At 46.8% G+C, this 71916-nt stretch overlaps 1 protein-coding gene across 1 annotated transcript; it reads right to left on the bottom strand.

Annotated features, from left to right (window-relative positions):
- Positions 1 to 5255: 5255 nt before the first annotated feature.
- PNPLA1 (patatin like phospholipase domain containing 1) lies at positions 5256 to 56339 on the bottom strand. The gene is made up of 10 exons (XM_052647530.1): positions 56135 to 56339; positions 30874 to 31106; positions 28900 to 28965; positions 27622 to 27831; positions 26642 to 26702; positions 14601 to 15170; positions 11653 to 11731; positions 10418 to 10543; positions 5998 to 6103; positions 5256 to 5306 (listed from the first exon to the last, which is right to left on the bottom strand). Exons 1-10 carry the CDS (start codon positions 56337 to 56339, stop codon positions 5256 to 5258), a joined length of 1707 nt encoding a protein of 568 aa, XP_052503490.1.
- Positions 56340 to 71916: the final 15577 nt, after the last annotated feature.

The following is a 71916-nucleotide window of genomic DNA, read 5'->3' on the forward strand; positions in this document are numbered from 1 at the left end:
CCAGACCTTGGATTCTGGGCTGGATTAGTGACCCATCAGACCCCTTCTGGTTGTATTATGCTAAAATATCTCTAAAGAGAGATAGCAAGTGCTTTCACTCTGTGGCTAAATATACCCACCCCACATAGCTGGAGGCAATCTTTAAGTACTGACCAAATGAATGAATGAATGGAAAGCCTGAGATTCAGGCAATTCTGCCAGACATTCTCTGGGAGGCCTTGGTCCTCAACTGGAATTGTGAGACCAACGGTTCTCCTCTGAATTGGTAGGTAGAGAGGAAATAGGGGAGTTACCTCAGTAGGCGTTGGTCTAGAGCCTTGGACCAGGAATCAAGGCCTCTGCATTCTGGGGCCAACCTTAGGGCCTAGTGCTGACTCATGTGCCCTTGTTTGCTTGTTTATCGTGCATTTTCTTGGTTCACCAGGGCTAAAAATATGCCCACGCCATGTAGAAGAGCTGCTGATACTTTTTTTCAGATGTTAGTTTTTTTAAATAAGTCTCTTGCTTCCCTGATAGCTCAGTTGGTAAAGAATCCGCCTGCAATGTGGGAGACCCCAGTTCAATTTCTGGGTTAGGAAGATCCCCTGGAGTAGGAATAGGCTATCCACTCCAGTATTCACGGGCTTTCCTTGTGACTCAGTTGGTAAAGAACCTGCCGGCAATGTGGAAGACCTGGGTTCAGTCCCTGGGTTGGGAAGATCCCCTGGAGAAGGGAAAGGCTCTCCAGGCCAGAACACTGGAGTTCCAGGGACTGGATAGTCCATGTGGTCGCAAAGAGTCAGGCATGGCTGAACGACTTTGACCGACTTTAGTTTTAAAAATACATCTATGCTTAATCTCTCACCTGAACATCCACATGCACGTAACAGATGTGCAGCTACAGGTCTCACACAATCTATTCAGCTTGCCGACAGTACTTAGTGCCCACATGGATTTGTAGAACCTCCCGGGAACCCTGCAACCTCTAGATGGGGACGCAGCAGGGTGAGGACAGCTGGTCTCTCTTAGAATCCTCTCAGCCCTCTGTCCTGTAATTCTACAGGCGAGAAATGAAGCTGATGCCTTTCAGCTCTGCCATCTCATGTTTTGCTCATTTAGTCGCTAAGTCATGTCTGACTCTTTGCAACCCCGTGGACTGTAGCCTGCCAGGCTCCTCTGTCCATGGGTTTCTCCAGGCAAGAACACTGGAGTGGGTTACCATTTCCTCCTCCAGGGGATCTTCCTGACCCAGAGATCAAACTTGCGTCTCCTCCCTTGGCAGGCAAATTCTTTACCACTGAGCCACTTGGGAAGTCCAAATAATCCATGCAATGATATCTAAAAGTAAATTTGGAAATTGAATGGGGTTCAGTCGTGGGGATTTGCCAAAAGTCACTAAGAAAACCAACACAAAGAGTTCTGAAATTACATAGTGCTGTGTCTATATAAGTTGCTATTCTTATGATAGCTACAGTCTGGTAGTTTTCAGGAAATGGGGGAGGGCTCCAAGCTAGATTGCCAGGGACGGTTGAATGAGTGTGTGCTGCTCAAGAGCACCAAACTGCAGGAGACATTGACTTCTGAGACACTGGATTTATAGCCTTATGACGATGGTTTTCCAGCCGATGGCAGAAAAGTATCTTGAGCAATGGGCTTTTTGTTTTTGCACCAAGGCAAAGGTTTGTCTTCTACACAGCACAGCAGTTCCAACACATGTGTCTATTATCTGCATGAATGCCTGACAGGGCCATGAACGCAGCCCTCTAACACTGCCTAGAGCACGTGGCCATCAGGGAGAGGGTGTTAAAACCTGGATGGCCAACCCATCCTTGTTATCCTTGGTGGACACTGTCTTGCTGTTGTGACGAGCCCCATAGGGTAGAGCTGAGGAGGGGGAGAAGCCGAGAGACTTGGGCACTTAGCAGGGACTGGCCTCAAACTTGAGGCAAAGTTTTAGATTCTGAAAGTCATTTAGTGTTATTGCTGCTCCCAAGAAGTGGAGGAGGTTTATTTATTTTATGGATTCATTTTAGGCAGTGTTCAGGAACACAGCACTAAAATGTGAAAGATCAGAATCAGTTTTGAGAAGAGGGTCAGGCACCTTCTGTACAGAGTTTCTTATTTGGAATGATGTTCTTTAAGTTATGTAAGTATTTGGTATGAGTTTTTGATGCTGGCATCTGAGTCTCATTTTTGTACTGTGTTATTTGAGCAAATAAAGAAACTGATTTGCACAGAAGTCTGACTTGCATTGGATTATTCACCACGGAGGCAAGATGGAGCCACCTGCCACATCTAGGCCAGTCCAGAGCTTGCAAGGTTGTGGGGGTCTGCCTCCTTTTTCCTGCCTGGAGGCCCTGTCCAGATGCTATTCAGGTGTCTCATCCTTGTGGTACCAACTTGCTGAGGCAGTGGGAAAAAAAAAAGTGCCCTGTCTTGAGCATCGGGTGACCTGGATTTTAATCCAGCTGCCTTCAGGCCGATGACCTTAGAGACAAGATACTTGCCTTCCAGACCTGCCATTCTACAACTGCGATTCTTCAGGTGACAGTGAATTGTATGTCCAGGGAAGTCTGGGCCAGTCCTAACGCTGCTTCATCTGCCCTGTTGATTCCTAAACTCTGGTACCCAAACTCGGTCACTCAAACCAGGAAAAAAATGGACAGAATACAGCGCCTGGTTTTTGCTCCAGAAAATGTGGTCTCCATTGAAAGTCATCTAAAGCCTCCTTTCCCGTCTCAGATAACACGTGAGTTCTTCCAGCAGCAACCTGAGGAAAGGGAACGTGTATGCATAGCTGGTCTTCTTTCAAAAGTTAAGCCTCCTTTCCCCAGCTCTTGAAGGTGGGCCTTAATGCTCTGCGAAGGGCAGGAGGGAGCAGCACTATCGTTGTCTCATGGACGAGGACGCTGGGGCTGGGAGCGCTCCAGGCCACACAGCCAGCTGCTCACAGAGCCGCCAAGGACACTGCTCTGAGAGCCGCTGCAGCGCCCGCCCTCCCGCAGCCAACATTTATCTTTGTGTCCGGTCTAGTGCCAGCTCTGCGGAATCCACAGAGGCAAGACACGACCCCTGCCCTCGGGACACTCACAGCCCTCACTGGCTGTGGTGCCAGTCTTGTGCCAAGAGGAATACAGGACTGTGGGACGTGGTGTGAGAGTGGGGTTCCCTCCACTCACCTTGGAGGCCTCAAGAGCACTGAGGCGCTCGGGAGACCCTGCTGCTTTGAAAGGCTTTTGAAAGGTGGGCAAGTGACAACAGGACGTGATGAACTAATCTCTTAGTGTCCTGACAAGTCAGGAGGCTAACTGTGTGGGTCAGAGATACAGGTGGGAATTCTCTGGTCGTGCAGTGGTTAGGACTCCAACTTCACTGCCAAGGGCACAGGTTCAATCTCTGGTCAGGGAACTAAGATCTTGTGCAATCTGGGTGGCAAGAAAAAAACAAAAACCAACTCCACAAAAAAACAAACCCAGAGATAATGGGGTAAGGGGGTCAGCAGAGAACTGGCTGAGTTTGGGTGTTAGCTGGGCTGCAGGAGGTGCTGCGCTGTGGGCGTCACTAAGATACGCTTGTTTGGAAAACTAGTAAGTGTTCTGGCCTTGGCACCAGTGACACCTCCTGATTTCAAAACACAACCCATTCCTGTGGCTGTTTTTTCTTTTTCCAAGGCATAAAAAGGAGAGAGGAACTATTAAGGCTGCCAAAATTAGCAAAGAAAAATATGGGTGGCCCAGTTAAATCTGAACCTCAGATAGACAACAAATAATTGCAATGCTGGGGGTACCCTTACACGAGGTAATTATTCATTGTTTATCTGAAATTAAAATTTAACAAGGAGTCCTGTATCTTTTTTTTTTCTTTTCTCTAGCCACCCTGGAATTCAGGCAAGAACAATTCTCTAACTACCTTAGAGCATCTGGGCTCAAATACAGGCTTTGAGTTAGAGCAATAGTTAATATTATATTCAGTTCTCCTTTTCACACCAGGGAATAAGCATTCCTGAGTTGTGCAAGATTGAAACCCTCCCTCCCTGGCTCACATGTCCCAGGGCCTCTGGGCACACAGTTACTTGCAAACAGCAAGACCTTCTTAGGGAAAGGCCTGAAGGCAGCAGGGCCACTCCACCTGACTCCTGGGGCTCTTCTCCTGACTGGCGGAGCCACAGAACTGAGCAAGGCAGCGGATGCTAGAACACCTGAGGTTTGGTTCTTCTCAGGCCTCTCAAAGGTACTTAGATTCCTCCAGGTAGATCCGTCTGAAGAGGATGGATGTAGACTCTTGTTCCCTCACATGGTCCTGTTCAGTGTAGGGTCCACCTGCCTGCATGCCATAGCCTCCCACCCACCTGGGCTTAAATTTGCATGCGTCCTTCTCAGGGGCCACAGTGCAGGGCTTTCTTCCACCTAGTCTTCTAGGATTTGCATTCTAGGATTTGTTGAGCAAATGCATCTGAGGCCTGTGGACAGCCTATTTTTCCTTACTGGGTCTGGCTGGAGCCAGAGGTTATCCACACGCAGTGAGTTTATTTTATTTTATTTTATTTTTCTGGACAGGCTGCAAAAATTGAAGTTAAAGACCTCTTTCTTGTGGATCTTTTTCACTGAGGTGTGAACAGCAGACAGAGTCTGCCCTCTGGGCTGGGAAAGGGGAGGGGAGGGCACACACGGCCTCCCATCCCCTCTGTCAGCACTGCAGGACTGGGGGAAGGCCGGGGCCGCCCGCTCCCCCAGCTGCACCAGTAATCCCTGGGGTAGAAGCTGGTTAGCGCCTCCAGGGGATTCCCGTGAGTGGCCGAGATGGAGTCCGCTGGTTCCAGGTCAAGCCTTTTGTGTATTGTGTGAACAAAAAACAAACAGCAGAAGAAGATGTGGTCTCTTGACACTGCAGGAAACAGGAAAGGGTATCCATGGCTCAGCTCTGCCTGACCCCCGACAGTTTTGCCCCGTGGATGACCTCCTGGGAGAGGAGGAGGGTCTCCAAGAAGCAAACTCAGGCTGGCTTGAGAGGAGGACTCAGAGCCCAGCTGCCTGGGAGGAGGCTGTGCTGCCCACTCTTACTGTCTGTTCTGACGTCCATCTGTCTGTCCAGAGCAGAGTAGCAGAAGGACCAGAGGGAAGCTGGGAGGATGTTTAGACCAGAAGGCTCTTGCCTGGGGGAAGCAGGATCCTTTACCCCAACAGGCTTGGTAGTGGGTGGGACCCCAGTCCCTGCAAGGCCTGGGGTGAAAGGAGGGCATCTGAGAACAGTGAGGAGAAGGTTCAGCCTCGCGAGCGTCAGGTTCTCTCCCGTTTCAGCTCAAGTTTCCTCTCTCGGCTCACAGTTTCCTAGAAAAAGGACACAAATTCATCATCGCCAAGTCCCAAATCTAGTACTTCCCTCCCCTTATATCCACCGAGACCGCTGCTCACACCTTCATATGCTTTGGGCATCCTGAGCAAATAGCCACACTGATATGTGGAAATAGGAAATCTCAATTTGTATCAAAAGCCAGTTCAAGGGTTTACTTTGTTATACAAGTGGTCTTCTGCAAAAGCAGAGTTCCATTTGCAAAGCAGGAGTTGGTGAAAGCACGTTTGCCATATTTTTTGACTTACAAAGTCTGGTTGATATTTGGTTTTTCAGGAAGAGGTGGAGTGGTCTCCAGTATGCTGAGTACAGTTGTGTGGACTGCGTACTGCACAAGCATACGCTGCCAGTACAAAAGGGCAGGCGCTTCACAGACATATTTATGCGGCCATTCATGCAGTTTTCAAGCAGTCGGTAATCAATTGTTCAAAAAAAATCAGCACATTACAACAACTTTCCAGCAGGTGGCAGTCACGTTCTCAAGGAAAGGGTGCACTTTTCTTGGTGCACAAGGCATTCTACAGGCTAGTGTTGGCCTTGACCCTGACCAGGAAGAGGCAGGTGGAGGCAGAAAGAAAGATGGGCTGACGGGGCTCAGAGGTCACCACAGCGTCCTGGCACAGGACCGGCAGTGTCTGGCCCCCAGGGACACCCTGGGGCGTTCCACACCTCAGGGCAGCTGTATTCTTGGATGCGGCTGGGATGAGGCTTGTAGGCGACCCAGACTGTCTCGGAGGTGGAGATCAGAGAGAAGTCAAGTGGGCAGGGGGCAGACCTGGATGTGAGAAGCCGAGGAAGCACGTGTGAGAGGAAATGAGACCAGAAGGGGGAACTGGGAATCCTGATTTCCAAGCCCTCTTCCGCTTGCTGTGTGACCCTGAGCCAGTCATTTGCCCTCTCTGGGAAACGGCAGGGAGACACCTGCAGAACTCACCTTGGAGAAATGCTGGGATGTGGGTTTGGGGTACCCGTGGATAATTTTCAAATCTGACTGTGTCATTCTGTTGTTTAAATCCTCTCATGACTCCCCAGCAACACAGACGAAGTTCAGCCTCTTTAGCATGGCACCCAAGCCAGACTGACCTTCCCCTTGCCATGTGTCCGAGTGCCTCTCCAGGCCTCTCCCTGCCCAAATGGAGGAGCTACACTAGACCCTGTGACTTCTGACTCTCACTCCAGCGCTCCTTCTACCCTGGAGGCTGGGTCCTGGCAACAGATGCTCTGGATTCAGATCTTGGCTCTGCCATCTACCAACTGTGTAACTTTGGGCTTGTCACTTAACCTGTCTGTGCCACAGTGCTTGGAATATAATAACCACTATGTAAGTTTTAGCTATTATTAAATTCACCTATTAAAAATTTTTCATTGGATTATCATTGATTTCCAAGGTTGTATAAATTTACCTTTGAATAGGGGGAGGTTCCATAGTAACTCAAAGGAAAGGTTCTCTAATAGCGGAAATTTGGGGAGTCTGACAGACTTGGTCCGTGGGTAAGAACCTGCTTGCTTGTGTACGGGACACAGGTTTGATCCCTGGCCTGGGAAGATCCCACATCCTGCACAGCAGCGAAGTCGGTGCACTGCAAGAACCAAGCCCAAGCTCTAGAGCTCGTGAGCCGCAACAACTGAAGTCTGAGTGCCTTGAGCCCATGCTCCACACGAGAAGCCACCACAGTGAGAAGCCCGGGCATTGCAACTAGAGAGTTCCCCCGCTTGCTGCAAGTAGAGAAAGCCCACACACAGCAACAAAGACCCATTACAGTCAAAAATAAATAAACATTAAAAAAAAAAGAAGGATGTGAGTAACAATCAGCAAGCCGGATCTCCTCCGTTTCCATCTGCAGCCTGTAGGCAGTATTTCAGTTTCTCAATCTGTCTTTCTACTTTGAGGCCAGTCATACACCCTGAGTCAGATGACCACTGAACTTTTACTAGAGGAGAGATAAGGCCAGAAGAGGAAAGCCAGGCTGATACATCTATCTAGCCATGCTCCAGGAGAAGAGCAGATCTGGCATTACTGCTGGTCCTGAATAAAAGGGACAGGGACAGACTTGACCCCAAGCTGTAAGCCTACGCATAGCTATCATAGCCAATTCACAGACCTATGAAAGAGAAAAGTAAAATGTTTGTTCTGTATTCCACTGAGATCTTGGCTGGGGTGGTGCAGGAGAGAGTGCTGTTTGTTATACAGCATTATCAAAGCAGCAATAACTGACTAATACAACCCATGCCAGAGTATAGATCAAACATTTGATTTAAAACATACACAGACACAGACACACCCAGAGTAATACATAGAACATCTATCCTGAGCTTTTATTCTAGACTCTTTCCTCTGCCAGGAGACCAGGAGTTTCCCCAGGACTAGCCAGTGGATGTGGCAGTGTCTCCTGTGACTGTAGTTTCGGAACAGGTCTTTTCTCTTGTTGGATCACTTCTATTTTTCTATGCCTTATATATATATATTTTTCCCCCCTCCCCCTGTCTCCTAACCTTGTCTTTGCAACTCAAAGTAATAAATCTGCAAGGAATTGCTTAAGATCAATTGGTATATTGCCTCCCAGTAGTTTCATTAACTTGTTCTATAAAGGAACACTGCACACAGGATGTGTGACTCACTGACAACAAGGTTTCCCACAGCTTATGAAAATCGTTTTGTTTGTTTTTATCACATCCTGCTTCTTTGTACAACACCTTGATTCCTAGAAGTTTATCAACCAAGGTAGCTCTGGTTGAAGTGCATGGTTCCCACTCTTCTGAGCACGGCAAGAGGTGTGGCTCTGGAGTCAAAGAGCCAAGTCTGGACCTGGCTTCCAGAGAGCACCCCAGCTGCAGGGAAGCTCCCCACACCCAAGGCAGACCTTCTTACATCCTCATGACCACACCTGACCCTGAGCTCCTAGAGATAGACTGAAAGGTCAGGGAAGTGTTTCGGCTGGAGACCAAGGAACAGAGTGACTAATTCCAGGCTGCACTGAGCCCACCCATAAGTTCCAGAAACCAGCAACTTCCCTATGAGTCCTACACCCTCGCTGTGCACTCAGTTGCTCAGCCACGTCCAGCTCTTTTGCAGTCTCATGGACTGTAATCCACCAGGCTCGTCTGTCCATGGAATTTTCCAGGCAAGAATACTGGAGTGGGTTGCCATTTCCTTCTCCAGGGGATCTTTCCAACCCAAGGATTAAACCCACGTAAATCAAACTTTAGGGTAAATCTTCAAAGTTGGGGATCAAGTTGAATTTATTGTGCTTTTTTTCAGCCACACCATGAGGCATGCAGGAGCTTAGTTCCCTGACTAGGGATTGAACCTGTGCCCCCTGCATTGAGAGCACAGAGTTAGGGACCACCAGAGAAGTCCCTTATACTGCCATGGCAAACATTTTTGGCCGTATCAGCCAATATCTTTTTTTTTTTTGCAGAGCTTCCCTGACAAGGGATTGAACCCACGGCCCCTGCTTTGGGACTGAGGAGTCGTAAAGGCTGGACTACCAAGGAAGTCCCTGAGCTCATCTTTGATCTTCCCAGAACCTTGGCATTTGTGCTGTGCTTAGTTGCTCAGTTGTGTCTGGCTCTTTGTGACCCCATGGCATTTAGCAGATGCTCAGTAAAGTTTGACTAATTAAGCCAAAACAACCTAATAGAGTCAAAAGCAATCAGAAGCAGGCCTACACTGGTCAGGACTTTTAGCTGTAGGTTGGCAAGAGTTAGGAATGCTACATGGTGAGTCACATGAGCAGCCACTGGTTGGGTTTTTAAGAACAGTTCTTTTTTACCCCCCTCTGGGATGAGGAATGGGCTTTCTAGGTGGTGCTAGCGGTAAAGAACCTGTCTGCAAAAGTAAGAGATAGAAGAGACATGGGTTTGATTCTTGGCTTGGGAACATCCCCTGGAGAAGGGCATGGCAACCCACTCTGGTATTCTTGCCTAGAGAACTCCATGGACAGAGGAGTCTGGGCAGGCTAGAGTCCATAGGATCACAAAGAGTCAGACATGACTGAAGTGACTTTAGCACGGGACAAGGAATAGCAACTTTATTCCAGAAGATAGCAGATGGACTCGTGGACTAGTGGACAACTTTATTCCGGAAGATAGCAGATGGACTAGCGTCCCAAAGAACCATCTTCTTTAAGCAGAGTTCTATTCAGAAGCTAAGAAGTAGCTAGTTAACTTCTAGGAGTTATAACCATAATATCTATTAATTATTGACTGCTATTACACATCTTGCACTCTGCGAAGCAAGTTACACAGTTGACCTAATTAAACCCTCACAACAGCCTTACAAGTTGGTATTAGCCCTATTTTACAGATCAGGAGATAGAGGCTCCGAAAGACCAAGAGTCCTAGGCAGGCTCCCTGGGTAAGACTGTGGCTGAGCCAGGGATTTTATGTTGGGTGCATCCAACTCCGAAGCCCAGCTCCTCATCCTGATCCTTACTGACCTCCCTTGTGCTAAGTCGCTTCAGTCGTGTCCGACTCTTTGTGACCTCATGGACTGTAGCCTGCCAGGCTGCTCTGTCCATGGGGATTCTCCAGGCAAGAATACTGGAGTGGGTTGCCGCGCCCTCCTCCAGAGGATCCTCCCGACCCGGGGATCCAATCTAAGTCTCTTCTGTCTCCTGCACTGGCAGGCAGGGTTGTTACCACTAGCACCACCTGTCAGACCCTAAGGATCCATAAGTTAGGGGATAAACTCAAGAATATCTGCCTGTTTTCCCCTGCCCTCCCTACCCTACTCTCATCTTCAGAGCTACATCCCTTATTAAAAAACTCAAGAAGAGTCGATTTCAGAATGTCTTCTTGACTCTGTTCCTCGTAAGTGTCCCCAGTAATCTTAGACCCTTTATAAACTTTATGAACTTATAAATAAGCCACTGTGCTTTAAAAATTATATTGCAAATAATTTAGTTCATTTACTCTAGTTCCTCTTTCAGAACATGAACTTCACGACATCTAGCCTCTTCCTGTTTTTCTCACTACACCCCCATGTTCAAGTTCCAGCAATGATTCAAAGTGACCCCCCTCACTACCCCTATAATCTTCCTGAAGACCGTTCCCTTCCTGCGGAATTAGAAACTTTAACCACGCTCACTGCACTTTGCTGCCTGTTTTCTTGGCTCGTGGATGTCTGAAGTAGCCTTTTCTGGTGCCACTTGTCTTTTGCTTGTTCTTCTTGAATACCTTGCTCACCCAGTTGGATTCTTCAGCAGGGCTCTCCCTGGACAAAGAGATGACGTGATAGTTGGTTAATGACAGGGCTCCACTCCAGCTCAGAAGGGAGACAGACACACCAATATTATGATTCTCAACCCTGGCTGAACTTTTGCTTTGTAATCAATGAATGTTTATCTAAGGAACATTATACCCACTAGTCAAATGAAACTCAAACTTTTATACAGTTACACATCAATGCAATAAAGTAAGCTATCATGTGAATAAAATGCATACTTTACGTCCAAGCACAAAATTATGTATGTAAACTTTTTCCAAAAATTTTATAATTAAAACTAGGCTTAATGTGAGAAGCAGGTATGTTTTAATATCCTGGGTATGATATTGAGTGAGAATATAAAAAATAAAAGTGCCTGGGGCCCTTTTCTCTGACTGTGGCCATAGGAAAACTCAGCCACTGCCAGAGCTACCCCAAGGAGGGGAGGGATGAGGTTGGTGAACAGCAACACCCTGATTTACTCGCTGATCTCCTGGTGCCTTCCACCGGCCAACCCCACTGGCATTCGGTCAGCAACGGAGTCTGGGTATTGATTCCCAGAGAGGTAAAGAGAAAGAAAAGCTTCCCCGGCCGTCTCGTAATAGCTGCAAGGGTAACAACAGAGCACACGTTACACAACCCAGACGGTTGATGTGCATCATGAAAGCAGATTTTCTGGAGACAATCTGCAACAGAGCAGTATTAGCCCCTTTCTTATGCTATTAGAAAATAAGTTGGATTGAGGGAGATTTGGGGTAGGGTCCCCTTAGTTATACTGAGCAGGACCCACCCAAGGCTGGGGTGCAGCAGGCCTGCCAGCTCTCTTGACCTGAGACATCCTCGAGAATCAGGTGTGAGGAAGCGTGCACACTCCCCCACCGCACCCAGAGGACATACACCCCCCAGTGAGCACAGCAGGGACTGGGGGTTGATGCTTTTGGCAGGAACAGACTCGTGTCCCCGTGTCCCCCCACTGAAGGAAAGAAAAGGGAGGCAGGGGTCTGTAATCACATCCAGAAGAGGATCCCCAGGCAGCTAAAGTGATGGAAAGTATTATTTAGCTGGGCCCCCTCCCCGACCGAAGGAAAGAAACTGTCCCCAGTCAAGGAGACACTCACACTGCGTGAGGTTTGCTGGCGGTTTCCTTCACATTAGCCAGAGGCACGGTGCTTTTCGAATTTGAAGAGGCAAAGGGAGCTACAGCCAAAAATAAAAATATAGAAGACGTGAGTGAGATGGGGATGGGGAGGAGGAGTACTTAGTCATTTCTGAAATAACAATAAGAAGAAAGAGAATGTTTAGAAACTCTTTTTCTTAAATTCTCATATTTGGGACCAGAATCATATTTGGGGACTTGACTGAGATCCAGGGTGGCAGCGGCATCTGCGGGAAGGCCTGAAGCTAACCCTTGATGTAATATTATCAACAATTCTCTCCTAAAAAGCAGCCAGTTGTGTTAGGGAAAGTTTTCAAGAAAATCCCCCACAGGGGCCTGAAGCTTCCATCATCTGCTTTCTGTGATGCTTTTTTTGTCTCCTTTACCGGAATAGGAAATACAAATCATCTCATGACCAGTATTCTTTTCAAAAATTTTTGGCCATGCTGCGGCCATGTGGGATCTTAGTTCCCTCAATCAGGGATCAAACCCACTCCCCACGCGTCGGAAGCGTGGAGTCAACCACTGGCCCACCAGGGAAATCTCGTTATGGCCACTATTCTTAAGGAAGCTCTTTGCATGTTTCCGACGAGTATGGGGATATAGAATACATGAACATTAAGGTGTAATTATGTGACACGTGTAAATGATAATAATATGGAATAGATTAGCACGTTCGTCTATCTGAGGAACTTGGAGATCTTTCATCTGGAGACCTGCTGGCTGTCCCTCACTTGCCCAGATCTATTTGTGGTTCCTTTGTTTATGGATTTTTCCCAGGACTTTCTGCAACACTCCCACCCCCAACAAGAACATGGCAAAACAACAAATAACATGAACCCCTGGGGGCAGCATTCTGTCCAACTCCCCCTGATGGCCTCAGATGTCACCGCTGAGACCCAGCAGGGCTTCTCGACCGGAGAACTACTGACGCCACCGGCCAGGCTAGTCTTTGGTGTAAGGGTTGAGCACTGTAAGATGTTTAGCAGCATCCCCGGCTTCTCCCGACTACGTTTCCCATTAGGTGGCAACCAAAAATGTCCCCAGGTGATGCCAAATGTCTCCTGGGGTAATATTGCCTCTAGTGGAAAATCACTGGGCTATCTGTATTCCCTGCCTACCCCCGATACAAGTGAGGATTGCCAACTCCAGACCCATGATTGTTCAGGCCCCTGAAGATGGCCGGCTTTAAGCACTGGTGTGATAACATAAAATAAGTGCATTTTTATTTAACTGGGAATAAGAGAGCAAGTGAAACACTTTGCACAACTTTCTGACTCCTAATGTTCTGGTATGTTTGTCTTGTGATTAAAAGAATCAAAGTGAACCTATTCTAAAAAAAAAAAAAAAAAGGAAAGAAAGGAAGACAAGAAAAGAAAAACAAAATAAAAGGCAAAGTGAACCTATTCCCAAAGAGAGAAAGAAAAAAAAGGAAAGAAAAGGAAAACAGAAAAGACAAAGTGAACTTACTCCAGAAAAGGAGGGGGTCACACCTGACCCGGGGCGGAATCACAAAGAAGGAAGCCTTGCCAACCTGTGCTCCTATTTATCATAATAACTATGAAAGCCCAGCCCATGGACCATGAAGACCCTACAGCCTGGCCTCATTCCATCACGTGGACCTCTCTCCCTTGGTCCCCGCCCAGACCACCTACAGTGGCCAAGCAGGTGTCCTCTTCACACCGAAGGTGCCTTGTACCTTCCTTCTCTGCACCCAGACCTCTAGAATGAACAAAATCTGAAATGTTCTTTCTATTTGGTCAGATCCCACAAATCACAGTTGTCAAAATCCTGCCCCTTTCAAATTACCCCTCACCTCTGAGAAGCATTCCTTATTTCCCCCCAGAGAGAGGTGATCTTATTCTAAGTACCCTCAACACTGTTTTTGTTGGTTACACAGTACTTAAGAATTTCTTCTTGTATTTTTGAAGTTAGCATCCATGCCATTCCCTCTGTTGGAAGGGAGATTTCCTGAGAGTGAGGAATTGAGAACAGTTCATCTTTGAAGCCCCCAGAGAGGTGCTTCTCAAACTACTTGTCCTGAAGAACCAATTTCTAAAAATCATCCTTACAATCCATAATGGACTAGTACTTTGGTAAAATGCATTACAAATAAACTAGTAGAAAAATGATGAAACTCTTGGATGTCACGGCTCTATCTTATTGCTATAAACATTTCGAAATGCTTGCTCTCACTTTCTGCACTCATTTCATTGTACACAAGTAACAGATATTCAGAGACTGGCACTGGTCCACAGACTGCTCTGTGAGTACCACTGCCCTGGCACAGTGTCTTTCACAATAAAAATCTACTAGAATTGCAGTTCTCAAATGTGAGAGGGCAAAAGAACTCGGAGGGCTGGTAAAAAATGCAGACAGCTGGATCCCACCCCTAGAACTGTTGATTTAGTAGGTATGTGGCAGGACCTGAGAGGTTTTATTTCTACCAAGTTCTCAGGTGAGGCTATTGCCGCTGGTTGGGGACCACACTTTGAGAATCACTAGACAGGAACTAGGTAAAGAACCTGCTTGCCAGTGCAGGGGATATAAGAGACACAGGTTTGATCCCCAGGGCGGGAAGATCCCCTAGAGGAGGGAGTGGCAACCCATTCCAACATTCTGGCTGGGAGAATGCCATGGACAGAGGATCCTGTCAGGTTATGGTCCACAGGGTCGCAAAGAGTCGGACACGAATGAAGCGATGCGCACACAAACTAAAGGAAAAAACAAAAAGTCAAGTACACTGCCCTCTCGCGGTGGCCTCTCCTCATAGCCAGTAGAGCCACTGACGCTAAGGGCTGACTAACCAGTGCACCCCTCTAAAGCGATGGCTATAGCTACCACATCATTACACACTTGCCAATGGGCTCCGGATGTGAGGCAGCTGAGAGAGGCCAGAAGGGTCCATACCTCGGGGCTGTTCTGGGCCCAGTTCCTCCACAGGTGGCTGTGCAGGTGATGCTGAAGAAGAATGTCGGGGCAACACCGGAGGTGGCCCCGCAGTGGAAAGCCCCAGGGATGGCCTGGGTGACGCAGAGGCCTTGGGGGGCGGGGACTTGGGTGGTGATGCAGTCGGTTGTATCTGCTGTGATGGTGATACAGGGGACAGCCCAGGTGTTGAGCTGGGGAGTAAGGGCACAGCTGGGAGTGACGCAGGTGGCAGGTCAGTTGGAGAACGTGATGGTGATGAGGCTAGTGGTGGTGCAGGTGACGAAACAGGTGCCTCCACCGGCCAGTCACATGTGGATTCGGGCGCCTGCATGGGTGGGGACAGAGGTGCACTGCGGCCACCCCTCCCATCCCCTTTGGGAGCCCACTGTGTGTGAAGTTGTCTGGATTCTTCTGGACTGGCCGGCTCTCTTTGGAGGCTCGGTTGACAGCATTCAGGACACTGGTTGCCAAGGGCGAGTTCTATCTGGCAGTACACTTCTACCCGGGGGAAAATCACTCTCTTGGAAGGAGAATTAAGATAAGCAGCATCTAGGAAAAACAACAGCATGGGGTCACAGGTGGCATTTCTAACCCCTGACATTGGCATGGTGTTTGCAAAAAATGGTTTCCCAAATTATCCTCATAAACAGGATGAGTGCTTGTCACTGTTTTTGTTTTGCTTCTGCCATGTGTCTGGAGGGATCTCAGTTCCCTGACCAAGGACCGAACCCAGCCATGGTGGAGAAAGCCCAGAATTCTAACCCTAGACCACCAGCGAATTCCTGGATTAGTGCTTTTCAATAGCCTTTCTTTACTTACTTGAATTTATATTGAATGATTGGGTATTGATAGAAGGCTGGGGTAGATTTAAACGTTGCTGGTAAGGATCCAGTTGAGAGATGGAGGTTGGAGAGAGAGGGGAATGATGAGAAATTGGAGAATTCTGAGACAGGAATGGGGTCTGAGCCCAGGAGGGTGGGTGAGCTCTAGACATATGCAAAGAAGGGTCAGGGAAAGGTGAGTCTGTATATTTGGTGGCGCAGTCGAGAGAACTCCCCTCTGATGGCTTTGGTTTCCTCTGTGAAGTAGGAAGCCAGGTAGAATAGAAGACTGGAGGTCAGGAGCAGAAGGTTTGAGGTGGTAATTACAGAGGATGAGAGAGTAAGTTGACAAGAAAAATATAATGTGATTGCTTTCAGTGTAGAAATTCACAAGCCATTTTAAAAATTCATATGAAAATGCAAAGGACCTAGAATAACAAACACAACTTTGAAAATGGAACAAAAGCTGGAGAACTAAGGCTACCAGGTTTCAAGATTTATTGTAAAGCTATAGTGATCGAGACAGCATGGTCCTGACATAAAGATGGGTAAATCCATCAGTGGAATCAACAGCAGGTCCAGAAATAGACCCATCACATACACAGACACCTGATTTTAGCCCAAGATGCAAAGTTATTTCAATGGAGAAAGCAAAGTCTTTTCAACAGACAACACTGGAATAACATGATATCCATTCTTTATAAAGAACTTAGATTTATATCTTGTACCTTATAAAAAAATTAACTCAAGATAGATCACAGACGTAGATGAAAACCTAAAAAAATGAAAAGCCTCTGGAAGAATGGTGGGGAGTGAAAGAAATGGGTGAAGGGGTCAAAAGGTACAAACTTCCAGTTATAAAATAAATAAGTCACAGGATGGAATGTACAGCCTGGTGCCTAGAGTTAGTATTAACAATACTCTATCGAATATTTGAAAGTTGCTAAGAGAGTAGATCTTAAAAGTTCCCATCACAAGAAAAAAAAAAGTTTTTTATAACTCTGTGTAGTGACGGAAGTAACTAGACCTTTTGTGAGGGTCGTTTTGCGACATACACAAACTTTTAATCATCATCTGTACACCTTGGTGGCCCAGACAGTAAAGCATCTGCCTGCAATGCGGGGGACCCGGGTTCAGTCCCTGGGCTGGGAAGATCCTTTGGAGAAGGAAATGGCAGCCCACTCCAGTACTCTTGCCTGGAAAATTCCATTGACTGAGGAGCCTGGTAGGCTACAGTCCATGGGGTCGCAAAGAGTCAGACACGACTGAGTGACTTGACTTTCACTTTGAACACCTGACACTAATATAATGCTCTGTGTCAATTATATCTCTAAATATATTTCAATTAAAAAATAAAGAGGAAATATTGCTCTACTAGGAAAAAAAGAACCAAGTCTTTCGGTGCAAGCGGAATGACTCTTTGGAGGACACATATCCTTTCTCACCTAATTATTAAAACACTGAATTTTTAATAAAATTGCAAAAATAGCTCTATTTAATTTGGGGGTCATTTTTTTTGTTTGTTTTGTTTTAAAGATTGAACATTTCCTTTTCCCCAGACTCCTTCCAATCACTAATGTCTCTAAGAAATTAATTGCCTATACCTGTTTTTCTTACTGGTAAATGTTAATCTCCTTGTATACTGTAATTGCCTAAAATAATTGAACTGAGTTCACCATGACTCAGTTATTTAATTTTTAATAATAAAACCTTTGCATTTTAAAACATTAAAAATACTCTAGAAGAAAACAAAGGAGAAAGATTTTTTGTTAATCTTGACTGAAGCAAAGATTTCTTAGATAAAGACAGCAAAAGCGTGATCCACAAAGGATAACAATTAATATGGACCCTACTGAAATAAGAAATTTCTCCTTTTCAGATGACACTCTTAAGTAGTTGGGTAGAGAAATCATGGACTGGGAGAAATTATTTGCAAATAGTATTTCTGAAAAAGGGCGTTTATAGAGAACACATAAAAGCTCTTAATAAGAAAACAACCAATTCCATTTTGTAAATGGGCAAAGAGCCAATTGAAAGAGCTCCCAGTGGTCAAAACTGGAACAATTTGACTAACAAAATAAATAAAGTAGGACTGAATAATAACTCACAGTGAAAAATAAGTACTCGAGAGTCCATAGTGATATGAACAGATGATTGAATAGGTAAGTCAATGGGGAAGAAAGAGACAAATCTCTTATGCAGAATTCCCAATAATTTCAGTGGATACTTCGGCCCTTAAAGAAGTGGAAAACAGTCTGCTCCTTCCATGGGGGCTTTGCATAGTGACTTCCTTCCAAAGAGCACAGTATGGAAAGGAGAAAGAGCAACTTTAGAGTGGAGACGCCAGAAATCCGACCCCAGCCAGGTGACCAGGGGCAATGTCATCAGTGATAGGTCACGTAGGCAGCACGTATCCTCGATACAAGGTCACAGGAATGGCACTTCGCATCAGTTGTCTTCCTCCCTCAAATCCACAACCCCCGTCTAACCATGAGAAAAAACATCAAGCAAACCCCAACTGAGGGACATCCTACAAAACATCTGGCCGGTAGCTCATTAAAAGTGCTTCCCTGGTAGCTCAGCTGGTAAAGGATCTTTGCAATGCAGGAGACCCTGATGCAATTTCTGGGTCAGGAAGATCCGCTGGAGAAGGGATAGGCTACCCACTTCAGTATTCTTGGGCTTCCCTAGTGGCTCAGACAGTAAAGAATCCACCTGCCGTGAGGGAGACCTGGTTTCGAACCCTGGGTTGGGAAGATCCCCTGGAGGAGGGCATGGCAACCCACTCCAGTGTTCTTGGGTGGAGAATCCCCATGGATGGAGGAGCCTGGTGGCCTACAGTCCGTGGGGTTGCAAAGTGTCAGACATGACTGAGCGACTAAGTACAGCACAGTTCAGTCCAGTCGCTCAGTCGAGTCCGACTCTGCGACCCCGTGGACCGCAGCGCGCCAGGCCTCCCTGTCCATCACCAACTCCCCGAGTTCACTCAAACCATGTCCACTGAGTCGGTGATGCCAGCCAACCGTCTCATCTTCTGTCATCCCCTTCTCCTCCTGCCTTCAATTTTTCCCAGCATCAGGGTCTCTTCAAATGAGTCAGTTCTTTGCATCAGGTGGCCAAAATACACTGTCATTAAAATCAACGAGAGTCCGAGCAACTGTGACAGACAAGAGGAGCTTGAGGAGACAGAACTAGGTGAGACATGGGATCCCGGAGGGGATACTGGGTCAGAAAAAGGATGTGAGGTGAAAGCTGAGCAGATCTGAATAAAGAATGGGCTTCAGTCAGTAACAGTTTATCAGCGTTGGCTCATTAATTATAAACAATACACCATCGTATGCACTATGTACTATGCTATAGTATCTAACAAGTGTGAGACATAAAATACTAGGGAAACCTAGATGTGGGGTATATGGAAACTCTCTGTAGTGTTTTCACATTTTTCCTGTAAATCTAAAACAGTTCAAAAAAATAAAGCTTAACAAATAAAGGTCTAGGGGGAAATTGGGCAAAAGAGTTGAACAGACACTTCACCAAAGAATATACTTGAACAACTAATTAGCAAATGAAAAGATGTTCAACATTATTAGTCATTAAGGAAATGCAGATTAAAATCACAATAAGATACCACAACACACCTATTAGAATGGTTAATATTAAAAAGACTGACCAGGGAACTTCCAGTGGCTGGGAATCCAGTGGCTCAGATTCCACACTCCCAATGCCGGGAGGCCCAGGTTCAACCTGTGGTCAGGGAGCTAGAGCCCACATGCCACAGCTGAGTTCAAATGCCACGACTAAGAGATTCCACATGCTGCAACTAAGATCCAGTGCAGCCAAATAAATATTTTTTTCTAAACACAAAAACTAAAAGAGATTGACCATACCAAGTGTTGGTGAGAACGTGGAGAAACTGGAATCCTCATACACCATTGGGAATGTAAAATGATACAATCACTTTGGAAGGTAATTTGGCAACTTCTTAAAAAGTCAAACATACATTCTGGGTATGTGTCTCAGTCTATACATATCTAAAAGAATTGAAAACAGGATCTGGAAGAGATATCTGCACATCCATGTTCCTTGCAGTATTATTCCCAATAGTCAAAAGGTGGAAGCAACCCAAATGTCCATTGATAAATAAATAGATAAAGAAAACTTGGTCTATATTCACGGTCTATATTATCCAGCCTTAAGGAAGGAAATCTTGTCACATGCTACAACATGCCTGAATCTTGAGGACATTATACATGAAATAAACCAGTCACAAAAAGACAAATACTGTTGCAATTCCACTGACATGAGGTATCTAAAGTATTCAAACGCATAGAAATAGAATGGTGGTTGTCAGGGCCTAGGGAAAGGGGGAAATGGGGAAGTGGTTAATCAGGATAGACTATTAGTTTTTCAAGATGCAAAAGTTCAGGAGATTGGTTGCACAACAATGTATGTTTAACACTATTGAATTGTACATTTATACCGGTTAAGATGATAAATTTTATGTGTTTTACTACTATTATATACATTATATTTTATATTAAAATACTATATATTATACATATATTTGCATACATACATTATATATTAAGCATACATCCACCATATGATCTGGTCATTCCACTCCTGTGTATTTACCCAAGAGAAATAAAAGCTTTTGTCCATACAGAAACTCAAGCGTGAAATGTACATGCGTTCATGCTAAGTCGCTTCAGTCATGTCCGACCCTTTGCAACCCTATGGACCATAGCCTGCCAGGCTTCTCTGTCCATGGGATTCTCTAGGCAAGAATACCGGAGTGGGTTGCCATGCCCTCCTCCAGGGGTTCTTCCTGACCCAGGGATCAAACCCATGTCTCTTACATTCTCCCGCATTGGGAGGCAGGTTCTTTACCACTAGTGCTGCCTAGGAAACCCAGGAAATGTGCATAGCAACCTTATTCATAACAGCCCCAATTTGGGTACAACCTCTATGCCCATTAAAGGGTGAATGCATAAATGAACTGTGGTATATTCACACAGTTGATTGGAATGCAAATGGGAATGAACTATTTATACCAAGCAATGACACAGATGAATCTCAGAATAATCATGCTGAGTGAAAAAAAGCAGACAAAAAAGAATTCATACTATAAGACTCTATCTATCAAAAAAAAATCTAAAAATGAAAATTGATGTATAATGACAGAGAGACATCAAGGTTTGCTTGAGGGTGGGGGAATGAAGGAAGGTGGGAGAGAACCCAAAAGGGCATGAGGAAACTGGAGGCTTGATGGATTGTTCCCAATCTTGACTGTGGTGCTGGTTTCACAGGTGTGTGTGTGTGTGTGTGTGTGTCTGTCTGTCTGTCTGTCTGTCTGTGTGAAAACCTATCCAATTGTGAGCAGGAGGAAGGGAGGCAGGAAGATCAGTCTGGCCAGGCATGCTTGGATGTGGGACGGATATTTCAAACGTGGCAACTTCTGAGCTCCAGTCTCACTCAGCACCCATGTCCACGCATCTGTGTAGGGAAGGTGGATTTTCAAGGATGCCAGCAAGCAGTGTCCTTTGTTTTGGCAAAAGGCGACTGGCAGGGGAGACCAAGGGTGGAGAGGGAGGTTCACCTGCTAGCAGAAATAATTAAGTCAATGTGAGCCTTTAGGAGAGGGGACACTGAGGATGCCAGGATGTGAGCTGAGGAGTTGAGGGTGACACCTTGCAGGTGTGGCTTCCTGCCGGAGCTGACCCCCTTTCAGAAAACAGGCAGGAGGCTGGAGCAGACTTCCGATTTCTGCTCCCAGATGGTAGGTGGGGATTAAGAGAGTGTAGCTCTGGGCACCAACCACAGTTTCTCAGGATATGTCAGTATTTCCTGCCTGCATCTGGTGCCAGGAGAAAACTCCAGGCCTATCAAACCCAAGAGGGTTTAGGTGCTGGAGCTGAAGCCTGCACTGAGAAAGCCACGCACACACTGGCAAATTGGAAGAGGAAGCCAAAACAGCTGGCAGCCAGCATGAGACATTTTCTCCCTTATGAGTTGTGTCTGTTCCTACTTGGAGTGATTCCAGCGCCATTGGGGAAAATCTGCCATCCTCCATATACTGTCCCCAATTCAGGAGTGGATGGCTGCAATGCTGCTATTAGAGTTTCATCTTTGGGTTTAAGACTGCCATTCACACCGGTGAGAATGTCCCAACCAGCTAAGGGTGGAAGGGGGAAGGGTGAGAAGTCACTGGGTTCCTCCAGAGGGTGAAATATGGGGTTCCAGTGAAATATGGGGTTCCTGAGGAACAGGGGAGACAGGAGATGCTTAAAACTCCACTTTGTATCTCTCCCTGGGGCTTGCCCCGAGAGGGAGATGAAGGAAAATTCTAAGGGAGAGACAGGTATGGAGGCAGCCTGGTAGCCAGGCTGTAATCTGAGCTGTAGAGGGATTTCCTGCAGCAGGGTGTCTGCTCCAAGATCCCAAGAACCACACAGGGGATCCCCAAACCCCAAGTCCTCAGTATACACCATCACTGAGGAAAGAATGGAGGGACTCCCCAGCTGGTGGTGGGAAGGAGCCCAGGCCCTAGCCAGACCCTCCTGTTCCTGGGGCTCAGGAGCTGAGACCTCATCTCCACCACCACACACCCTTCAGGTGGTCCTCCTTTTGGATACTTGCGGTTCAGCTTCCCAGCTGTCCCCTGTGCAAATGTGGAGGATGGAGGAGTTGTCAGAGGACAGTCAGGATTAGGAGGTGTCTGTCTGCAGAGAGGTGAGAGGAGGGGCCTATCTCTGAGGCCAGAGCAGGCAGTGGACTGGACTGACTGTGGCTAGGAGCAGAGATACGGTCCACCACCAGCCACCTTGTACAGATGAGACACAGGCCCCAGGAGGTGAGTTACTTACTCAAGGTCACACAGTTGGTGTGTCGAGAACCAGGATCTGAAGAAACCCTTCGTACAGATTAGGAACCAAGACTCAGAGAGGTGGAGTGATTTCCTGGAGCTTGCGCAGCCTGGGGGATGGGGGTTCTGGCCCAGGGCCACTCACTTCCAGAGCCCACATTCCCTGCATCCTGCTCCCCATCCTCCTAACTGGGAGAAAGGACCCAGGAGAAAGTAAATTCAGGACAAGGGGAGCTTGGGAAAGCAGGAGGCAATTTTGAAGGAAAAAATTTTTTTAAATGCTTATATCTTAGGGGGAAGAAAAACCACATTCAATCTTTTAATCTCACTCCTAAAACACATATTTTTTTAAACTACATACAGAAAAAGTTCACCATGATTCCACGGGGCCCTAAGAGGTTCCTAGGCACAAAGTCTTGCTGTGTCCCCTATTTCTTTGATTATAGGAAACAGCCTTCATTCAGCCTCCTCAACCTTCCCTGAGTTCAAATGGGCAGGTTCAAGCAGTTGTTAATTAGAGAAGGGAGGGAATGGGAGACCAAGGAGAAACAGCCAAGAGCAGCCTAGGGGCAAGGTCGTGTTTCCCATCAAAGGATACACACAAACATATCTTTGAGATATTCTGCAGATATCTGCAGAACCATGAAACTTCAGCTTCTTTGGCATTAATGGTTGGGGCATAGACTTAAATGGTTTGCCTTGCTGAAGAAGCTGAGGTTCTATGAAGACCTACAAGACCTTCTAGAACTAACACCAAAAAGAGATTTCCTTTTCATCATAGGGGACTGGAATGCAAAGATAGGAAGTCAGGAGATACCTGGAGTAACAGGCAAGTTTGGCCTTGAAGCACAAAATGAAGCAAGGCAAAGGCTAATAGAGTTTTGCTAAGAGAACTCACTGGTCATAGAAACACCCTCTTCCAGCAACACAAGAGAAGACTCTACACATGGACATCACCAGATGGTCAACACTGAAATCAGATGGATTATATTCTTTGCACCCAAAGATGGAGAAGCTCTATACAGTCAGCAAAAACAAGACCAGGAGCTGACTGTGGCTCAGATCATGAACTCCTTACTGCAAAATTCAGACTCAAATTGAAGAAAGTAGGGAAAACCACTCGACCATTCAGGTGTGACCTAAATCAAATCCCTTACAATTATACAGTGGAAGTGAGAAATAGATTAAAGGGATTAGATTGGATAGACAGAGTGCCTGAAGAACAATGGATGGAAGTTCAAAACATTGCCCAGGAGGTGGTGATCAAAACTATCCCTGAGAAAAAGAAATGCAAAAAGGCAAAATGGTTGTCTGAGGAGACCTTACAAATAGCTGAGAAAAGAAGAGAAGTGAAAGGCAAAGGAGAAAAAAAGATATATCCATCTGAATGCAGAGTTCCAGAGAATAGCAAGGAGAAATAAGAAAGCCTTCCTCAGTTATCAGTGCAAAGAAATAGAGGAAAACAATAGAGTGGGAAAGACTAGAGATCTCTTCAAAAAAATTAGAGCTACCAAAGGAAAATTTCACGCAAAGATGGGCACAATAAAGGACAGAAACGGTATGGACCTAACAAAAGCAGAAGATATTAAGAAGAGGTGGCAAAAATACACAGAACTATACAGAAAAGGTCTTAATGACCCAGATAACCACAATGGTGTGATCATTCACCTAGAGCCAGACATTCTGGAGTGCAAAGTCAAGTGGTCTTAGGAAGCATCACTACGAACAAAGTTAGTGGAGGTGATCGAACTCCAACTGAACTATTTCAAATCCGAAAAGATGAGGCTGTGAAAGTGCTGCACTCAATATGCCAGCAAATTTGGAAAATTCAGCAGTGGCCACAAGACTGGAAAAGGTCAGTTTTCGTTCCAATCCCAAAGGCAATGCCAAAGAATGTTCAAACTACCACACAATTACACTCATCTCACACACTAGCAAAGTAACACTCAAAATTCTCCAACCTAGGCTTCAACGGTACATGAATTGAGAAATTCCAGATGTTCAAGCTGGATTTAGAAAAGGCAGAGGAACCAGAGATCAAATTGCCAACATCAGTTGCATCATAGAAAAAGCAAGAGAGTTCCAGAAAAACATCTATTTCTTCTTCATTGACTTACACTAAAGCCTTTGACTGTGTGGATCACACCAAACTGTGGAAAATTCTTAAAAAGATGGGAATACCAGACCTTACCTGCCTCCTGAAAAATCTGTATGCAGGTTAAGAAGCAACAGTTAGAACCAGACATGGAACAACAACTAGTTCCAAATTGGGAAAGGAGTACGTCAAGGCTGTATATTGTCACCCTTCTTATTTAACGTATATGCAGAGTACATCATGTGAATGCTGGGCTGGATGAAGCACAAGCTGGAATCAAGATTTCTGGGGGAAATATCAATAACCTCAGATATACAGATGACACCACACTTATGGCAGAAAGCGAAGGACTAAGGAGCCTCTTGATGAAAGTGAAAGAGGAGAATGAAAAAGTTGGCTTAAAACTCAACATTCAAAAAACTAAAATCATGGCATCCGGTCCCATCACTTCATGGCAAATAGATGGGGAAACAGTGGAAACAGTGACAGACTTTATTTTGGGGGGCTCCAAAATCTCTGCTTCCCTGGTGGCTCAAACGGTAAAGCGTCTGCCTACAATGTGGGAGACCTGGGTTCCATCCCTGGGTCGGGAAGATCTTCTGGAGAAGGAAATGGCAACCCACTCCAGTATTCTTGCCTGGAAAATCCCACGGATGGAGGAGCCTGGTAGGCTACAGTCCATGGGGTCACAAAGAGTCGGACACGACTGAGTGAATTCACTTACTCACTCAAAATCTCTGCAGATGGTGACTGCAGCCATGAAATTAAAAGATACTTGTCCCTTGGAAGAAAAGCGATGACCAACCTAGACAGCATATTAAAAAGCAGAGACATTACTTTGCCAACAAAGGTCCAGCTAGTCAAAGCTGTGGTTTTTCCAGTAATCACATATGGATGTGAGAGTTGGACCATAAAGGAAGTTGAGTCCAAAGAATGGATGCTTTTGAACTGTGGTGTTGGAGAAGACTCTTGAGAGTCCCTTGGACTGCAAGGAGATCCAACCAGTCCATTCTAAAGGAACTCAGTCTTAAATATTCATTGGAAGGACTGATGCTGAAGCTGTAGCTCCTATACTTTGACCACCTGATGCAAAGAACTGACTCCTCGGAAAAGACCCTGATGCTGGGAAAGACTGAAGGCAGGAGAAAGAGATGACAGAGGATGAGATGGTTGGATGGCATCATCGATTCGACGGACATGAGTTTGAGCAAGCTCCGGGACCTGGTGATGGACAAGGAGGCCTGGTGTGCTACAGTCCATGAGGTTGCAAAGAGTCAGACACAGCTGAACAACTGAACTGAAGTGAACATTTGGTAAACATCCTTTGATCCAGGAATCATTTTTTTTTTTCTGGAAATATGCCCCATGGAATTAATTCTAGATATTGAAAAGCATTTTTCTTTCATTTTAACAAAGATGTTTGCATGGAGTTAGTGTGTAATAGATGCCACTGAAATCAGACAATGCACAAAGGATACACAGGGATGGGACCATGCTTTCCAAACCAACATAGGGTGAGGGCTCTCCTCTCTCATTTGTTGATCAATATGTCACACAAAGTCTCACACAAACATAAACTAGTTATATTTAGTTCTATATTAACACTACTGTTTCACTGGAAAGAGAATAAAATACAAGAAGATGTAATGATATGAAAATGGAATTCTCCAAGGAGACACGAGGTATATATTTCCTAGCTTTTACTTTTCTTTACTTCTTTTTTTAATATATTGACTTTTTAAAAGATTTTTTTTTTTTATGTGGACCATTTTTAAAGCCTTTATTGAATCTGTTACAATATCGCTTCTGTTTTTTGTTTATTTTTTGGGTCACGAGGCATGTGGTATCTTAGCTCCCTGACCAGGTATCTAACCCACAACCCCTGCTTTGGAAGGTGAAGTTTTAACAAGTGGACTGCTTGCAAAGTCCCAACCTAAGCATAGTTTTTAAATCCAGAAAATTTATCTGTACAAAAACTGTAGACACAGTCTGATCAGTAAGCCCCCTTTCCACAGAGACCATAATTTCTGGCCACAGCGGCCTGTCCTCGACAGTGAAGACAGCCGGGTTCTTGAACTCATTTCCGGCTCTCCTGCCTGAAGGGCACTTCCAGTTCACAAACTGGGGGAAATGCTCCTTTACTCAGCCCTTCTACTTTCTGTCTTTGCCCCACCTACCGCCCCCCACCTACCGCCCCCCACCCCCGCCCCACTTCCTCCTGACCCCACATGGTACTCACTCAGCCTCCTCAAGTACAAAACAGCATCTTCGTACCCTCGGTAGTAGTAATTGTGGAGGATCTGCAAGGTGGAACACCAGGAAATAAGTAAGGGTGCAGCAACGCAGAGCCTGGTGGCCCCCTGGCCCGAAGCAGTTGCTTCCACTGCTCTTCAGCTTCCCTGGATGGGCTTTTCAAAATGTACTCCTCCCTTGCTATCTGCTGAGAAGTGGGGGGCAGTTCCTGACCATGTGTCCATAGTGATGCTGCATGAAGGTGTTAAACCATTCACAGCTGATCATCAGTGTCCCCTGGGCCGCAGAGCGTGAGAGGTCTCTAGTAGAACCAGAGAAGGTGCATTTGGACAGTAGGAAGAGCAGAACTAGGAGATGGGGCTCAAATCCCAGCACAGCCACTTATCGGCTTGGTGGCTGTCTGAATGTGACCTCTCACAGCCTCAGTTTCTTCACTTGTAAAATGGGAATAGTAACTGTATGCATTACAGAGGATGCTGCCGGATTACCCGAGATATTGCCCATAACACCTTTTCTGTAAAGGGCCAAATAGTAAATATTTGGGGCTTTGCAGGTCACACATAGTTTATGTCATTTCTTTTTTTATTTTTATTTTTAACAATGCCTTAAAAATAGAAAGTCCATTCTTAGCTCACAAGCGATGGGCTGGATTTGGCTCCTGAGCCATAGTTTGCTGACCCCACATTGCATGTCAGAGTGCGAGAGTTCAGCCAACATTCCTATCAGCAGTTCTGACACAGTCAGGGGGAAAGAATCGAGGCTGGGAGCACCTTGGGCACTTGTTCATTCCTGGGTAGCAGCAAGGCCAGGATACAGGTTTACAAGGAAGTTTAAGGGACCAGTGAAGGGGGAAAACACAGATGGACTGAGTGGGGCCCCCCGGCTCCCCCATCCCAGTCCTCCTCCCCACCCGACCACCCTCCCTGGCTCTCCCTGCGCCCACTCGCAGATCCCTGTGTCTCTCACCATCAGGTCTGGGGGGAACAGGGCATGGGTCATCCTGGCAATGTTCTCCAGGGAGAACTGGAAGGAGCAGTTGAACAGGCGGAAATCGTGGAAGATGGCGGGGCAGTCCCGTGGGCAGATGTCCTGCTGCCCGCTGAAGGTGGAGATGGTGATGGAGTCGGTCCAGAAGGAGCAGGGCTGCATGCCGGTGAAGCCCCCGTCGATGTACCGCTGTGGGGCAGGGGGTGCCCGTGAGAAATGCTCATCTGGGGTCAGAAGCCGTCTCCCCTACTCAGGTCATCAAAGAAATGGGTCTTGGGACTTAACTAATGGTCCAGAGGTTAAGACTCAGCCATCCCAAGTGGGAGGGGAGGGGTGTGGGGGCATGGGCATGGGTTTGATCCCTAGTCTGGGAACTAAGATCTCAAAGGCCACATGGTAAGGCCAAAAAACCAAAGGAAATGGGTTCCTCGGGAGAAGCTCTGACACCAAGGCTCGGGGGCATCCATGCTCTGGGTAAAGTTGGCACAGTCACTGTTTGTCAAGTCCCTCAACGGCTGAGGGCAGGGCTGGGGAATGGAACCCATCCCCTGGGCCTTATGAGAAGGTGTACATGAGGTGAGTCTGAGCAGGTTGTGAGATATTCCCCCTCTAGGCTGCTGCAGGGCCCAGTTGTCTTCCTCTGTTGAGGTCAGACCTCCCCCCACAAACCCTTCAGAACCCTCCTCACCACCAAGTGTCCATCCTCAAGTCCCTTCCTCTCTTGGGGCTTCTGTTCCCTCAGCTATGAACAAAGGATCACAGACACAGAGGCTCCAACTCTCTGGGCACCTGAGAATTACATGGATGACATGCAACAAGGGTCCATCTGCTAGCTGACTCTAGTCTCTGGATCTCATTTTCTCTAGATGTAAAATGAGGAGGAGATGCGGGTTAAATCCTCTTGCTCAGAGTGTGGTCTGTGGACCAGCAGCATCTGCATCAGCTGAAGCTGGTTAGAGGTGCAGTCTCACCCTGACTGCATTTTCCTACTGGGAAAATCTGGCAAACTTGTGGAGCCTTGACTTGCCAGGCTTAGTAATGGGTTGGTGGGTGCAGAGAGAAGCCCAACCCAGTGGGGGAAAGGCCATCTTAAAGCCCCAGAAATCCATCTACATTGGGAATTCTGAGGAGGAAAACCCAAGGGCCTTTTCAATTCTTGTGGTCTTCCCACTGAATTCTGAGACCATCCCTCACAGATGTGGGTCACAGGGGCCCCCCTGGATCCCAGCTCGCCCCCTCCCACACTGAAGCACGTACCACACCACGGTAAGTTGGAGGAATAAGGCCGCAGTACACAGGGACAAAGCAGCTGCAGTACAGGGCCTGTGGGGAGAGAACAGGGCTGACACACCCGAGGCCTGGGGGCTGAGTGGGGAGGGCTGACCTGCAGCCTCTGGGCCACCACTAGCCTGGCCCTCCTTACACCAAGGTGGAGGCCTTGCCCAGGGAAGTGGGGCCCCGAGTCAGTTACCCTGACTGGGTCCTTGGTAACCTCCTTGGTTCGTCTGGGCAGGGTGTCCCAGCTTTAAAGGGAGAGAGTGGCCTGAGTGATATCCAGGCTTCCTTCTGGCACCAAATTTCCATGAATCCAATGGGATTCAACAACCATTGTTATGTATCTGGCCTGGGCCTTTGGAATCTGATCCTTTGGAATCAAAGGATATGCCCACCCTTGGGAATGTTCAAAGAGGGTGGTGACAGATGCTGTGATGGAGGTAGGCATGGGCAATGGGGCCGCAAAGAAGCACCCAACCCAGCGGGTGCGAGGCTGGCAGGTAATGAAGGAAAGTTCCCTGTCAGGAGTGACTGGAGTCTGATTGCGCAGGTGAAGTGGGGTGGGCAAGGGCATCCCAGGCAGAAGGAACAGCAGGCGCAAAGGCACAGAAGCCTGCTTTGTGTGACCTGCTCTGGCTGGTATGGGCAGGAGGGGGAAGTGGTGGAAGAGGACTGGGGACACAAAAGTCTTGAAGAACTGGGTGCTAGTAAACCCAAGGGACATGAGGCGGCTGGAGGAAGTGTCCATGCCCACCGTCTATTCCTCCCTCTCACCGGGATCAAAGCCATGCCAGTGTGGGGAAGTGAGGATGGGTGGCAAGGGCCTTGCATTCAGAGGAGGGAAGGGGAGTGGAAATTAGTGTGGAGGGGCATGTGCTCAACCCCTTTGTCCTGAAAGAAAATTGGGGATATCCACAGCACTCTTCAACACTAACAATTCCTAACTAAAGTTTACATTAATGGGGGCTTCCCTGGTGCCTCAGTGGTAAAGAATCCACCTGCCAATATAGGAGAGATGTGTTCGATCCCTGGTTTCCAAAAAGGTCCTACATGCCTCGGAGCAACTAAGCCTGCACGCCACAGCTACTGAGTCTGTGCTTTAGAGCCCAGAAGCAGCAACTACTGAAGCCTGAGCACCCTAGGGCCAGGGCTCAGCAGCAAGAGAAGCCCTCGCACCTCAACTAGAGAGTAGCCCCCACTCTCTGCAACTAGAGGAAAGCCCGCGCAGCAACAAAGACCCGCGCAGCCAATAAGTAAGTAAATAAAATTATTTTTAAAATTATATTAATGAGCTTAGAAAAGTGCACTATCAGAGGCCCCTTTCCATTTCGTGATAATGCAATCCTTTTTATCAAGGACCAAAAGAAGAGAAAGGGCGAAGGGAGGCCGTTCCCACAAACTGGGAGTAATTCAGTGGGGAAACACTGCAGCCCAGGCCGACAGGAGCCACAGGACCTCTGTTGATCACACAGACGGGCCTCTGAGAAGCTGCAGGATCAAATCAGAGGGCAAGGCAGAGGCAAAACGGGCGGGACTCTGAGCGCTAAAACGTGGGATGGTGACCAAGTCTGATTCGTTTTTGGCGTCTCTCTGTGTCCATCTCGTTTAACAGCGTGCCTGACACAGAAAGGCGGTTGGCAGGAGGGCGACGGGAGGGAAAAACTTGGGAAGCAGAAAACAGAAGGAAGTGAGGCAGACAGGTGGACCGGCCCAGAGGCCTGTCAAAAAACCAAGACCAGCCTCTCCTTTTCGGCCCCAGCTCCCCGGCCCGCTCTCATCGCCATCCCCGCCCACCAAGGCCCCGCCCACCAAGGCCCCGCCCACTAGGCCCTGCCCTTATTCCGAGCCCCGCCCTCCCGGCCCCGCCCTCACACCCAGGTCCCGCCCTGGCCCCGCCCCTATCCCCAGCCCCGCCCACCATGCCCCGCCCCTCACGCCCAAATCCCGCCCCCTTGCCTCAATGAGCTCTTCCTTGGACGTATACTCTGAAACCACCACACTCTCTCCATCCGTGAACCTGGTGAGGGCCACGTGGAGCTTCCCGGTGGTGACCTTGTAGGAGTCCTCAGGCAGGACCCGGTATAGAAACTGCCTCATCATCTGCACCATCTTACAGGACGGCGATAAGGGACCCAAGAAGGACTTCTTCACCTCGGCCACACCCACATTGAGGACTCGAAGGTATTCATCTGCGGAGGAAGCAGAGAGGAGCGGGTTCTCAGCAGCCCCTGTGGCATAAAGAGGTCAGGGACAATTATGCCATCTCATCCTGCATCCAATAAATAGAAAAACCTGTAATTCTGACGCAGGATAGGTCTCAGGCATCAACCTGTCATTCTGCACGTGAGGAAAGCGAGGCATAGAGGAATGAAATCACTGGCTCCCGAGAGCCCACCGCTAGTCAGGCGTCCTGACTCCTTCAATTGAGGGCAAAGGACCACGTTTCTACCCCACCACCAGACTGCATTCTTTTGAGTCTTAGAGGCTTTTTGCCCTCTATGTGAGTCCCATTAAGTGATATAGTTGAAAGGCTTCACTCAGTGACACCCTGGACCGCATGCTTAGTGCCTGCTGCATCTGTGGGCAGGAGGGGGTGCTAACCTTGAGGCAGGGGAATCACAGGGAGGGTAAACTTTGTCTTGAAGCCATTGCATCATCTTCCTTTTATGGCCCCTGGCCTAGGCCTGAGAGGGAGAAGGCCCTGAAATGCGCACACAAGGCTGTGTTGCAGGGGTTCCCAGGAGGGCGAGCAAGGTGAACCTTCTGCCTGCTTCTGAGAGGGGCACAGCCTGGGCACATAAGAGCCTACACATGCCAGATTGCGGGGTGGGGGGGCTCAGAGGTCAGATGTGTTGTCCAGGGGGTGGCAGAGGAAGGTGTGCCCTGCCCTGCCCCCTGCCACCCCCAGAATTCCACCAGGGGAATTAGAGTTGTGCACTGAATAAGAAGTGCTGTCACAGCAGTAATACTGTGAGGTAGGTAGTTCTGGCCTCATTTTACCAATCAGGAGACTGAGGCTCAGAGAGCTAACATAAGTTGCCCAAGGGCAACCATCTGGTAAGTGAACAAAGTGGGATTTTAACCTAGAGTGTGTGACCCAGGAACTCATCTCCTTCACTACATTAAGCTAAAAGCTTTCAGAACTGGGCCTGTACCTGCTTCTTGCCAATTGCTGCTAATTTTTATCTTGTGCAAACCTGCTGGGAAAATCAGGAAAGGAAACAGATCTGAAAAGGACTGCTAATTTTTACAGCAAACATTTAATTGTAAAACAACTTATACTGGGACTTCCCTGGTGGCCCAGTAGTTAAGAATCTGCCTGCCAATGTAGGGGACAGGAATTCGCTCCCTGGTCCAGGAACTAAGGTCCCACATACCGCAGGGCAACTAAGTCCATGAGCCACAACTCTGAGTTTGTGTGCAGCACGTGCTGAAGTCTGCCTGCCCCAGAGCGGGCACGCTGCAGCCAGAGAGCAGCCCCACTTGCAGCAACTACAGAAAGCCTGTGAGTAGCAACAAACAGCCCGCACACCACAATGGAGACCCAGCACAGCCAAAAATAAAGAAATTAATTAATTGAGTGTTTCTTTTAAAGCAAAACCCAAAACATCCTATACAAAAGAACTTTCTTACAATTAGCATCATGTATCAATGGCTACTTGGAAAGCTGTGCAGTCGTAAGCTCCTGCCACTTTAGGTCATCAAGCAGAGGTAGGACAAGTACCTCAGCCAAAGAACTCATCAAAGGGATTCCTGCATGGGTGGTAAGGACCAACATTCCTTCCAACTTCTGGGAGTCTCATGGCCGCCTGACAGTAAATCTGAGAAGCTATCACAGGGGACATGACTATCCTATTTACAAACAGAGCATCTGAGGCACAGAAAGGTTAAGTGATTTGTCCAAGGTCATGCACAGCGATTTGGGGACAAACCAAAGCTAGGGGTGCTCTACTCCTCTCACATTTTTACCATTCACAGATTATTCCTCATTAATCCTGGAAGCAGGTAAGATAAGGAGCTTCCGTATCACTTTACAGATGTAGAAACTGAGGCAGAGAGAAGTGAAGAGTACTGCCTGAGGTTAGACAACCAGGCAGTGTTTCTTCTGACTCCAGACCCCACCTCCTTTCTCTGGGTGTTGGACTGATCCCAGAAGCTGAGCCAGCCTGGGTTGCCATGGTGATGGCCTTTTCTCTCCAGCATTCAGAATCACAGCTGCCTGGATATAGTTGGGGCTGACCTGATCAACGCAACATCTTAGCCATCACCCCCTTACAGGGGAGGATCCTTCTGGCGAGTTGGGAAGGCTCTGCAATTTTAGCAAGATTAGCCTTTACCAAGTACCAATTTGTACAGACTGTTTTCCCTTGGGGGCAGGGAGCGGCCACAGCCAACCCACCAGTAGGTTATAAGGCAACCAAGCATTTTGATACCAAGGTGTTATTGGGTCACTTGAGTTCTTGCCCATAAGACCAATCAGGTTGGAGAGTCAAGTTAGGGTGGGGACTCGCTTTTTGGCAATTCTTAAAGAGCAGCTTGAAGTGGCCTCACAGGGTTGGTGGCCTTTCTCACAAGCCTCAGAGTCAGGAGTACCTGGCTCAGCTTGCCACCCCCCCCCCCCCCCCCCAACTCCTGGACGCCTAGCAGGAGGTGCTCACTAGGACTGCTGGAAGGAAATTTGTTTTCACTCCACAGGAAATACATATTCATTGTGGAAAAAAGAAATTTTTTTTAATGCAGATGAGCAAAAAGAAAGTAAAATTAATGTCTTGGAATTCCTCCACCCAGAGGTTAACATTTGGTTTGTGTCTTCCTAGACTATTTTATATACTTATTCTTACTTACAAGAATACTTACATAGAGTCATACTACACACACTATTTTGTAACTTGCTTTTTTTTACCTAATCATGTCTTTCCACATCAGTAAGAACCCATTTATAACCTAATTCATGAGCATCATGGACAGATATTTGTAAAGATATATCATTATTTATTGAGCAGGTCCCCAATACGGGTTGGCTACTTAGTTTCCTTGCTTTTTCTAAACAATTATGCAGTGAATCATCTCTTGTAAATTCTTTGCCATGTCCTTAATTATTGTCGTCAGGATAAATTCCTATACATGGGAATGCTAGGTCAAAGGCATGCATATTAGTCTTGTAATAATTAAATCATTGCTTTGGTATATTATCCATTTACAGTCAACTCTCAGTTGTATATGGATGGTGGTGGTTGACAGGGACAGGGCAGTGGCCAAGATAACATAGATATCTCCTATATACTTACATATGAAAAATGGTGCTATCGGGAAATTAGGAGGGTAGCCAGGTTGAAAGGCGGCAAGAGGTTGTCTGATTGCTCCCACTCAGGTGCCCAGTTTAATATTTTTTCCTACTGCTTACTAGGATGGCATCCCAAAGTGTGCAGAGTTATCTCTGTCTCACCTTGCTTCTCTTCAGGTCTCACTCTCTGCATCTCTTTCTCTCTCTGTCTTCTCAGAGAAAAACACCTAATCTTCTGGTTAAACTAGTCTCTATTGGTAGAAAATCAAGTGTTAAGCATAGCGATTGCTGGGTGCTGCAAGGAGGGATAAATTTAGCTGGCTTCTTTATGCATCTCTGTTCTTTCTAGCACCTTCTCCCATTTAAAGGCCTCCTTCCAAGCTGCAGGCTGCTGGGCTCTGAAACATAGTGTCCCACAAGGACCACAGAAAGATGGATTTAAAAGCAGCTCTGTGGGAAACTCAAGGTGGGCTGCTGCCACCCCCAGCCCACACCCACCACGACCACTTTTGTTCCTTCCCACCTCTTTCCCACCTTTGTCTTTAACTGTGGGTCTGTCTCCGAAATCAAGGAGACTCTCTGAGGGCTGGTCTCTGTGGTCCTTCTCTCTCCATGACCTCTCACTGCACTTTGCCCATGGAAGACCCTTCAGAAACTTTGCTCTACGTTGGGAACTCCTCAAGGAAGGGATGGGCCACACTCACCTACACACACCAAGCCTCCCACAATACTTGGTGGGTGCTCGGTGTTTGTTCAGAACATGAACAAAGGAAAATAAAAAGCGAACAGAGCAAGCAATGGAAATGCTTACAGGGAAGAGTTACTTGACTTAATTACCCAATAAAAATTTGAAGGCAAGATCATCACAGATGGATAACAGAGTCAGTCATATTGATAAGTATGGCCAATTCACCAGGTTTTATGAGTGTATTGTACCAAAATCTTCAGTTGAAAAATAAATAAGATCCTGGGACTGGGAGGTTTTGAAGAGTGTTTGGAAACCACTCCAAGACTTAGCCACTCAGAGACTCTTTTCTGTGACCAGATCCAGTTCTTAAAAAGAGGTTAGGCTTTGGAGCCAGGGAGATTTGGTTCAAATTCCAGCTTTGCCACACACTACCTGGGTCACCTTGGCAAGTCAAATAACTTCTTCCAGCCTCAATTTTTTCACCTATAAAATGGGTATAATAATAATTATATACCTTACTGGGTTGTTATGAGGAAGATCTTTTTTTTTTCATTCTTTTTAGGAAGACAGTTTTTTTTTTTTTTTTTTTTTTTTTTTTTTTTTTTTTAAAGAGCCTGCACATAGTAAGTGCTCAATACTGGTTATGCTGGTAATTCTCCATGTGACCGTGGACAGTGTTTCTTGATGTCTCTGGCTTTCAGCTTTCTCACCTGAACATGGGACAATGATTCCAACCCACATCTTCATCAAGGTGCACTCAGGCTCACTTAGGGGTTCAAGAGAGCAAAGGTACAAGCACTGTGGAGATGAGAGGATGTACCCAGTTTCAGGGCACGGTGAGGGGATGGGTTGGGTGTAATGTAGTTTAGGCACAGTTGGCAGTAGCACTCCTTCCCCTGTCAACTTGGGGGACCCTACAGATTTAGTAGGGGAAAGGGGGTTTTAGTAAAATCACTGAAGAGGAAAGAAAGAATTAGATACATGTTTATCTTATTTATTTGCTTAACTGCCTAATGTTTCTCCCTTCATGTGGGCAATGATGGTCTCCACATCGTTCATCCCTTTGTCCCATAGTGCATGGAACATGGTAGGCACTTAATAAACACAGATGCATCCATGAATAATGAATATATGAGTAAACCCAGAATTCAAGGGAGGAGGCTCAAAGAAACAGCTATTTAAGGTGACCCAGAGTATAAAAACAGAAGGCTTCTCTTCCCCTCCTTCACATAGCCTTCATGCTGAGTGTTAAATCCTAGAAAGATGGGCACTTGGCAGCTGACAATTTTAACTGCTGGGGATCCCATTCACAGGGTGCCCGAATTAACTCGGCTGTGCGGGATGAATTTGCGGTGGAGGATGGGACTAGAGGCCCCAGCCTCCCGCGGACTGGTAGCCTAGCAACAACTTCCAGCTCAGCCAATCACCGTGAGGCTCCCTGCAGCTGCGGGAGCGGTGGGCAAGGGTGTGGGGGTGGGGGGTTGAAGTAGGGGGCGCAGCAGCCCCCCCCACCCCCCCACCCGCCCCCCCACCCCCGCCTCCACCCCGGGAGGCACTGGCGAGCAGGCTCACGTTCCCAGGAAAGCCATGCAATTCCCCGAGTCCCTGAGTGGAGACCCTGGGAGCCTACTGCTTTTACCTGATCCCTAATTGTAGGCTGAATTATAGGCTGTATTTCCCTGTGGGTATATCTTGATTGCCCGACTCCACTGTAATAATTATTATTTGTATTATCTTAGCAACAGTCGTTTACCCAAGCAGGTTTTCACACTGTAATCTTAGTTTATCCTCACAGAGACAGCAAGCCCCCCGGGGCGGGGGGGTTGGGGTGGGGCGGGATGTGGGGGAGACAGGTTTATTCTCCATCTTATTTCTGTATCCTGCACTGCAGGGGCACTGATTGAAAAACAATTGGCCTGAAGCTGCAGAGAGTCACCACTGGAAGGTCCATGGAGACTCTGATTTTTCAGTCAAGAAGTCTTTGTTCAAAACGAATACGGGGAGGAAACCCACAAAAGAGGGGATACATGTATATGTATGGCTGATTCACTTTGCTGTACAGTAGAAATGAACACAACATGGTAAAGCAGCTATACTCCAATTAAAAATAAATAATGAGAAAAAAAGAAAAGAAATCTCAATATGTAAAACAACTAAAAACAGGGCTGTTCTGGGCTGAAGGCAAGTGGGGTCTCAGGCCCTGCCCAATCTCCCTAGCCCATCCTGGGAAGGAAGGTCTTGAAAGCACACCCCTGAAACTCCTAAGGATCTAGGAGCTTAGGTCAAAAATGCTAAACCAGACTCATTCTCTCATTTTCTATAAGAAATCCAGCAGGACAAAGGTTGAGCTCAATACATATGGGTGAATGGCCGCTGGCTGGTGGGCTAAATGGAGAGATGAATAAAGAATGGATATATCCTAGGTCATGCTGTCTATGTTAGCAGAAACTAGAACTAGAATCTATGAAAAAACTCACATTTTCCTTCTCTGTTCTGAATGTATTATTGGCTTTAGGCAAGAGCAAAGCAACTCTGACCTAGTAAGCACTTAAATAAACAACTCCCCCCCACCCCCCAAAAAAACACAATACTTCTTAAGGATAATGACAATTTTCCACACAGACCTTTTTTCTGACCCTAAGGGTTTACCAAAGAATTGGCATTAAGTTCAAATCATCCTATATCAGGTTGCCATGGAAACAGCAGTGCCTGCCACTGGTACATCATGTGGATTCCTACCAAGTTGCCTGTGGTGCTTTTTCCTGGGGCCTGGGGCCTCACACAGCCCCTGTGTGTTTCTTGCCCAGAATGCAGGCATGATCTCCACAAATTTCCACTGAAGGATCTACTGATTACCTCGAGATGGAACAGGCAAAGAGAATGTGTCCCAGCTCTATTCTTTCTGTTTTCTTTGGTGGACCCAGAAGTCTATTTGGAATTCGGCTCCAAGGTAGAAACAAATAATGCCCTCCTTCCAGGCTGTGGCCTGTCCTGCCTTACAGGCTCTCCCTTCACTACTGTGGGGACACTGGGATAATGCAAGAGTTGTGAACTAGTCACCCTCCAGGCTTTGTGTGTGTGGGTATGGTCAAGGGACTTCCAGGCGAACCTCTGCTATAAAGAGAAAAGGGTCATCTCAGAGCATCTTCTCATTTGAGATTTCCCCAAATTAGGCAGCCACTGCAGAGGAATGCCCATGCCTCCCTCTTTCAAAACCGTGATAATTGAAGTTCATTTCTGCTGACTGGCAGTATCCATTGCCCCAGCTGTCTAAGACTTCACTTAGTTGGGTCTGTGACCTACCTACATAGACTACCATTATGTTATGTGAGTTTTGAGTTATGAAACTACAGGGTTCATTCAATCCCACTCTGCTGTTTATGGAGGAACCAGAGATCAAATTGCCAACATTCGTCGGATCATAGAAAAAGCAAGGGGATTCCAGAAAACATCTACTTCTGTTTCATTGAACATACCAAAGCCTTTGACTGTGTGGATCACAAAAAACTGGAAAATTCTTAAAGAGATGGGAATACCAAACCACCTTACCTGCTTTCCTGAGAAACCTGTATGCAGATCAAGAAGCAACAGTTAGAACTGGACATGGGACAATGGACTGGTTCAAAACTGGGGAAGGAGTACGCCAAGGCTGTATATTGTCACCCTGCTTATTTAACTAACATGCAGAGTACATCATACAAAATGCTGGGCTGGAAGAAGCACAAGCTGGAATCAAGATTTCTGGGAGAAATGTCAACAACCTCAGATATTCAGATGATACCACTCTAATAGCAGAAAGCAAAGAGGAACTAAACAGCCTCTTGATGAGAATGAAAGAGGAGAGTGATAAAGCTGACTTAAAACTCAACATTCAAAAAACAAAGATCATGGCAGCCAGTCCCATCACTTCATGGCAAATAGATGGGGAAAAAGTGGAAACAGTGACAGATTTTATTTTCGTGGGCTCCAAATTCACTGCAGACAATGACTGCAGCCACGAAATTAAAAGATGCTTGCTCCTTGGAAGAAAAGCTATGACAAACCTAGACAGTATATTAAAAAGCAGAGACATCTCTTAGCCGACCAACATCTGTATAGTCAAAGCTATGGTTTTTCCAGTAGTCATGTACGGACGTGAGAGTTGAACTGTAAAAAAGGCTGACTGCCAAAGAATTGATGCTTTCAAACTGTGGTGCTGGAGAAGACTCTTGAGAGTTCCTTGGATTGTAAGGAGATCAAACCAGTCAATCCTAAAGGAAATCAACCCTGAATATTCATTGGAAGGACTGAAGCTGAAGCTCCAATACTTTGGCCCCCCCAATGAGAAGAGCTGTCTCATTGGTAAAGACCCTGATACTGGGGAAGATTGAGGGCAGAAGGAGAAGCGGACGACAGAAGATGAGATGGTTGGATGGCATCACTGACTCAATGGACATGAGTCTGAGCAAACTCAGGGAGATAGTGAAGGACAGGGAAGCCTGGCGTGCTGCAGTCCATGGGGTTGCAAAGAGTCAGACACGACTGAGTGACCGAACAACTGGCTACCACTCTTTGGTACCTCTTGGTGCCACGCCCTGTGCCAGGCTCTGAGGCCTCCTAGTTTCATTTAATCTTCATGGCACCCCTTTGAGGTAGGTACTATGGTTATCTCCTCTTTAGATGAGGAAATAGAAGCTCAACCAGTAGCTTGGCTAAAGTCACACACTGGAAAACAGCAGAGCTAGGCCTTGAAGTCTTAAGGGCCCCAAAGCCAGTGTTCTTTCCAGCACAGCCACTGTCTCCACCAGGGACATCCCCTTCATCTCCAGAGCCTCCGGTTCCCACAGTGAGGCGGGAGGGTCGGGGTTGGGGTGGGGGCGTGTGGGGGTGTGTGGTGGTGGCTGGTTCCACAGAGGTTCTTGGGATCCGCTTTGCTAGGGTTTAGTTTAGGCATAGCTCCTAAGGGCTCAGTTATCCCTGGGAGACAGGAAGAGCAACAGAACTCAGATCACATCTTCAAACATATGCTCCCCTATCTGCAGACCCAGAGTCCTTTCTCAAGCCCGTCTCTTCTCTCATCAGTAAACAGAGTGCACAATCCCGCTTTTCTTCCCGATACACAGACTTCTATTTATTTACTGACTTTTTACTATCTCTGCAGACTTCACCCTAAAGCCCAGCTGAAGATCTGGGCCCCTTCCCGATCATCCCCGCTGTTAGCTGTCTCTCCCCCACTACTGTCTGCACCATTTATCTCGGTCTGCCTTGAGTAGCCCATCCTGTCTCTGTGGCTAGCACATTCCTTGAGGGCAGGACCTGTATCAAGAACACCCTCCTCCCCCATTATTGCCTAGATCAGTGCTGAACACTTAGTAGGTATTCAAGAATGAAATGAAAGCACTATCTAATGTTCCCTTATTTCTGTTTTGCTCCTCCTTATATCCCTAGCCCTTAATTCAGTACCTGGCACACTCTAGGGACTTAATAAATGTGGAATAAGTCAATAATGAATGGTGAAGGCCTCCTCTGATGGTCCGGTGGATAAGAATCCGCCTGCCAATGCAGGGGACATGGGTTCGGTCCCTGGTCCAGGGGTCCAGGAAGATTCCACGTGCTGTGGGGCAACTAAACCTGTGCTCCACAACTACTGAGCCGGCTTTATAGAGCTTGTGTGCTGCAACCATGAAGCCGGCACCTAGAGCCCGTGTTCCACAACAAGAGAAGCCCCTGCAATGAGGAGCCCTTGTACTGCAACCAGACAGCAGCCCCCACTGGCTGCAACTAGAGAGAACTGACACACACCAACGAAGACCCAGGGAAGCCACAGATTAATCAACTTTAAAAAATCATGAATGATGAAGAATGAATGAATGAACTGAAGGAGGCAATCAAAGAGTATCTTCTCTATTGGACTGTTGGGACTCTTCCCGACTGCTGGTCAGGAAGGTGGGATTCTTCAGTGACTCAGCTGGACTTGGGGTTTTGAGGGGGCAAACCACAGAGCAATTTGCTCTGTCAAGCCTGGTCCTAACTCTTGCCCCTACATCCATAGACACAGGAGCCTGAGCTGTGACTGAAGAGGAGATTCTTCTTTACGTGGTGATCTCAGGAGGATAGAGGTGGGTTACCCTCAGGACTGATGAGTCAATTCCCAATTCAAATGTGAGTCAAACCAGTCTAGGTATTTGTTGATCATTGGTCTGCCTCTTTTTCCCTGTAGAATTGGAAATAGAACTCAAACCAAATTTGATCCCAAAGAGAAGCAAAGAAAACATCGCTATTTTAATACTCTCTAAGTGAGCGGGTCTAAGAATGGATCCACCAAATGTAGTGTAGGATCCTGGATTGGATCCTGGGACAGAAAAAGGACATCAGTAGAAAAACTGGCACAATCTATAGCTGATGGTAATGTTTCAACGTTAATGTCTGAGGGTTGGCAAATGGACTGTGGTTATATGAGAGGGTAACACGAGGTGAAGGATGGGGGCTTCCCAGGTGGTGCTAGTGGTGAAGAACCTGCCGGGCAATGCAGGAGGCACAGGAGATGCAGGCTTGGCCCCTGGGTTGGGAAAATCCCTTGGAGGAGGGCATGGCAACCCACTCTAGTATTCTTGACTGGAGAATCCCATGGACAGAGGAGCCTGGTGGGCTGCAGTCCCTAGGGTGGCAGAGCATTGGACGCGACTGAAGCGACTTGGCGTGCACACATGGGTGAAGGATATACAGAACTGTCTGTACTATCTTTGCAACTTTTCTGTGTATCTATCATTATTTCAGAATAACAAGTTTGTTATTATTAAAGTAAAAAAAATAACGAACAAAGGTTGCCCAAGGCTATTAGACACACAGTGCCTGCCACCCAGCAGGGGGTCAGTTAACATCTGCTAATATTGAGGGGACTGAATTAGTATAGGTCACCTGCGTGAGTTGCTTTCCAAATAGATGTTTCCACTGCATAATCAACGCATTCAGAATTTTACCCAGTTTTCCATTCAGCTGTCTTCTACTTTAGTCCAAAGGCTTGTTTGGAGAAAATAATTTTTTGTCTATTTGGTTGGAGAGATTAAACATGTAAAATACAAATTACTTTCTATTCAGTGAGTTGAAAGATACTAATTCCAACACGACAGTGGGAGTTACAACCACCTCCACCCAGTGATGTCATTTCTGTACATTTTACAAAAAGGTTTTTTGTGTTTTTTTTGCATACATCATGTCATTTGACCTCACTTTCTTAACCAATGTGCAAATGATTGCTTTGCCCATGGAGTTTGGTAGGAGAGCTGATGTGTTGCTTGCAAAGCAACTTCTGAAATCATTAGAGAAGATAAAGAAATATAGGAATGAGGAGAGTCCCAGTCTTGGCTCATTGTGGTAGCTAATCTCTCTGAACACCTTTTTCCCACTTTGTAAAATGGGTATAAATATAGGACGGTGAGAAGATAAAAGTAAATGATTCATGCAAAGCTTTAGGCATAATACCTGGCACATTCCAAGGGCCTGATAAATAGTATTATTACTGTGAGTCAGAGCAGAGTTCATATTACAGAAAACACTGCCATCTCAGGCAGATAAAGAACTCTGGGGATGATTTTTGATGAGGACATTTTGATTCTGAAAAGTGGACCCAGCAGCCAGGGCTGAACTTGAGGTTGTATCTGGGCAACAATATGCACATACTCACGCTCACTGGCAAGAAGGGGAAAGAGTGGTTTAAAGAGCTTTGGAGAGGCTTCTAGATCCACTAATAGAGCCCTAAGCTGAAAAGAAGACTCTCCAGCTTTAGTAACAACATTGTCTTCATCATCAGTGACCACAACAGAACTGTGGTTGACTTCACAAGTTAGAAAGAAAACAGAAATGAAGAAGGAACTGAAAGCCAGTGCCGGGTGAGAGAAAGCTGTTGCTGTGATTATTGGACCAGAAACTGGCAGCGACAGGGCCCTTCGTTCTGGGCTGTGTGAGGGTCAGTTGAACCAAGACCTTGCTTAAAGCCAGGGCCATCCAACAGCTGCTGGGTCAATGAAACATGACAATGGCTTGCCTCTGTGTACGGCTCTCAGTGAAACAATACAAAGTCTCCCATAAACATGCAAAGCCCCCAAGCTGGCATTACCTGTGGCTTAGAGCTTGAATTGACACAACCTACAGGGTAATCACCATAAACATTGGTCCTGAGTTGCTGATCACCCTGGGCGCCCGGCCAGGGCCAAGGCAAACCAGCTCAGACAGTCAGTCCTTCCACTGCCACACAGAATTCCCATAGAAAAACCAAGTCCTTGTGCAGATGAGTTCACAACTAAAGTATTATAAAATATTAACCAGACCAGGTTGGAGTCCAGGTCTCTGTTTTAATAAATTTAACAACATCTCTAGGGTGTTCTTTTAGTTAAGTTTGAAAACTGCCACATGACCTCGGCTTTTCCATTTCAAGATCGTTTTCTTTTCCCTTGTTCATCCATTCATTCAACATTCATTCATCAAAGACTTATTTTATGATGACCGTTTGCCCAGGACATTCAGGATTTCTTTTGTCTCTCATCATAACGTCCTAGGAATGTGATCCCACCCCCAAGTTCCAGACGGGAAAACGAAGGAAGCAGCAGGTCACTGGTGGGCTGAGCCTAGCCCCTCATTCCTGGGAGCTGCGTTCTCCACCAGCCCTGCCGTGTCTTGTCCCTTGACTGAACCACAGAGACAGGCCTGTGGGTGAGCGAGGAAAGAAGCCTCCAGAGCCAAGCTTCTCACAGAGGCGCTGCGGTGCTCTCGGCACCCGCCCCTGAGGCCCCCGTGGGGCCACTAACAGGACTACACCTGAGTCACCTGCCAATGCCAATATCTTCAGCCGCCTACGGCTCCAGGGCCTCAGGAGGGGTGGCAGGGGCTGCCCGAGGCGGCGGCGACCAGGCACGGGAGGCACACTGAAACGCCCGTCTCCACTGCAGGAGTCAAGCCGGGTCCTGCTGTGCCCAGGCATGTGGGGAGGGGCCCCAGCTACTCCCCTGGGCCTCCCAGGGGCTCTGCAGGGTCCTTTGAGAGCCCACATCCTGTCCGGAAGGACAGCTTGCCTTCCTTCCCGACAATGCAAGCCCGTCTATTGCACCTGCAAATCTCACAGCCTGGAAGACTCTTCTCTCAGAAGACAAAGATCTCCCTCCCTTCCTTCGAGAGGACTCCCCGCCCAGCCCTCCTGACACCGCACCCTCTGATCACTCACCACACCCTTCGCCAGCTTTATTTTCTCCTTTGAGCATGCCTGTTGGTGTTTTTCTATGTTGAGTGATTTACGGCTTGATTTCACCGGGGGAGTGCCAGCTTCATGAGGGCAGAGAGCTGTTTTGTTCGAGGCTGGATCCCTAGGGCCTAGGATGAGCGACAGGGCAAATGGCCTGTCTCATCACCATACGTTCAGCCAGACACTGGTCCTCAACTTTTTTGTCTGCACATTAAGTAGGTTAGACAAGAACAGTGACTTTCAAACTTAAACAAGAAAAAAAAATCATTGGAGATCAGGGTAGGCACAGGAAAAAAATCACTGGAACACTTTCTTGAAGTGAAATTTTATGAAGAATGGAAAATAGCAGGGTTGTACTCATTGAAGCTGGGGGAAGGCCGCCGGGTGGGGGGCGGGGGGTGGGCTTCAGTACGTATCCTCTCCCTGCTCTTTTCTTCCTAGCCCCACCTCGGCCCCTCGCCCCAGAGTCCTGGGGTTCCTTAGAACACAGTTTGGAAATCACTAGCCTGAGTGAGGTCCACCTTCAATCAGTCACTTCCACTTCCAAAGTATAAACACAGTCATCCATAAAGTTGAGGAGTTGGAGTTGCTGACCTTCCTTCTATGACATTCTGGTATTATAAGTCATATTAGGTAAACCCCAAAGTAGAAATTGCAGACACATTCAGTGTCACGCCTGCCAAAGGCTGGCAATTGTCAGGAGTCTATCAAGCAGTACTTGCTGGACCAGTAGTTTGTGGGAGCCACGGGACCAATAAGACCTCAAATTGCTCAACCAATCTAGTTGATGGGATGAGACACAACGTCTGAAACAAGACAGGATACCATCAAGTGGACAGAGTCTATGGGTGAACTTGAGATCCCAGAAAGAGATCCAGTGGGGTAAAATGGGAGGGTGTGTCGGGAAGAGGTGTTTTCTCTGGATAGGACACCAGAAAGTCTAGGCAGGGGACACAGAAGGACTGGGGGGCACTCACATGCCGGCTGCCAGGAGGGCAGCCTGCTGATGGTTCAGTGCTGAGCCCCTCCTCAGCCAACACACTGGACTTGACCTGGTGTTTATGAAATCCAGACCTTGGTCCCAGGAAGGACAGACTTTTTCCATCATCATCATCATATATCTCAGATATCAAATTATAACTACTATGACAATGGCTGCTAGTTGTGCCCAATATCCATTCTCCCCTTCTTCCTTAGTAGTTGAGCCTTTGATTTTTAGCTGGACACATGGCATTCCAGAATAGAGTCCACATTTCCCAGGCTCCCTTGCAGTCAGGCGTGGTCATGAATATGACTTCTGACCTGTGGGATGTGAGGTGACATGGTGTGTGTCATCTTCGAGGCCTGCCCTCAGAGGGAAGAGATGTGCCCCCCTTCCCCTCTGGAACTAGCTGGGATGCAGACGTGGTGAGGAGCCCTCTCGGACTGTGAGCAACACGGTGGAAGGAACCTGGCTCCTAACCTGGAGCCACCACACCAGCCTTGGGGGGCCGGGGTGCAAAGACCACAAGAGCGAGCAATGCTCTTGTGTTTTGTTGAAGCTCTGCCCCTCCAACCAGTGCAGCTGCAGTGTCAGTCCGAGTTTGCAAAGCTCATTCCCAGGGACCACTGCTGATCCTGGAGCAAGCTGTGGGGAGGGATCGGCAGGCATATTCCCTCCCACTGCTCAGTAGCTGAGCTGAGTCTCAGGGTGGCCTGGCCAGGGTCACTTGCTGCTGAATAGATTGCTGGGACCAGAGGAAAGAGAAGGTGGTCGGAGTTCGGACTTTGGGTTCAGACTAGCTCTAGTTTGAAGCCTACCTCCCTGCTGCCTAAACCCTGTTCTGAAAAACCATGTGAAAATAAGGTGAGTGGCAAACTAGCCTCACAATGTGACTGCAGACGCTTTTGTCCTCAGAATCCAGAGAGCCTGCTTCCTAGACAAGTGCTCTTTCCCACGGGGATTCCCATCTCTGAGACAAGCGCCCTCCGAGAGCCAGCTGTGGGAGCACCAAGGGATGAACGGGAGTGAGGAGACTCTCAGAGGGGTGATGTCTGCGGTGGGACTTGGAGGATGGGGAGACAGGACACAGGGAGAAAAGAAAGGGGCCGGCACCCGTGGGAGAGGGGACAGCTTGAGCAAAGGAACGGAGGCGGGACACATCCCGAGACTGCTATGCACTCGAAGAGGAGAACTCTCAATTCCAACCCTCAGCCTCAGCTCCTTCCTTTTAATATGTTACTTAGTGGTTTGGGTGTTTAGTGGGTTGTCACTGTGAGAAGGCAGTGGAAGAGATCTTGGAAAATAATTACTTCTAGAGGACAAAACAGAGTCACCTGATGAGCTCAGCTAAAAGGCAGCTAGAAGTCCCCTGCCCCTGTCCCCCACCTAGCAGGGGAACAGCCACTGAGGCTAGTACCCACCCAGCACCATTCTGTGCCAGGAGACCAACCAGCCTCACTCCCCCTGGGCTTCTCAGACTCACAGTCCTTATCTGGAGAGATACTTGTTGTGAAATGTTCCTGCAGAAAACAAAGCCTAGGGAGGCTACATGCAACTTCTATGCAGATTCAAAATTGTTTCAAAATGATATTAAAAGAAACAGAACAAAGCAGGGTTGGGAATATGCACATGAAGCCCCATTGGTAAATATTGATAAGTATTGAAGTTAGATGATGGGTGGATTCTTGAGGGTGCATTATATTATTCTCTCCAAGACACTTGAACATTTTCCACTTAAAAAGGTTACTTAAGAGCTTCTCTGGTGGCTCAGTGGTACAGAATCTGCCTGCCAATGCAGGAGACACGGGTTTGATCCCCAGGCCAGGAGGATCTCACGTGCAACTGAGCAACTAAGCCTGTGTGTCACAACAACTGAGCCTGTGCTCTAGAGCTTGGGAGCCGCAGCTACTAAGCGCCTGTGCTGCAACTAGTAAACTCTGAGATTTAGAAGCTGAGGAGCTAGTTTAGTTGGTTGAGTAGTAGTGTGGTTCTCTGTGCTCCGCAACAAGAGAAACCACCGCAATGAGAAGCCCACGCACCGTAGTTAGAGAGTAGCCCCTGCTCGCCACAACTAGAGAAAAGCCAGGCAGCAATGAAGACCCAGCACAGCCAAGAATAAATAAATATATTTTTTAAAGTTATTGAAGGACTTCCCTGGCAGTTCAGTGGTTAAGACTCCATGCTCCCAGTGCAAGGGGCACAGGTTTGATCCCTGGTTGAAGAACTAACCACATACCAAGCAGTGTGGCCCAAAAAGAAAGTTATTTGAAAGTTTAAGAAATGTACATGAATGTTCATAACGACATCATTTATAATAGCTCAAACTAAAAACAACCCAAACATTCCCCAACAAATGGATTTTTAAAATGTGTTATATCCACATAAGGAAATATTATTCAACGATAAAAAGGAGTGAAGTACTGACATGTGCTATAAGGGATGAGTTTAGAAAACCGTACACTAAGTGAGAGAAGCCAGACACAAAAGGACACATATTGTATTGTATAGACTCCATTTATATTAAACATCCAGAATAGGCAAATCTATAGAGACAAGAAGTAGGTTAGTGGCTGCTAGGCAATTGAATGGAGGAATTGAGAGGTAACAGCTAAGGGGTTTGGCATTTCCTTGACAGGTAATTAAAATGTTGTATGATTGATAGTGATGTTGGAGATACAACTGCAAATATACAACAAGCCACAGAAAAAGAGAAACAGCCGGTAGAGGCTCCGAGCCATGAGTCTTCATAGGCTTGGATGTGAGCTCGGGCGAAGGGTGAGGTATGGACCAGCCCCTGAAACAAGGTCTGTCTGCCTCATTTACGGCTCTCCCAGAGGAATTCTCAGAATCTAGCCCAGTCTGAAGCCTCTGGAGCAACACCGTTTTTCTCTATCCTGGAAAAATCCATGCCCCATTAATAAATATGGAATTTTGTTAGTCCTCAAACGCCTGACCCATTTCCACTGCCCGGTTTTAGTTTTGCCAAGTGCACTGGGGCTTAACTGAGGCTGCACACCAGGATCACCTGGGAGCTGAATAAACACTGGTGCCGGCTTCCGCCCCAAGAGATCCTCATTTAATTAGTGTTGGGGAGAAGCCTGGGCAGTGGATGTTTTCAAAGCTCCCAGGTGATTCAAACGTGCAAGACTGAGAATCACTGACTAAGTGAAGAATTTTTTAATGAGTAGGAAAAAATATCAAAAGTATAGCATGGAGTATGGTGAGTATTCGGTCATGAAACTTCTCTTTTAGATTTATGTTCACACTGGGTCACAATATGAAAAGTACTTCTTACTGTAACTTTCAGCCTAGGAGTTTGGAAACCCCAGGTTGACGGGTCCTGTCAGTCACCGAGCTAAATGAAGGGGACCCACCAGCAGCAATCAGGTGCCCCCCAGCCTCTGCGTGGGCCTCTCCAAGGACAGATGCTCCCCTGCTTCCAAATAGCCCTTTCCCATCTTGGACAACTCTTGCTGAGTCAAAAGCTGCCTTTCTGAAATTCTCACATCAAACCCTGACACCAGAGGACCCCGAAGGCATTATGTGTCCCAATCACGTGACTTTGCTCTGTTGTCAAGCAGAGTCCGGCTAGAAGCTGAGGGTCCTGCCCAACCTGTCTCTACATGTCAGATTTCTACTCATCTTTCAAGCCCCTGGACTTCCCTGATGGCTCAGACGGTAAAGCGTCTGCCTACAATGCGGGAGACTGGGTTCAATCCCTGGGTCAGGAAGATCTCCTGGAGAAGGAAATGGCAACCCTCTTCAGTATTCTTTCCTGGAAAATCCCATGGACGGAGGAGCCTGGTAGGCTACAGTCCACGGGGTCGAAGAGAGTCAGACACAACTGAGCAACTTCACTTTACTTTTCAAGCCTTATCTCGAATGCCCCTTCCATGAGGTCTTCCACTATGGGATCTGTTTGCTCTCTCCCTCTGCACTCTTCTGCCTTTTAATTTTCTAATATACAGTTGGAACTTATTATGCTATAACTAGTTGGCTACTGCCTTTGAGTTTGAACAAACTTAAGCTCCTGGAGGGCATGGGTGGAGCTTCATCTTGCGCTCTATCTCTGTATCTTCTGCAGGGCCCAGTATATGCTCCATACACAATCATTGGTTGAATGAATGAACAATTGGCTTACCATGAAGTTTTTATAGGGAGGAAGGTACCAAGTAGCAGCTTAAGTGGGGATGGGATTTTAAGTTCACCAAATCCTCATTCTTTAACAAGAAAAAAAATGCATAACTTTGGCATTTGAGCTAGTGCTTGAAAGGTAAGTTGAAATTTGACAGGGAGAGACAGGTCAAGGAGTAGTTTCTAGCCTCCGGTTGGAAATCCTGAATCCCCCCCACTGGTTGTCAGGGAAACCATCTCTCCTCAGATGGCTAAATGAATGAACATTCATTCTCTAATGCAGTTCTAATGAAAACCAGGCTCTTGTGTTAAGTGTTTTGCAAACATTTTCAGGTGCCCCCAAACTGCCCCTAATGCAGAACTAGGCTCATGTTAGCAGAAGATGGACCCACTGCTGTCTCCGCTTCCAATGAACAAAACACAATCTGAGGACGGAAAAGCCCAGGCTGGGAACAAGAGGACAGGGGTCGGCCTGGAGGAGAGAGGCTGGGGGGCGTGTGTTGAAGTAGTCTTTTTAAAAGAGACAAGCCAGTTGTTTGTATGCAGATAGTACGATTAGTTACACATAAAGTATAGGATAATCTACTAAGGAACTTTTAGAAATATTTGAGGATGTTCATGAGGTTGCCCAAGACAATATCAACAAACAAAAGCCATCAACATTACTTTATATCAGCAATAATCAATTAGATTAGAAAATGCCGTAGAAAAAGGATCTTGTTTCCTATAGCAACAAAAGCTATTAAATCTCGTAAAAGACACAAAAAATCTTTACTGAAGGATAAAAAAGGTCAGAAGAAATAGAGAGATGGGTAGGCTATTAATATATTATAAATGAGAAGCTATAATTTCAAATCAAAATCCTAATAGAGCTCTTTCACATGGGGGAAAAAGGGGTCAAGAATAAGAGTCAAGGGATTTCCCTGGTGGTACAGTGGATAGGAATCTGTCTGCCAACGCAGGGGACACGGTTTTGATCCCTGGTCTAGGAAGATTCCACGTGCCACGGAGCAACTAAGCCTGTGCACCACACACTGAGGCCGAGCACTGCACCGTCCGAAGCCCGGACGCCTGGAGCCCACGCTCCACAGCGAGAGAGGCCACCGCAATGAGAAGTCTACAGACCGCACCTAGAGAGTACCCCCTGCTCACCGCACTAGAGGGAAAGCAAAGACCTAGGGCAACAGCAACAAAAACAGCCAAAAAGAGTAAGAGAGTCAGTAGTTGAAGAAGAAATTCAAAAAAGAAGGAGAGGGCTGCCATATACGCTATATCCCTTATTATAAGACTATCATGGTCAAAATACTGTGGTATAGTGCAGAAATAGGCAAATTCACCAATAGAAGAGAAGAGAGACTCCAGGGATTCCAGGAACCTGAATAAGCCAGAGGCAGCATCGCAAACAAGTGTGGAAAGAGTTGCCTATAAATAGTGTGGGTATTTGGCTATCACAATCAAAATCTTCTATTTCTACCTCAAAAGAGCTACAAAATAAATTTCAGATGGATGAACTTAAATATGAAAAAGCAAAATTTCCAAACTCTTGAAAGAAAATACAGAAGTAATCATTGTAACAAAGTATAGATATTAAAAAACACAATTGTAGGCAGAAAAGATTTGATATCCCTGACTGCATCAAAATTGGAATTTTCTGAGTAATGAAAGACATTGTCAGATAAAAAGGCAAGCTATGGAATGAGATGAGATAGCTACAATGTCCATAACTGACAAATGATTCATGTATAGCCTATATAAAGAACACCTACATGTTGAAGAGAAAAAGATTACCAGAAAAGGGTTATGAGCAGGTAAGTTACAGAAGAGGAAACACAAGTGGGGATTTCCCTGGTGGTCCAGTGGCTAAGATTCTATGCTCCCAATGCAGGGTCCTGGGTTTGATCCCTGGGCAGTGAACTAGATCCCACATGTCACAACTAAAGGTCTCCCGTGAACTAAGACCCAGCACAGCCAAGTAAAACATTTTGGTTTTTTTAAGAGAAAACACAAGTGGTAGATAGATACATAGAGATGCTTAACAGCACTAGTAATCAGGGTGTGCAGATTAAATAAGCAAAATAAAATGAGATATAACTTCACACTCATCCAATTGACTTAAAACTCTTCAGTCTTGGAGTTCACTGGTGGCCTACTAGTTAGGATTCTGCACTTCCACTGCCGTCTCCCAGGTTTAATCCCTAATCAGGGAACTGAGATCCTGCCAGCCACCTGGCCGGACCAAAAAAATTAAAAACCTCTGCAGCCTGATAGTCCCAAGGGTTGATGATGACACTGTGGGGACATCAGGAGCTGCTAGTGGTTAAATACATGGATGTGAGAGCTGGACTATAAAGAAGGCTGAGCTCAGAAGAATTGATGCTTTTGAACTGTGGTGTTGGAGAAGACTCCTGAGAGTCCCTTGGCCTGCAAGGAGATCCAACCAGTCCATCCTAAAGGAAATCAGTCCTGGGTGTTCATTGGAAGGATTGATGTTGAAGCTGAAGCTCTAGTACTTTGGCCACCTTATGCGAAGAGCTAACTCATTTGAAAAGACCCTGATGTTGGAAAAGATTGAGGGCAGGAGGAGAAGGGGACAACAGAGGATGGGCTGGTTGGATGGCATCACTGACTCAATGGACATGAGTTTGGCTAAACTCTGGGAGTTGGTGATGGTCAGGGAGGCCTGGCGTGCTGCGGTTCGTGGGGTCTCAAAGAGTCGGACACGACTGAGCGACTGAACTGAACTGAACTGAACTGAGTGGTTAATTTGGTACAACCGCTTTGGCGCATAATTTAGCCCTAGTCCAGTAAAGTTCATGTGATATGTAACCTAGGGAAACATTCCATGTGGACCTGAGAGACTCAAACAAGGATGCTCATTGCAGTGTTGTTTATAACAACAAAAACTTGGCCGTGTCCATCAACAGAATGGCTAAATGAACCACGGTACAGTTTTAATGGAATAGACACGGAAAGAGGTGAAGAGGATTAAAGGGAATCAGGAGACCCAGTCCTGGTTCTGGCTCTGCTTCTAACTGATGACAGGATGGGACAAGTCACGTGTCCCTCTTCGCTGAGTGCTCTCCCCAGACGTTCTCGTGGCTCACTCCCTCCCCTCCTTCAGGTCTTTGTGCAAATTCCACCTACTCAGAGAGGCTTCCCTGACTCTGGTGTCCATACAACCAGTATCCATGCCCCCTGACACTGCGTTGTCAAGAAGCAGAGTCGCGGGATTTCCCTAGTGGTCCAGTGACTAAGACTCTGAGCTCCCAATGCAGGGGGCCTGGGTTTGATTCCTGGTCAGGGAGCTAGATCCCACAACTAACTGTCCCTCATGCCACAACGAAGATCCTGACTGCCACAACTAAGACCTTGGTGCAGTCAAGTAAATAGATATTTATTTAAAAAAAAAAAAGCAGCAGCAGCAGCAAAGTGGCTTAAAGGTCAGGCTAGGTTAAAACACCAGCTTTACCAACTACTGTTTGCATGACCTTAGGCAAGTGATTTAAGCTTTCTGTGACTCAGTTTCCTCCTCTGTAAATTGGAGATAATAGTAGTTTTCAACTCAGAGGGTTGCTGTGAGGACTGAATGAGTTAATACACCAAAGAGAACAGTGCCTGATTCGGGGGAGGGGTGGTTAGTAGTAAATTGCACGGCAGTTAAAATGAATGAAGTACACTTGAGTGACGGTGGCTCAATCTCATAAACACGCTGCTGAATGAAAAGAGCACAGCCCTCTCCCTTCCCTGAACTTCCCTCCCAGTCACAAGCATGTGGCCAGCATGCAGACCAGCCCTCGGTCACACCACCGTCAGGGGTCCTTCGCATGGGTCTGAGTCCCTGTCCGCTGGCATCCACGTCCCTCACAGCCTGGCCAAGTCAGTTTTCAGTTCAGTTCAGTTCAGTTCAGTTCAGTCGTGTCCGACTCTGCGCCCCCGGGGACTGCAGCACGCCAGGCCTCCCTGTCCATCACCAACTCCCGGAGTTTACTCAAACTCATGTCTATTGAGTCAGTGATGCCATCCAACCATCTGGGCAGGGTTTATTGACTGAACTGGATTAATTCTGAAAGTTCTCAAATGCCTGAAGACAGAGACACCACTGACCCTTCGGGCTGGTGTGTTTTAAGAAGTTGAACTAAAGACATGAGGAAGTGGGGGTGATGGAACGGGTGAGTGACCCGAGTACCTGGAAAGAGAGAGAAATCCCAGAAAAGGGGGTGTCTCCAAGGGAAGGGAGTCTGTGACTCCAACACCAGGGAGTAGAGGACCCTCACCCCTTTCTGAAGGCCTGTCCTAGGGTCCACTGGGTGACTGAAGGATGAACTGCTACATTCACAGAGGACTTGTCATTAAAAAAAAAAAAAGATCTAGAAGGATCCCAGCAGAGTCCTTCCACAGGCTCTAGGAGGGGAAGTGGGATTGGGGACAAGGGGGGAGGTGAGTGAAGGCTTCTTTTTCCCTTTATACTCTAAATACTTTTGCATTGTTTGAATTGAGAAAGAAGTGATTACTTGGGAATTATGAGAAAAGAAAACTTTAATCTTGCACAGAAGGGGTACTCAGGGAATGGGTATTACAATTATTCTTTAAAACAGAGAGAAAGACATCTCACCCACCACAGATCCGCAGGCAGGAAGGGGCCCTGCTTGCTCCCCTCCTCACTCTGCAGCCGGCCCCTCGCCCCTGGCCCTTCCTCCAACCTGTACCCTAAAGCGGATGCCCTCGCTGCTCTCACCGCCCAGCCCCCTGCCCCGAACAACAGCCTCCTACTGCTCTCCCTGTTTCTTTCCCCCCTTTTATATTGCTCTTTCAACTTTATTTTTTTATATTTATTTATTTTTAATTGTCAACTTTATTATTTTTTGTATTTACTTATTTTTAATGGATCGATGATTGCTTTACAATATTGGTTTGATTTGTATCATGTATCGACATGAATTAACCATCAGTGTACATATGCCCCCTCCCTCTTGAATCTCCCTCCTTCCTCCCACCCGTTCCCACCCCTCTAGGTTGTTACAGAGCCCCAGTTTGAGTTCCCTGAGTCAGAGTCTCTTGGACTACAAGGAGATCCAACCAGTCCATCCTAAAGGAACTCAGTCCTGAATATTCATTGGAAGGACTGATACTGAAGCTGAAACTCCAATACTCTGGCCACCTGATGCGAAGAGCTGACTCATTTGAAAAGACCCTGATGATGGGAAAGATTGAGGGCAGGAGGAGAAGGGGATGACAGAGGATGAGATGATTGGGTGGCATTACGGACTCAATGGAGATGAGTTTGGGTAAACTCCGGGAGTCGGTGATGGACAGGGAGGCCTGGCGTGCTGTGGTCCATGGGGTCGCAAAGAGCTGGACAAGACTGAGCGACTGAACTGAACTGAACTGAGTCGCACCGCAAATTCCCACCGGCTGTCTATTTACATGTGTTAGTGTATATGGCTCCACGCTACTCTCCCCTTCATTTCACCTCCTCTCGCCTCCCCCAGCGTTGCTCTCCTTTTGTTTCTGCCCTCCCTGGTCCGTCTCACTCTGCACAGCCCGGCAGTTGACACATACCAACTCGTTCACTCACTCAGGCGATTAACCCTCTAATGTAACCTGAGAATCTCAGCTGGACAGAGTAGAAACTGTGGCACAGAGCATCCAGCCGCATGCCCCAGGCCCACACCATGAAGCACCAGCGCGGGGACTCAAACCCTGGGGGACTGGGCCACCTGTCCCCGTTGCCTCCCTCCTTCCTCCCCACTCCCCAGGAGTGAAATCTGTTCTCCCCGCTACAAGGTCCATGTGACCTGGCCCTTGCCTGCCCCTCCAGCTTCACCCCCCACCCCCCTCCTCACTCCCCAATGCCACAGGCTCCCTGGCTGGTCCTGTACCCAGAACAGTCTTTTCTTCCCAATCATCAGATGGCTTGCTCTCTCGCTTCACTCAGATTTCTGCTTGAATGTCACCTCCTCCAAAATGGCCCCCCTGACCACCGTTTCTCAAACAGTCCTCACTTTATTCTCTGACCCTTTCCTGCTGCAATTTTATTCATAATTCTTATCACTTCCTGATCTGACGTTAGGAGACTACTTGTTTGGAGGCTTATCATGTGTCTCCACTCTCTCTAGAATTTCTGTTCCGTGAGGGCAGGGACTTTGTCCCCAGTGCCCGGAACACAGGCTCACACAGAATGGTAGTGCAGCAAATGAATAAATGCTCCCCCTCCCCGCTCCCCAGGTGAGGCAGCCCACGTGGATGTCAGTCTGCTCTGGGACCGGGTCTGGGCCTGCCGTGTGGGCTGCTCGGAACGGTCCACTCCCCTTTCATGGGATGGTGCTCCTGCCTGTCCGTGTGTCGCCCCATCCTTCCCCCCGGGCCTCCTGGACAAGTGGGGCAGCAGGCAAAGTGAGGCCTCCCATATTCCTTCCCAGTTTCCCCCTGCCAACCCCTCTGTCCATCCCTCCAAGCCCAGGGCTTTCACTCCCAGCCGCTTGGAAGCTGGTCTGACGAATCCACCTCCACCAAGATGATGAAGGTGTCAATTTGTCCTTCCCAAGGATATTTGCATTTTTAAATGAGGCCAGGCTGGAGCAGCTCTTCGCCCAGTGTACGCCTCTGTCATGGTGTAACTCCCAAGACGGGATGTTTCAGAGAGATACAACCTTTCCCTCTCCCAGAGCCCGGGAGACAGTGTCAGGTCAGGGTGCTGAGGGAGAGGGAGACAGAGCTCCGAGCTCAGCCAGTGGGTCAGAGACTGGGACCCAGCAAACCCTGACGGCAAATGCTATCCCACTCCACCTACATCTTCCCTTCCCACCACCCAGACGACCTGGCTTTGTTCCCCAAAGCATCCCCAAGCAACCCTCAGGCTCTGCTTTGTGGAACCCCTCCAGAGGATCCCCAGGGAACCCAGAACAAAAGCCTTACCCATTTCGATCCCACAGATGGCCAAGGCTGCCACCACCGCACCTGCCGACGTCCCAGCGAAGCGATGGGCTGTTTCCAGCATCCGGGGGGCCAGGTCCCGAAGGGCGTCCACTGCCCCAGCCTGGTAGAAGGAGAGGAACCCGCTGCCCGAGAAGGAGATGGAATGAGGGGTGTCAGGGTCCCCCTTGAACACCTGTTCTTCCATCTCCTCAACCTGAGACCTCCCAGGGAAGGGAGGAAACTCTCAGCGCCGATGTGCCTGAACGCCAGCCACTCTCCTGTTGAAACTTGCGGCCAAGCTACCCTGCCAGCCCGGAGCCTGGAATGTGGCTGTCGCTCCCCGGGCGGCGGCTGGGACACCCACAGTGGCTCAGGCAGCAGCTGCCTGGGCCTGTTGAGCTCGGTCAGGAGGCAGCCCCAAGGCCTGGTAAAGGCCCCGGCGGGCAGCGTCCTGGCCCAGTGAGCGCCCTCCTCTGCACTTGCCTGGTACCCCTTGGATCGCAGGTGGCTGCCACGCAGGGCCGGGCCCAGGAAGAGGTGCTGCTCAGTCCTGAGTCCCAAAGGGTTCACTCATCGGGTTGCTAAACCTCCACAGATGGGTATGGGATAGCGCCTCCCTCCCCCGCACGCTGCAGCTGTAAAGGGAGTAAACGCTGGCCTCCCTCCAGGAGAGGGTATTCCTTTCCCACGGCGACAGGGCTGCCAAGCCGGCTCTGGTTTCTGAGGGAGACTCGGCTCACAGCACCCATGCCCCCACTGCAACGCCCCTCCCTGGGATCCTGCTCCAGGCTCCGGGTGGCGTGTGTGAAGTGTGATACAATTATTTTTCTTTGTTCTTGCATAAGTGCCCCTTTGCTTACTCATCTGTTTATTCACATGTGGGGACTGGCCACCGGTAAAACTGTAAAGGAAAAGAGTTTGGGCTCCAGGGCCCCCACCCCCAGCCTCTCCAGCTCTCACCTTCTCCCCTCCGCCCTTCACCAACACACCAACTCTTAGCACTCTCTGTCCAAGCCTTGAATCTCTGCGCTGTGTCCTAAGTGTCCCGCAAGAAGTCAACCTGGAATCTCCACCATTCTCTGTTACGGCATCACACTGTATTCCCACTTCGAAATGAGAGGTTTGAAATGTCAGTATTCATGACATCTCATGTCATGATGTCTCATGTTTGAGATGTCAGTAACCCCAAGGATGAACAGCTTGGGACCCCAGGTGTGGGGGCATCTGGGTCAGAGCAGAGAGATGATTTGGAGCCTAAGGGGAAAGGCACGTGGTGGGGGAACCAAGGGTAGCTCCAGGGAGCCCTGGTTGTGCCAGTCTGGAGCAGTGCAACATGCCCTGGCAAGGAGAGTCTTCCTCACTACCAGCAAATGTCGCCGCCTAAGGATGTTGCAAGACAGCGAATTGGCCGGTGTCCCCCTTCTATGTCCCCCCAGGGCACAAAGAAGCTGGGTCAGAATTGGAATAGAGACACAAAGTCTCCTGCCCAGCGCTCAGTCCAGCTCCATACTCTGCTAGGATGTGATAGCCACACTGAACCCACCAGGGGAAGAGAAGTGAAATGAGGTGAAAGTCACTCAGTCGTGTCCGACTCTTTGCGACCCCATGGACTCTAGCCTACCCGGCTCCTCTGTCCATGGAATTCTCCAAGCCAGAATCCTGGAGTGGGTAGCCATTCCCTTCTCCAGGGTATCTTCCCAACCTAGGGATCAAACCCAGGTCTCCCACACCGCAGGTGGATTCCTTACCATTTGAGCCATCAGGGAAGCCCAAACCCACTAGGGGACATCCCGCCAGCTCTGCTCACCCTCCTGATATAGTGGAACTTCGCACTGGGGAGCAGTGCCCAGTGTTCGGTCAGGAAGGGGTTTTCTGTCTTGGGTAGGTAGTTCCAGATATTCGAGAAGGGAACTCCTGACTAAATGTGTCTGCAACAGAGAAAACGCGTGCGCACCTGTGTCTGCGCTTGTGTGTATGTGTGCAGACTTACACACACATACACAGATCTGAGGCCACCGAGAGGCTGGGGTGAAGAGTAGGGTGAGGCTGGGTGGAGTCCAATCAGCTTTTGGCACATTGAGACCCTGCCTCCAGGAGATGGTAGGGAGTGGAAGCCCCGTCCCCTAACATCTACACTTGGGAACAAGATATGAGAATAACCAGAGAACGCACAAGGCAGTCTATAATTAAGTACCAAATTGTGGAGGGCTGAGACTCCTGCCAGAAAAGTTCAGAGATGAGAGTGAGCAGCATGGGCTGGAACCTTCAGAGAAGCTATGTGATAGAGTTGTGAGTTGGGGGGTTTAAAGAAGCTAGCAGGAGGAGGGAGGGTACTATGGCAAGAAGCAGTGTGCAGTCCTTACAGAGGGTGAAGGGGTGTGATGGCAAGCAGTTACACAGGATGGATTAGACAGATGTGGGTTGAAGCCCAGTTCTATTATTAATAGGCAGTGTGACATGTGGTAACCTCTCCAGGCCTCAGTTTTCCTCATCTGTAAAATGGGGACAATAATGCATATACTGTACAGGAACTGTAAAACATAAGATACGGTTATAAAATGCCTGGCACATGGTATGTCTCTTATTATCAAAGGGCAATAAGGGCCAAGGCTTCTAGAACAGGTGGAGCTGGGAGCCAAGGTGGAATAGAAAGATGGGGTCAACAGAAGAAGGTGGAATGCACTTGCAATGTGTAAGAGGAGCTAGAAGAATTCTCGAGGGGGAGAGTCTTGGAAAGGCATTGAGACAGGCTGGAGGATGAGGAAGGAGGATAGAGCTACATCCTTCTATGGATGTTGGCGGCCGGGTTACAGAGGCAGCTGAAGAAAGATAAGTTAATGATGCCGTTGCATCAGAGATTCAGAGGACATGGGGACCGGTTGGATAGGCAGTATGAGTCATGGCTGATGCCCATTTTTAGCCTGGTGCTGGGAGAGGTGGGGTTGCCTTTGAGAAAACTAGGACAGAGCTGGGGAGACTGGGTGGAGGGTGAGTTTACGACATGTCTGAGATGATAGCAGGACATTGGAACTTTGGCGGAGGGGCAGGGAAGGCTCCAGAGAGTGGGGGAGAGAGACCCCTGCTGTTGAGCAGCAGAGAAGGATGAGCAGCTGGAGGTGGGCAGGTGTCATGTTGAAGGAAGACAACCTTGGACAAGTATTTTTCCTGATCATCTTGCTCTTCACTGTGAAAGAAGAGGCAGGGCCACCTGCTGTACATGGACTTCGGGGGCTCCAGAAGGCTGGGGCCCCACCACCCTTTCAAAGATAGCACTGTGGGACTTCTCTGGCGGCCCAGTGGTCCAGTTGCAGGAGGCACAGGTTCAATCCCTGGTCAGGGAACTAAGATCCCATATGCCATGCGATGTGGCCAAAAATTTGAAAGAGAGCAAAGACAGTGTTGAGTCCTGCCTCTGTTCCTGGCCCCTTGCTCCTTGGGCCTGGCTGTTGGATTAGGCCACCGACCTCACTGAGGAAAGACATTCTTCAGTTCCATGGGGATGGTGGAGACCACAGCAGGCACAGCACAGCGTTTATGCGTGCGTGCTAGGTCGCTTCAGTCATGTCCAGCACTTTGCGACCCTGTGGACTGTAGCCTGCCAGGTTTTATGCAAACAAGCAAACTAGAAACTCACTGGGAAGGCCCCATGGGAGCTGTCAATGTGTTCCCACACGCTGGCCCCGGCAGAGAGCTCTGCACACCTGACTTGGGCTTTGGGGCCACAGGGTTCCCCCACCCTGTCCCTCATCTCATTTCCCATTGTTCCTGGTGTTGAGCTCAAAGCCCTGAGAACTCCAAGTGGATGCTGTCAGCAAAGGATCACCTTCTGACACCTGCATTTGAGTTTTAAAGTCGGCTCGTAATCCTCTTAGGTGTTTTATTCCAAGTTAACTGCTCTTATGACTCATCAGCCTCTGAGGAAATCACATGTAAGAAACTGAGCCTGCTTATCACACATGATTCTAACAAGACAACCCAAAGGAATTTATAGAAGAACCTGGGCTTTCCATAAATATAAAATATGTGAAATCACCCAGGACCCCACTCTCGGGGAGAAAGACGGCATTGAGATTCTGGGTTAGCTTCTCGTTGATGGTATACCACCCTTTACTTAAATCTTATAAAAATGTTTACTTAGTGAAGAACCTGGTTGTTTCTGGACATGAAAGAATATGACTGTCATAGTATTGTCCTTGAGTAACCTTGCCAATGACATTTAACCTGAATCGAATGAAGGCCTAGCTTCTAGTTACAGTAAACACAGAGTATGAAGGGAAGCCTCTTGCTCAGTCGTATCTGATTCTTTGCAACCCCATGGTAGCCCACCAGGCTTCTCTGTCCATGGGATTTCCTAGGCAAGAAGCCTACAGAGTATGAAGGAACAAGTTAAATGACGCCATGTGGAAACAAAGACAAACTGAAACTGGGGGAAGTTCTGGTAGATAGCATTGCTAGACAGCAGCCATTCCCAGCCTGCTGCTCCTTGCTCCCCTCCCCGTAAGCAGTTAAAAGGGCAGATACGTGATTTCCCAGCCTCCCTTGCAGCTAGAGACCAACATAAGAGACACTTCTGGTCAATGAGAAGTAAGGGGGAATCTGCTGGAGCTACGGCAGCCGTCTCGTACCCATCAAGGGAAATAGGCAGACACACTAGTGTATTAGTTATCTATGGCCTTGTCACAAATTCCTTCAAAACTTAATTCCTTCAAATAACATCTATGAGCTTACACAGTTTCCAAGCTTTAGGAACCTGGTAATGGTCTCTCATGAGGTCCTGGTCAAGCTGATAACCAGGGTTGCAATCATCTCAAGGGTCGCGGGGATGGAAGAATCCACTTTCAAATGCGCTCTCATGGTTGTTAGTAGGCACCAGATCTTGGCTGGCTATTGATAGAAAGCTTCACCACCTGGGCCTCTTCACTGCACAAGATAACAGCTTTCTTTTGCCAGAGTGAGAGGTGCAGGGGAGTGAGAGAGAGAAAGAGACAGAGAGTGTGAACCCCTGATGGAAGCCACAGTCTTTCTACAAGATTCTCAGAAGTGATGGCATTCCTTTTGCTATATTCACACCCCTCCCACATTTGACCAGGGGCTGGTCTGTGAGACCAGAAGGTGGGAATTCTTAGGGACAAAGGAGGCTGGCTACTTCACTAAGGATAGCAGGAGAGAAAGATAGAAAGAGCCTGGATCTTTGAGAAGATCGTTGAGTGACTGTCCCAACCCCCAAACCATTTGTACGTTTCCTTTTATATCAGAAAATTGAATGCCTTTATTGTTGAAGCCACTGTGCATTCGACATTTGCTGCTGAAAACCTCAGGATTAATGCAAGGACTATTCAATACTTCTAGTAAGATGCAGAAATGATCTTGAGAAGGAAAGATAAAAACTAGTCCTGTGCTGTTAGAAGAAATACTTTAAGGTATAGATAGTTATTATAGCTGAAATCTGAACATAAAAATTCTAAAAAATTCAATCTAAAAATTTCAGATGAATTTTATTATACCTTTTGGAAATTGTTTATCAACTATTTCTCTAATTAGAAGAAATGGGATATTTTTTCTTCCTTATTCCCCCTAAAACACAAGTGGTGTTCTACTAATTAATTGGATAGTCCTCTAACATAGCACTTGACTTTTGAGCTGTGTGACTTGGTTTTTATACACTTGATCAACATATATGTATATCCTCTGTGGGGTGAAAGTGTTTACACCTACTATGAAAAGTCTGTAATAATGATAGTAAAAGACTTAAGGTGAGAGGAGAAACTTGACACCCTTGAGATGGGGACAGGGCTTGCTAGGTTATGACATAACCCTGCCATGTTGTCCTTTCATATGACCTTGAGATCATTCATGCAAATGAAATTACACCTTCTTCTCATTATGAAACAGCTCAAACATACAGTAAAGTACTGAAAATAGAACAGCAAACAACCATGTACCTACCAGACAGATCGAACTGATCTTAACATTTTATCACATCTTGGACAAATATTTGCTTGGTTTTAAAGAAATGAAATTTTACAGATAGAGGTGAAACTTCCTTTCGACTCTTTCCTGATTTTGCCCCTACTCTTCCTCTGGTGGGAAACCATGTCCCAGATTGGAAAGTCTTTCTCTTCCATGTTTTTATATTTTTATTACATGAGTATGTTTTATAAACAATATACAGTATTTACAGTATATACAGTTTTACAAATATTTTAAATTTCATATAAGCAAACACGTTGACTTATTCTGCAATTTGCTGCTTTCATTCAGCGTTGGGATACGTGGCTCTAGTCACTGCTTTTGGTAACCTATTTTATGACCATGGGGCAATGTATTCATTATTCTCTTCCTGATGGGCATTCAGGTTGTTTCCAGTGTTTTACTGTAACCAACAATGCTGCAGTGAAAACTCTTTATTGTACATTTCCCTTTAGACGATATGGGAATTTCTCAGATTACAATGTGGGTTTATCAGTAGTATCTGTGGGATTTTAATTTATGGAGGTGACTGAGTGGTGACGTGGAAAAGCTAATGCCAATGAGAGAAAATTTTTATTACTCACATCCTGGATTCAAGGAGGCTTGCCATGCCATGCATGGCCTCATGGAGAGGCACCAGGTTTGGTCAGGAGACAGATGGGATGAGGGGAAGGCATGGCACAGAAGCTTGATTGTATTTTCTGCAAGAAAGGCAAGGAAAGAGCTTAGGACTGACTGATTTAAATAGCGTCAGCAGGCTCTGGCCTATAGAGGTGGTCTCAAGGTGTCTGGAACCTAGTCCTGGGTGATTAGGGGAGAGGAATATTGCTTCCTGGAGTATAACAGCCAGATGGAGGAGGTGGTTCAGAGTAAGGAGGTGGTTCTGGATTGGTTACTGTGCTATGAAAGGTGTGCTTTGAGCCCTTTGCTATCACTAAGAATTGGCCTACCCTAGGAGGAGTGTTCTCTCCTCAGCAGGAAGGCCACAAATGCCAGAGCACCATGAATACATACAAGGGGACATCCCTGGCAATTTAGCGGTTAAGACTCTGCTCTTCTATTGCCAGGGGTGTGGGTTTGATCCCTGGTCAGAAAACTAAGATCCCACGTGCCCGCTCCCCCCACAATTATGTATATATATATTTATATACACACGTATATGTTGTTGTTCAGTCACTAAATTGTGTCCAACTCTTTGTGACCCCATGGACTGCAGGCTTCCCTGTCCTCCATCATCTCCTAGAGTTTGCCCAAATTCATGTCCATTGAGTCAGTGATGCTATCTAACCATCTCATCCTCTGCCACTCCCTTCTCCTTTTGCGTTCAATCTTTCCCAGCATCAGGGTCTTTTCTAATGAGTTGGTTCTTTGTATCACGTGGCCAAAGTATTGGAGACAGCAAGCTCAGCTTCAGCATCAGTCCTTCCAATGAATATTCAATAAGGTTGATTTCCTTTAGGATTGACTGGTTTGATCTCCTTGCTGTCCAAAGGACTCTCAACATATATACTAATATATACACACACAATAGGAAAATAGGGCACTTCTTCAGTTTGACCAGTTGTTGCCAAATTACTCTCTGGAGCGGCTGTACCATTTTATGCTCCCAGTCAAGAAGAGATCTAATAGCTTCCCTTCTCTTGGTATTACTAGAGTTTTTAAATGTTGCCAATTTGAAGGGTGGGCTTCCCAGGTGGCTCAGTGGTAAAGAATCCGCCCGCCAAGGCAGGAGACACGAGAGACATGGGTTTGGTCCCTAGAGTAGGAAATGACACCCAACTCCAGTATTCTTGCCTGGAAAATTCCACGGGCAGAGAAGCCTGGCGGGCTTCAGTCCATGGGGCCTCAAAGAATCGGACACGACTGAACGACGGAGCAACAACAATCGGAAGGGTGTGAACTGACAGTTGTTCCACTGATATTTTCCTGATTATTTATGAGGCTAGGCATCATTTCATATTTCGTGTCCTTCCAGATTCCTCTTCTCTGAATTACTTATTCTTAGCCTTTCCCCACTGGGGTGAGGGCAGTTAATAATGTGTAGTCATGGATGCTAATATTAGCTCCACTAAATGCATTGTAAATATCCTTTCCCAGTTTGTGACCTGTCTTTTGACTTTTTAATGATGTCTCTATGGTACCAAATTTTAAAATTTTAATATAGTAAAATGTATCATTCTTTCCCTTTATGGCTTAAGTGCTTGTATCTTTAAGTCATAAAGATGCCCTCTCATATTAAATAGAGTCTTGGTTATTTTAAATGATTTACGTATCAAGCCTAAGCTATTCATTTAATCTCCCTTGAAAAACTGCCTTCTGGTTTGTCACCATGAGTTTTAAAATATTGGCTTGGCCAAAAAGTTCCTTTGGTTTCTTAAGTAAAAATAAAAGACATTTCATTTTCACCAAGAACTTTATTGAACAATGTGTTCACTGTTTTGTTCCACTACCTCGTGCCATTTTTCAGACAGCTTCATAAAAATTCCATCTTCCCAAAATGTTTTATCTTTTTTAAGTGAAGAATTGTTCCAGGTGCCTTTTACAGTCTTATAGGAATTGAAATATTTTCCGTTATGAAAATTCCATAAAGACTGAAATAAATGGACATATGAGTGTGCAATGTCTGGTGAATATGGCGGATGAATCAGAACTTTCCAGCCAAGCTATTAACAGTTTTTGCCTGGTTATCAGAGAAACATGCAGTCTTACATTATCCTTGTGGGAGATTATGCATTTTCTGTTGACTAACTCCAGAAGCTTTTCATGAAGTGCTATCTTCAGTTGGTCTAATTGGAAGCAGTGGTGGTGGTGGTGCTTGAGTTGCTAAGTCGTGTCTGACTCTTGTGACCCCATGGGCTGTAGCCTGCCAGGCTCCTCTTGTCCATGGGATTCTCCAGGCAAGAATACTGGAGTGGGTTGCCATTTCTTTATCCAACTGGAAGCAGTACTTGTTGGAATTAATAATTTGATTTTCCAGAAGGAGCTCATAATAGAGACCCCTTCCTATCCCACATATACACATCATCCTCTTCTTTGGATGAAGACTGGCCTTTGGTGTGGTTGGTGATGGTTCATTTTGCTTATCCCACTGTCTCTTCTGTTCCACATTATTGTACAATATCCACTTTTCATTGCCCATCACAATTTGTTTTTAAAATGGAACGTTTTCATTTTGTTTAAGTAGAGAATTGCATGTGGAAATATGATCAGGAAGGTTTTTATCTAAATTATGTGAAACTCAAACATCAAAGTGATGAACATAACCAAGCTGGTGCAAATGATGTTCAGTGCTTGTTGGATATTTTGAGCATGTCAGCTATCTCTCACATAGTAATAACACTGATTGTTCTCAATTAATGTTTCAATTTGCTTGCTATCTACTTCAACTGGTATACCTGTCTGTGGAGCATGGTCCAGTGAGAAATCTCCAGCACAAAACTTCTCAAACCGCTTTGACACATTTCATCAATCACAGCACCTTCTCCATACACTGCACAAACATTTTCTTGCATTTTAGTTGCATTTTTACTTTTCTCATATAAAGCAAACTATGCTGAAAATGTTGCTTTTTTTCTTCTATCTTCAATATTAAAATGGCTACACAAAATTCACCAATTTTGATAATTTTTTTAAAATGCACGCTGATAACGGTAGCTGTCACAATACAATCTAACAAAACAGCTTTGAATCAAGTTAAAGACCACTAAGCGCTACTACAGCCAACTTATGGAGAGAAATGAATGAATATTTTACCAACCCAATAACTGCTTGCAGGGATTTATCCTGCAGAAATACTTATAAGGTTCCCTCCACCTCCTCAGTATATGCACAGGGTAGTTAAATAGAGCACCAAGTGTAATAGCAAACATATAGAAAGTAACCTATCAGTGGAAATTAATTATAGTCCGTATCCATATATCACATAATGTAATTCTCTGTAGCCACAGAAAAGAATAAGGGAGATCTGGATGTACTCACATGGAACATTCTCCAAGATATAATTGATAAATAGAGAGCATTAAAAAAAAGATCCAAAGAATAAATATAATATGCTACTATTTATGTCAAAAAAGGGGGAAAAAAAGATTCTCTATGTGTGCCCACGTAAAATTTCAGAAACAAAGCTACTGAGGGTGGCCACTTCCGAGGAGGAGGACCAGGGTTTGAGGGTGGGAGGGAAACCCATTTTTCATTGCCAGCCTTTTCTGTTTTCACTGTTACTTGCAATACTGTAAACAAAGAAGAATTGCTGTAGGTGGTGCCATTTGCTGTAAGCTGCTATTTGTTTTGGCATTTGGAATATTCTGAGGTGAAGAGGGCCTTCTGTTCCAATAGCTGAGAAGAAATTGAATCATTAGAAATGGGACAGGAGACTGGGCATCATTGGGACAGTTTGATTATATGTGTTCTTTCTGCAGCTGGGTCTGAAGACAGAAAGGGCAGTGCTTACAGCTACGTGCTAGATGATGAGATCCAGGCTTGCCTTTGTCTGGGGGAGGGGGAGTTGTCTGGGAACCAAGGGGAAGTGTTTGGGAGTCTTAGGCGATGAGAGGTTGTCTGTGGGATGGGCGTGGGGTGTGGGGAGACAGAGGGAAGAGGTTGTGAGGCAGTTGGACGTCCCCAGGTCCCTGCAGCCCTGGGACCAGCTGTCTGAGTTGCAGCCTGGGCCACTGAAGGCTGAGTCTCCCAGCTGCAGAGTAGGAATAGACTCCGCATCCCTCCCCTAGGGGAGGAGGAGAGCCCCTACCTCAAAGGCACTGGCAGGCAATCCTCTGGAGAAGAGGAAAAGCTAGGCTCAACCTAGGAAAATTCTCACCCAATCAGTGGGAATTAAAGGCACCCCAAGTTTACCCTTGCTGAGATTTGAGCAGGGAAAGGGATTGGGTCAGCATCCACAGAACAAAGATAAAATGTACCCCAGGGTCAAGTCCAATGAACTTCCTCAAGGCAGTGCAGTGTAGCTGGGCAGGGACCCGGGCTCTCTGGGTTCAAGTCACAGCTGTGTCAATTCCAAGTTACTTAACGTCTCAGTGCCTTAGTTTTCTTATACATAAAATGGGAAAATAATAGTCACCTCCTAGAGGGTGTCCTGGCTTATGTGCTTACGAAGTATTAACCTTTGTAATTCCTCATTTACCACCTCTGTAAATTTCACTGTGGCTGGCACCCAGGGCAGTGACAGTCAGCATGTTGGAGGGTTGGGTCTGTATCTGAGGCGGATGCACGTTAACCAAGCTCACAAACCTGACGAATAAGCTATAAGCAACTTGTTCATTCACACAGGCCAGTGCTTGTAGGAGGATCCATCGTCACCTTGATCTTCGCTCTTTTCCTCATGGGAGAGCCCAGACTATACTCAGAGGCCCCTTGAGGGAATGCGGACACTTCTGTGCTCTTATTTATTTCTCTGCCTGCTCCCACTGTGTGACTGTCTGCCTCATAGGGGAGGGCACTTTGGTACATTGGAGGCTGGCAATTCATGGTTGTCAAATAAATACCTGCTGAATGAGTAAACGGTCAACACGTGTTCCCTGGCATAAGCAAACACTGGAAGCAACCTGAATGCCCAACAACAAGTTGTTATTAAATCATGTCCCAGTCACCCCACAAAACCAAAGAGTCATTGAGAAGGATGATTTTAGTGATTGTATAGAAAGAGAAATGCTTGTGATGTAATCTTAGAAAAACAAAAGAAATCAAAATGGTCTGGGAACGATGTGGTGATCTTGATATTTTGTTAAGTGAAAAAGCAACATTCCAGAAAAGGAATATGATATGATGCCATTCGTGTGAAAATGGAGGCAAAGCTTGTAAGACTTATCTTCTAACTGTAAGCACAAAATACTTCTGACCAACAAACCAATTGACTGAAAACACCTGAGCCTCTAGGAAGGGGATGGAGAGGTGGACCGCAGGGAACAAGCCACTGACAACTTATGTGCCCTCTGAATGCTGAAGCTGAATGTGCTTCTGATTTTAAAAAAATCAACTAATTTAAAATACTTTCTGGGGGACCTGCCTGGTGGCCCAGTAGTTAAGAATCCACCTTGCAATGCAGGGGACATGGGTTCGATCCCTGTCCGGGGAACTAACGTTCCAGAAAGCCTGCTCACAGCAACTACTAGCCCATGTGCTCTGGAGCCCTCATGCCACAACTACAGAGAGTGCAAGCGCTGCTACGAAAAATCCTGCCTGATTCAGTGAAGATCCCACCTGCTATGATACAACCAGGACCTGACGCAGCCAAACAAACGAAAAAACCACTTTCTGGTACACAGCAAAGTAAAATAGATCAATATATTTACTTTTTCTACTATATTCCTCAACGCTAAGGCACAAAGCTTTTTTTAAACTGTTTTATTTATTTATTTTTGTCTGCGCTGGGTCGTCATTCCCGCACATGGGCTTTCTCTAGTTGCAGCGAGCAGGGGGCTACACTCTAGTGGTGGGGTGCAGGCTTCCCACTGCAGTCTCTTGAGACTGTCGTGAGGGAATCACAACAAGTGGATTCTCTTGTTGTAGACCACAGGCTCCAGGGTGTGAGGGCTCAGTCGTTGTGGAGTGCAGGCTTCGTTGCTCCACGGCATCTGGAATCTTCCCGGATCAAGGATCGAATGTGTGTCCCCTGCATTCGCAGGCAGTTTCTCACCCACTGCACCGCCAAGGAAGTCCTAAGGCACAACTCCAACTCACAGTTTAAAGTTTCTGATGTCGGAATACATCTCAATCAGTGGGCATTCGTAACAGGATCTTGGGATGGATTTTCCTGCCCCTAAAAAGCATTTGCTAAATTAATACTGAGTTTTAAAATCAATGATATTTTAGGATCAAGGAAACACAGTATATAAAAACGTGTCATCTGGAATGAAACTGTAATAGTATAAACCATTGTGTGATGGTATTGTGGGGATCTTCCTTTCTCAAAATAGTCCTGACTGATATTTTACATCATCTTTTCAAAAGTTTTTTAAAATATACTTTTTAACAGTTTTCAGGAGATAATCAATGGTTTAGAGGGAGGGATTCCCCAGCACCAGGGTATAGATAATCCACTAAGGTGTTCAGTTCAGTTCAGTCGCTCAGTCATGTCCAGCTCTTTGCGACCCCATGGACCACAGCACGCCAGGCCTCCCTGTCCATCACCAACTCCCGGAGTCCACCCAAACCCATGTCCATCGAGTTAGTGATGCCATCAAACCATCTCATCCTCTGTCATCCCCTTCTCTTCCTGCCCTCAATCTTTCCCAGCATCAGGGTCTTTTCAAATGAGTCAGCTCTTCACATCAGGCAGCCAAAGTATTGGAGTTTCAGCTTCAACATCAGTCCTTCCAATGAACACCCAGGACTGATCTCCTTTAGGATGGACTGGTTGGATCTCCTTGCAGTCCAAGGGACTCTCAAGAGTCTTCTCCAACACCACAGTTCAAAAGCATCAATTCTTCTGCGCTCAGCTTTCTTTATAGTCCAACTCCCACATCCATACATGACCACAGGAAAAACCATAGCCTTGACTAGTCAGACCTTTGTTGGCAAAGTAATGTCTCTGCTTTTTAATATGCTGTCTAGGTTGGTCATAACTTTCCTTCCAAGGAGTAAGTGTCTTTTAATTTCATGGCTGCAGTCACCATCTGCAGTGGTTTTGGAGCCCAGAAAAATAAAGTCAGCCACTGTTTCCACTGTTTCCCCATCCATTTGCCAAGAACTGATGGGACTGGATGCCATGATCTTCATTTTCTGAATGTTGAGCTTTAAGCCAACTTTTTCACTCTCCACTTTCACTTTCATCAAGAGGGTCTTTAATTCTTCTTCACTTTCTGTCATAAGGGTGGTGTCATCTGCATATCTGCGGTTATTGATACTTTTCCCAGCAATCTTGATTCCAGCTTGTGCTTCCTCCAGCCCAGCATTTCTCATGATGTACTCTGCATAGAAGTTAAATAAGCAGGGTGACAATATACAGCCTTGATGTACCCCTTTTCCTATTTGGAACCTGTCTGTTGTTCCATATCCAGTTCTAACTGTTGCTTCTTGACCTGCATACAGGTTTCTCAAGAGGCAGGTCAGGTGGTCTGGTATTCCCATCTCTTTCAGAATTTTCCACAGTTTATTATGATCCACACAATCAAAGGCTTTGGCATAGTCAACGAAGCAGAAATAGATGTTTTTCTGGAACTCTCTTGCTTTTTTCATGATCCAGCAGATGTTGGCAATTTGATCTGTGGTTCCTCTGCCTTTTCTAAAACCAGCTTGAACATCTGGAAGTTCACGGTTCATGTATTGGTGAAGCCTGGCTTGGAGAATTTTAAGCATTACTTTACTAGCGTGTGAGATGAGTGCAATTGTGTGGTAGTTTGAGCATTCTTTGTCATTGCCTTTCCTTGGGATTGGAATGAAAACTGACTTTTTCCAGTCCTGTGGCCACTGCTGAGTTTTCCAAATTTGCTGTCATATTGAGTGCAGCACTTTCACAGCATCATCTTTCAGGATTTGAAGTAGCTCCACTGGAATTCCATCACCTCCACTAGCTTTGTTTGTAGTGATGCCTTCTAAGGCCCACTTGACTTCACATTCCAGGATGTCTGGCTGTAGGTGAGTGATCACACCATCGTGATTATCTGGGTCGTGAAGATCTTTTTTGTACAGTTCTTCTGTGTATTCTTGCCACCTATTCTTAATATATTCTGCTTCTGTTAGGTTCCTACCACTTCTGTCCTTTATTATAAACCTACAATAATCACCACTTCCTCAGCTTAGCTTAGTTTAAATAATTATCAGACAAAGCTCTGGGCCCTAACTCTACCCGTGGTTACAAGGAAAGACCTATTATCCTTTGACTTTTCCTGAGATGTCCATCTTCCAGGGATAGTTTGTCAAACCTGAGATAATACTTACTTGGCCACTGTGGATGTCTATTCCAACAATCAGTTCAGACCTCGAGTTTTGATCGTATGACATGTGGGATACACTAACAACTGTCTAACTGATGATTTGAAGTCTGATAGGAATTGCCTTAGAAACTATTAGAAAATTTCATGTTTGCAAATTTAGCAGCATTGGTTCATACTCCAGACCTACTGAATCTAAGGTCTGCTTTTAACAAGACTCCCAAGAGATTCAGATGCACATTAGAGTTTGAGAAGACCTACTGTAAGCTATCAAGTGCAAATAGATGTCAGCTGTACTTCATTAATAAAAACAAAGTCAATAATAATTTCTTAATCTGTTTTCAGAGATCCTTACCTTATCACCTCATTTGGTTTTTATAGCAAAGCACTAAGAGAGTTTTTAAATCCTGATGTATAGAATGGGAAACAAGATTCAAAGAATTAAAGTGAAACTTACTACATTGAGTTTTGATTAGCCCTTTAATTGGGCAAAGGTTTGCTAATTCATTGCTCAGGTACTCCTGTGGTTTTTCGATGATGCAGACATCTGATGTCTAGCCAAAATGGGAGGTAAGCCCCTCACATCCCTTTGAACATCCTTTTCCAGTCTCTGCTAGGATTGTGTTCCTTTCTCAACGCCCAGGACTGTCCTTCCCTCAGGAGGAGACAGATGACAGTTTGTCCGGCCCCTCTTGCTGCTTATCTGGGGGCCCAGAGTGGTCTCAACCTGGTCTCAACCTGTGGGGGGTGGGAGAGGCAGGTAAGGGAGTCTGAGACCAAGGCTGAAAGCTAAGTAGCCTCCACAGCCAGTATAACAGGTTGCTGGTCTAGGAAGCCAGATAGGTCCTTACATCAGCCTTGTGAGGACTTTTGAATTTGAACTCCAATTGAAATGGCCTATTCTGGACTTCCCTGGTGGTGCTGCGG

Source organism: Budorcas taxicolor, chromosome 11, assembly GCF_023091745.1.
Source record: "Budorcas taxicolor isolate Tak-1 chromosome 11, Takin1.1, whole genome shotgun sequence".
Classification (NCBI taxonomy): Eukaryota; Metazoa; Chordata; class Mammalia; order Artiodactyla; family Bovidae; genus Budorcas; species Budorcas taxicolor.

Bases quoted from the DNA above. Each gene is read 5' to 3' on its own strand.
- PNPLA1 (XM_052647530.1), bottom strand. From the start codon at position 56,339: ATGGAAGAACAGGTGTTCAAGGGGGACCCTGACACCCCTCATTCCATC. The intron at 27,832-28,899 runs GTACGTGCTTCA...CCTGCCCCACAG, and splicing joins CTCCAACTTACCGTGGTGTG to CGGTACATCGACGGGGGCTT. The intron at 5,307-5,997 runs GTGTGGAACGCC...TCCTTTTTCTAG, and splicing joins AAGAATACAGCTGCCCTGAG to GAAACTGTGAGCCGAGAGAG.